At 40.4% G+C, this 71,863-nt stretch overlaps 5 protein-coding genes across 6 annotated transcripts in view; 4 read left to right on the forward strand and 1 right to left on the reverse strand.

The window, feature by feature from the left end:
• The first annotated feature begins 4,207 nt into the window (after positions 1–4,207).
• cenpn (centromere protein N) lies at positions 4,208–9,821 on the forward strand. Its single transcript, XM_059352800.1, has 10 exons — positions 4,208–4,553; positions 5,508–5,553; positions 5,660–5,719; positions 5,803–5,876; positions 5,985–6,158; positions 6,243–6,344; positions 7,999–8,053; positions 8,223–8,332; positions 8,445–8,568; positions 9,091–9,821. The coding sequence occupies exons 1-10, from the start codon at positions 4,380–4,382 to the stop codon at positions 9,210–9,212; spliced, it is 1,041 nt and encodes a 346-aa protein (XP_059208783.1). The 5' UTR covers positions 4,208–4,379; the 3' UTR covers positions 9,213–9,821.
• A 2,158-nt stretch (positions 9,822–11,979) lies between these two features.
• On the forward strand, positions 11,980–24,670 carry atmin (ATM interactor). Its single transcript, XM_059356540.1, has 4 exons — positions 11,980–12,275; positions 20,093–20,218; positions 20,415–20,614; positions 20,713–24,670. Exons 1-4 carry the CDS (start codon positions 12,045–12,047, stop codon positions 22,496–22,498), a joined length of 2,343 nt encoding a protein of 780 aa, XP_059212523.1. The 5' UTR covers positions 11,980–12,044; the 3' UTR covers positions 22,499–24,670.
• A 236-nt stretch (positions 24,671–24,906) lies between these two features.
• On the reverse strand, positions 24,907–28,518 carry LOC131991624 (uncharacterized). 2 transcript variants are annotated; one of them, XM_059357095.1, is made up of 3 exons: positions 27,975–28,518; positions 27,079–27,306; positions 24,907–26,697 (listed from the first exon to the last, which is right to left on the reverse strand). In XM_059357095.1, exons 2-3 carry the CDS (start codon positions 27,271–27,273, stop codon positions 25,840–25,842), a joined length of 1,053 nt encoding a protein of 350 aa, XP_059213078.1. In that variant the 5' UTR covers positions 27,274–27,306; positions 27,975–28,518; the 3' UTR covers positions 24,907–25,839. The 2 variants fall into 2 exon arrangements, with proteins under 2 accessions (XP_059213078.1, XP_059213085.1); XM_059357102.1 differs by having other exon boundaries at positions 27,954–28,518.
• A 54-nt stretch (positions 28,519–28,572) lies between these two features.
• LOC131991635 (protein phosphatase 1 regulatory subunit 3E) lies at positions 28,573–33,533 on the forward strand. The gene has a single exon (XM_059357118.1). It carries the CDS (start codon positions 28,939–28,941, stop codon positions 29,863–29,865), a length of 927 nt encoding a protein of 308 aa, XP_059213101.1. The 5' UTR covers positions 28,573–28,938; the 3' UTR covers positions 29,866–33,533.
• Positions 33,534–67,663: 34,130 nt separating this feature from the next.
• The window catches only part of gse1b (Gse1 coiled-coil protein b), a 179,474-nt gene continuing 175,274 nt past the window's right edge, over positions 67,664–71,863 (forward strand). The window contains exon 1 of the mRNA XM_059349192.1: positions 67,664–67,819. Within this exon, the coding sequence (XP_059205175.1) occupies positions 67,709–67,819 (111 nt within the window). The 5' untranslated portion in view covers positions 67,664–67,708. The remainder of the gene's footprint in view (positions 67,820–71,863) is intronic.

Consider the following 71,863-nt stretch of genomic DNA (forward strand, 5'->3'; position numbering starts at 1 on the left):
CCTCCATCCTCAGTTGATCAGATCATGTGATTTTACCCCTTTAAGATAATGGCCTATGTCAAGTCTGTGACTTAAGTGGATTAATTATAAGTCAAAATAAAATGTGACTTGAACATGCCTTTGTGACTTAAGCAAGATATGGTAACACTTTATTTCGAAGGTGTCTACATAAGAGTGACATGAGCGTGTCATAAACATGACATGGGATGTGTCATAAACATTAATGACACTTTGAAGTAACATTAATGCTCATGATACTTGTCATGTCATGTTTCTGACAGGCTTGTGTGACTCTTATGTAGACACCTTCAAAATAAAGTGTTACCATACCTTGCTTAAGTCACAAAGGCATGCTCAAAAATTGCCTAAGTAATTTCTTTCTTTCTTTTTTATATTCTTTTTATTGCCAAGTTCATTTCTTTCTTTCTTTTTTGTATTATTTTTATTGCCAAGTTCACATTGGATAGAATACATGTCTCTCACAAAGCAATCGTAGTTTTATATGCTTTTTTGGTATACAAGAAAGAAAAGAATAAAAGTTGAAACAACAAAAAACAACAAAAAAACAACAACAACGAACAAACCAACAAAAAACAAAACAAACAACAACACGGCAGCATCTTTAAACATAAACAGATTGGATATGACAATTACCAATATGACAATTACCACACAGCTTGGGTACAGTGGCCAAACAACAGCAACAAGACCTGGACTGGAGATTTATAGGACAACAGCAGCAACAAAATTGGAGCTTTGTGTCTGGCATCAGATGAAATTCATACATTATGGCAGAGGGAAGGATCTGCTTCCAGTCAGTATCATCACATAATAGGAATCTCATTTATTTCTCTTAAGTTACATGATTTACACACAGTGTTATAACTATGCCAATAGCCATCCTTTGTTACATCCTTTTTGAGTGAAATGATCAATAAATGTCATATGTTACACTTTTGGTGAAGTTTTTTGTGTTTCCTGCAAAACTTTTTAAAAAATGAGTTAGGTGATTATTTTAACAGGGTGACGATTTACGCTTAGTGCTGTTGTGTCAACTGTATAGAGTGTGTATCCTCTTATTTTAGTTAAAGACCATGTAATGGCTAATGTCAACATCAGTGCTTGGGTGGCATGTTTCTACTTAACAATGTTTCTTTTGTACCTCAAAAGCATTTTAGAGATGACCCTGCTGCTGCACTGATCCAGTCTAGTAGACAAAAGGTGACCTTAACTTACTTAACTAATGGGTTTCTAATGGATAAGATGTGGGCGATCTTGGCAGTTCAAGTCAAGTCAATTTTATTTAGAGCAACAGAGGAGGGATCTATCTCCCAGGACGGACAATGGACATACATGCAATAGATGTTGTTGTACAGGGCAGATCAACAGGGTAGAATAGAGTAGATAGAGGTTGAAGGGGGAGAGGGATGGAGGATAGAGAGAGACGGTTGAGAGGGAGACAGAGACAGAGAGGAGCAGGAGTTCTGGGAGGGGCACAGCAGCAGGTGATGAAGCGCCACCATTGGCCAGTAGTGATGCAGTGAGTGTAGAGTGGACCAGGAGAGGAGCATTCCCATCAGTTAGCACATTTCTTATGAGCACCTGAGAAAAAAAATAGCAGCAGCAATGTACCTAGGCGAGGGTAAGTGTACAGTATACATTTTAGGGAGAAACATTGTCTCTTTTTTACTACACTATATTAAACTGAAATCTATATTTATATTTTCATTCACATTGATGAGTGATGTCCACTCTAAAGGTCTCACATGGTTTTATTGAAGAAACTATTCATCCAATATTTCAGAAAATTAAAGGGTAAAAAAAAGCCCGCCGTTACAAAATAACACCAAATCAGAAATATTATTTATGAATGAAAATGAGAGACTCAACCCTCCAATTCATACTTCTTTTATGGTTTCATTGAAAGGCTTTGTGTATCTGGGTGTGATGATCACTCCTACCATTGGCAAAATTGTCCCAATGAACTACAGACGAGATTACCTATGTCTATGATCGGGCGCATCAATGTTTTGAAAATGTTAATTTTACCCAAGTATTTGTATCTTTTCCAATCTATTCCATTTGCTCCCCCACTTTCTTTTTTCCGGTCACTTGAAAAACTCTTCTCCTCTTTCATTTGGAACAACAGGCATCCCAGGGTTAGGCTTACATTGTTATGTCTACCATATGATAGAGTTGGATTACAGCTACCAAATCTTATGTGGTATTACTGGGCAGCTCAAATCAGAGCAGGAATATTTTATTTGTGAAGGACCATCCCCCAGCCTGGGTTTCATTAGAATCTCACTCAATTAATATTCCTTTGAATTTGTATTTATATTCAGCCAACAAATTAATCAAACAGACCAAAAACCCCTTCCTCAAAAATACATAAATGATTTGGCACAGTGCTTTGTCATATTTGGGAGAGACTTCCAAGTATCACAGTTTTCTCCTATCTTTAGTAATGATGAGTTTCTGCCTGGAAGAGCAGACAGCGAGTTTAAAATCTTGGCATCTCGAGGTGTAGCTAACATAGCTGACCTCTTTAAAGACAATCATACTTTCATGTATTTCGAAGTACTTAAGGCCACGTATTAAATACCCTCAAAAAACCTCTTTAAATATCTTCAATTGAGAAGTTTTATACTGTCCGGGCCATGTAATAGGTTGAAACTTCCCTGACTAACTACTCTTGAAGACTTTTCAATTTTCAGACTCCAAGGGGCAGGTGTCCTTTCTTTATAATTTGTTTGTAAGTAAATTGAAAGAGTCATCACAAAACATATTAAAATCATGGAGATCCGATATGCAAGAAAATCTTACAGAGGAAGAATGGGCTAGAGCTTGTTTAACAGCTCAAACTCAAATCGTGAATACAAACTCTAAATTACTGCAATACAAATGGATAAGCAGACAGTAAATAACCCCAAGTAAGCTGCACCTCTTTAACCCAAATATCCCAGATACTTGCATTAAATGAAAGCAACAAAAAGGTTATTTATTCCATTGCATGTGGGAATTCCCTCTTATACTCTCTTTTTGGGGGAAAAGTGTTGAACCTGGCCAGTCGAATCATTGAAAAAGAAATACCTCTCAAACCAGATCTGGAAGCTAAAATATGTATAGCCTGCTCATGGAAAAGGGATAAACCCTGTACTACTTCACAATGGTTGACAGGGTTTTCTTTCTACTTGGCTTTAGAAAAGATAAGCTACACCAAGCAAAAACAAGCTTGACAAGTTTTGGAAAATCTGGAAGGTTTTCTGTAATTTCCTTGAGAAAAATGATGTTGAAGTAGATGGCTGGAATGATGAGCTGAAGTGAAGATTTATTTCTCTTTTCATTTCTCTTGATATATAGATATCATTTATTTATTTATTTACTTATTTTTTATTTATTTATCTTTCTATCACCATGTTTTTTCCCAGTTTATTTATTTGTTAATTTTATTTTCATCATGATTATTGCTATCATTATTGTTGCTGTTTTCTTGTATGTGCCTTCTTCTTCTATATTGTTCACCATTTCTAAATTAACAATTTGTGCAATAAACATATGTTGTTGTGTAAAAAAAAAGAAAAAAAAGAAAGCCCCCCACAACTCCAATTAACCAATGGGAAACTATAAATTAACTAACTAAACTAACTATAAATTAATCAGATTTAGAATCAGTTTTGTTGCCAAGTAAGATTTCACATACAACAATATTTGTTGTAAGAACAAACAAAGTACTAAAAATATAAATAGAGATTAAGGCAAGTACTGCGAGTAAAAAAAACAGCAGCATAAATAGAAAATAAGAATAGAAAACAAAAATATATTTAAAAAAATGTAAACAGTAGAAACAATATGTACAGCTATGTTGTTATTCAAATGAGGGAAGGAGCTGTGCAAACTTTCCAGGAGTGTGCAAATGTAAGACAGTTTTGTGCAAGTTTACAGTATTAATATCTGCAATGTGTAAGATAAGATCAGGTGGCTGTGCATGACTTAACTTAAACTTAAATAAATAACTCTATATAAAGTATTGTTTTGTCCGTTTTCATGTTCAATCAGTCAGCACTGTGGAGCTGGCAGGTTCAAAGGTCTGTCAACAGTCTATGGTCTGGAGTCAGGCAGATACAGCAATAGTATCAACAGCGGCAGTGGCAGAAGCAGAAGCACTACCACTCCACCACAACAGAGGGCGCTAGAGAACGCGACTAAGATTTTCAGGTAATATCTGATTGGCTGATTCGTGTCTTATATTATCGGCGGTTTGTTTGTAATTGTACCACACTACTGCCACCGTGAAAGCTGGAAAAAAACCCAACAGCTTAACCTAACTGAAAAACTATCCAGCCACTCAGCTAGACTGAGCAATTACTCCCCGAGGAATGATGGATGATTCTTCGAAACGCTTACTGCAGCGGCTTATGAGACGGATACCGACTCAACTGCTAAGAACAACGCTGGAGAAGTGGGGCCGTTTGACGAGGGAACAGCTGACGTCCATGGATTTTATTCAGTCCAAATGGGCGTTAACAGAAAAACTACTCGACATATGCCAAGTAAGTGGAGCTTTTCTTCAAATATAAGTAAAGTTGTGTTAAACATATAGTGCAGAAAAAGTGGAATCATCATAATGAACCTAACTAACGGCACCGTGTTTATCGAACTTCGATTTAACGTTATTGTCACGCCACTTCAGATAGTTTTTTTTTTTACTATTTTTCAGTAGGAATCGCCTTAATTTGTATTTAGAGGGCGTGTGTGTGGGTTTCCTGCCTTTTTAACTCTATGGAGTCTGGGGCTATTTTGTCCATTTTTGAATCCTTTTCAACCTGCCTGTATTCGCCACTTAAAAATGTTTAAATGCAATGTTGTTTTTTTCTCAGCCCAACCTCACCTATATGATCGAATAATAATAATTTATTTTTATTCTGACTTACTGGATCAACATTTTGAACCAAAAAGAAACAAAGAAAAACCAACATAAATGTGATTTGTGATTGTGTGTGATCCTGTCATCCAACTCAGGTTTTTATTCTAGTGTGACTCTATTTTATTTGTGTCAATTTTGGTCATTGTGTATATATTTTTAGTAATTTTGTGTCTTTTTATAGTCATTTTGTGTCTTTTTTTAGGTGATTTTGTGTCTTTTTTTTAGTCCTTTAGTCCAACATAAAATGTGATTTTGAATCTTTTTTTTAACTTCCAAAAGACTATAATGCTCAAAGTATTTTAAATGTTGCAAATGTGAACAAAGGTTGCAAATATAACATAAGAGGGTTACATCCAGTTCTATAATTTTATACAGAATATATTTGACCTTGTCTCCAGTTTTACTTGGTATATCATCATCAAACTGAAACTGGCCTCATGGAGTTTACAGCCAGAACTTTAGAGGTAAATTTACAGTAGGAAACACACTGCTTTGTTTTTACATCTGGATGTGATGAAGAAGTCATGCTTTGGAGCTTTCGTGGACTCCAGAGGGTTAAACTCTATTTTTTTGTCTACAGGAAAATGAGTTGGCAGTTAAACACCTCACAGAACTCGAGATGATATGTAAGTCAAATAAAATTGTTTTCCCATTTAGCGTAGCCCTGCAACCAGCCATACCACGTCAATCAAATAACACCTCTTGTGTCCTTTGGGTGTCATTGTCTCTCAGATATCATTGATAATCCAAACCAGGGGATGTGGCATGCATTCCAGCTCATGGACCCTGAAGGTATGTTAAATCATTTGTACAATCGAAGGCTGAGTTTACAATTCATACCCATAATGTCTGTTACCATTTTCTATATTTCCCAGATGATGCTCACTCTGTAGAGCTGACACAGTTCAAGGACCAATTTAAATCTCACCTCAGCGAGCTCGTAAGAACTGTAAGCCAGATGCTCTTCTCCCTGCAAGCTACAAAATCTTACTAATTGTATAGTTGCAACATTGAAAAACATTGTATGGGCTTCTGTGTTTTACGTCTTATATTCTAGGTGTCTATCAAAATGAAGAAGCACACAGATGAAGCTGTGTGGATTCGGATTGCGTGGGGAGACGCCTTTTCTCGACCAAACCACCAGAAACCGACGTATGTTGTTCACTATCTTCAAACGCCTTATGTCTTTGTGACAAGCCTGCCTTCAAAGAAAAAGCCCCTGTTATCCCAGGTGAGTTTCATATTTGATCAATGACTGTGTTTGTACAGTTGCCTGTCTTTCCATCCCCCTCTGAGAGAGTGATGTATTTTGCAGGCCTTGGTTCTGTCCACCAGATATCAAGCTATCAAGGATGCTAACCTCAGTGGACCGAAACTCGGTGCCATTAGGGACCTCCTGATGAGACAATATCAACACGTGAGCCATTTCTAACTACACACACCATAAAAATCTCAGTGCGCCCTGTCTTTCCCACTTTGCTGTTAAGCATTGAGCATTTAGAATTGTCCTCTCACTGAACCCTGCCGTCATTCTAAAGACTTTCTGGTTTTGGAGTAAAATTATATTTTTTATCTTATTAACCTTGATGATGAACTGTTGAGGAAAAATATAAATTGCCATGTTCGCCCTTTATGCATATACCATTATGCACCTCAGAACTTTGATAGAAAAAGCTTGATTTTAGAGATGCAACAATAAGTTGACTAATCAGTTAGTTAATGGACCGAAAAAATAATAATCATTTTAATAATTGATTAATCGTTTTCGTGCTAAAATGGCAGAAAAAAAAATTCAGTCTCTCAAATTTGGTGGTTTCCAAATGTATTTGGGTTGACAAACAAGATGTTTTAAGATATCACCTTGGACTTTGAGAAACTTGGATGGACTTTTTTCCTATTTTCTGACATTTTAGAGACCAGAGATTAACGAGAAAATAACTTGGCAAGTAGGCCTGGGCCGATAATCAATAAATCAATTAATCGCACGATAAATTAAATGAACTCAATAATTTTGCCGGCCTCGATATATCGCCATGCGCATGCATGTTTGTTTTCCTCGTCTGTTGCCTCCAAGCAGGCTGGATGACAAGAGGGTTCACTCTGTGCTCGATCTCAGCACCTGGGCGCTTTTGTTCCATAGCAGAATGAGCGGAGTGAACCCTCCTGTCAGTCATCCAGTCTCTTTGTCTCTGTGGGGAAGGCTGGGCCGCTAGCATTGGCTACACACAGAGTGCAGCAGGTGAGCCTCGTGCGGAGCAACGCCAGGAAAAAAGATGATTGCAAAGCCAAATGCCACAGCCCCGGTGTGGGAATATGTCGGTTTCAAACCGAATGAAAAAGGTGAGCCCATCAACACACGGACGAGCCTGTATGCCGAATTTGTTCAAAAGTGGTGGCAACAAAAAAAGCCACAACAACAAACTTGCATGCCCATCTAAAGCAGAACCACCCGACCCAGTTTTCCCAGCTGGGGAAAAAAACTGCACCTGGAGATGCAGAGCCTTCGTCCCGACAGTCAACACTGGTCGACAAAGTAAATATAAACGCTGTGCGCTCACAGAAAGTGGAGTTTGCTACATCGCAAAATAAATGCTGCCCTTTAAAAAAAAAAATAAAAATAAAAAAATGTTTGTTTTATTTATTTAGGATATTTAAACGTTCTTAAAATTACAATTACAATGGTAAAAAACACTGAGAAATAAAAGTGTATTGTATTTGAAAGGGTGTGCATTATTATGATATATTATCATGTTGACAATAATATCGTTTATCGGCAATAATTTGTGGGACAATATATCGTCCAGCAAAATTTGTTATCGTCCCAGGCATATTGGCAAGTGATGGCAGTTCTTGTCAAGGGCACCACTGAACAAAATGCATCTCCAAGCTACATATTAAGTTATTATAACCATTGAATAAGCTGTGGAAGTTTACAAAAAGATTGGACTGATGTATATTAAAAGTTTTGTTTTTTCGTGTGTCCATAGTGTTGAATCAAAAAAAAAAAGAGGTAAGGGATCCAAATACATGTCAGTCCACTGACTTTGTTTTTTTTGTTTGTTTGTTTCTAGGTGTTTCCCACCAAGTATCCCAGCCCTCCTGATGAAAATAATCAAGCTCTCTCAAGTATGTTTATCAAACTGTTATCTGTCCCAAGCTACTTTAATATTCTCATCCATGTTGTACATATCTTAAAAATGATTTGTTGCTTAATGTATTTGGCCCTAAAGTGTACTGCTGGTAGACTTCTGCATTGTGATTTATTTTGATTATTTGGCTTTTTTTCAATTGACAGACCCACAAATAGAGAGAGAGCAAGCTGAGGCTGCAGCAACCAGACTTCAGATGGCCTGTGAAGCCTTCGGTGGTGGGACGTTACCTCAGATACAGTCTGCAGTTTACAAGGTATCCTGAAGCATGCCATTGTTTAAAATACTAATTTGCTGTCTAACCATATTCGTCCAAAGACAGAAACGGTCAATATTCCTCTTGTTTATGTTTCATGTTCTTTCCTCAGCTGGAGACAAAATTCAGAGACCACACCAACAAGACCATGACAGAGCGGGAGGAGCCCTTCAATTGTGTTGTCAAATTTGCAAGCAACAATCTGCTGGAGTCATTCAGACACTGTGCATCTTCAGGTACCAATAATTATTTTGCCCCAGCTACGTGTGATTTAGGCAGGAAATGATACAAATGTTGTAACTCAGTAGAACCATGAACAATTTCGACTGTTTCATAATCCTGGCAATTCCATAAATGTCCACAAGAGGGCACATACACACAGTTTGAAGGAAATCACCCACTGTAATGCTCTGGAACATTGTATATCATGAACATGTCAGTGTATTCAAAGTGTCGTTTTACTCCTCTGTCCCTGAATTATTCATGACATTTTAATCATATCATCATATTCATAAATCATCATTGTGATTATTTTTTTCACGTCTAATAGATAGATAGATAGATAGATTACTTTATTCATCCCCGAAGGGAAATTCGGTTGTCACAGCAGTCCGGTATACAATTACAATAAAAATAAATACAATAGAATAAAATAAAATACTGAGGTAGCATAAATAAAAACAACAATAGAAAAAAACACAGAATAGAACAGAACAAGGACACTTAATCAATTAACAATGTATTTTTATGTTTTACAGGAATTGCCTCTACGCCTCTCACACCTCTGCTCTCATCAATCCCCCTTAAAGGAAGGAATTATTTTGTCATCAGTGACAACGGCCCTGGTCCCTCTTCACAAACACGCCAACCACAGAACTGATTGGTGACATACCCTTAATTTAAAGGAGTCACAGTGTGGCCTGCCATATCAAGTCCACCCATAGTTTTCTTTTACCATTCTGTTTTTAACCGCCTCAGAATCAATTAGAGATAGTTTGGATTTAATGATGTGGGGCTGTATGAGGTACTTATCCAGTCAGTGTATTACCCACAGTAGATGGTGGTCGACATGGACTCAATTTGGAGAAGCAGGCTGGAGTACCAACACAAAAGCTAAAGCAATCTACTGCTATTCTAAATATAGCTGATATTTATATTTTATTTTGGGTGGCTAAAATGCTGCTGTCCCCGTCCACAGCAGTACATTACTTAGCTTCCGTGCCTGTCCTGCCTGCTTAAAACTGGGGTCATGTTGACCCCAGTCCACTGTTAGTAAAACACTGATTGTGGACCTCATAGAGCCATCTTTAAAGAATCTGAACTATCCTTTATTTTGTCTTTGTGGGCTAATAGTTGTAAATATGTCATTAGTTGGCAATTGAGTATTGTCATTTTTTTCATCTTTTGTTGGTGTTTAAGTGTCAGAATGTTACTGCCATTAAATGTATTATATGTCCATATTGAATATAAAAACAGGATTTGGAATATTGTTGTTAGCAGCTTGTGTCGTCTTTATTTTTTCCATACACCAGTCATTATTCTATTTTTAAAAAAATGCATTTTTCATCAACTATAACCTTGTGTTGGCATGTGAAATTTCTGAAAGTGAACTGTGGCAAACTAGGCCCTCATATTTTGCACTGACAGCACTTGTTCCGGGGTTCATCTAAACTCTTGTCTGTGCCCAAACCATTGTAGGATAGGTTGAATTATTTTTCAAGTTTGAGTAAAACAGTATACACAGGTCCATGAATACAGTTAAAGAGTTGTTGGTTTCTTCTGTGTATCTTCTGAGTTGCACTAAAAAGTACCTCTCTTTATTTGCCTTTGATATATTGTTTAGGTGCAGTGTCAGTTGCAGCTATATTTCTATTTCCTTTTTTTTTTTTTGTTCTTTCACATCATATAGAATATCGAAGAGTAAAAAGGTTTATGTTTAGCTTCAAAATAACAGTCCTCAATTCAAACAAACAAAAAAAATTGCTGCAGTACAAAACAGTTTTTTGGTTTATTTTTAGTAGATATTGTGGGTGCATTTCAGTATGGACTGTTTCATGCAGTTGGCAACAATGGGGCATGTAGCTTTGTCATGATATTGTGCCTTGAACCCTGACCAGCTTGCTCATATTTGCTGCATAGCGGATTGTGAGTCTTAATAGCCAGAAAAGCATGATGGCTTGCATACTGCAAAATGAGCAGATTTAAAAGGACATCCTGGTAATTTTGGCTTGCTGTATTTGACATACTATGTATATGGACATACTAAATGTTTTTTTCTGGCATACTAAGTTTTATTCTAGAATGGATATTGGAATGCACAGAATTTCTTCCTGCATATTGGCCCACATATTTAATAAAATACTTCACCCTGTTAAAATAATCGGCCAACTCATTTTTTCAAGTTTTGCAGCAAACACAAAAAACTTCACTAAAAGTGTAACATGACATTTATTGATCATTTCACTCAACAAGGATGTAACAAAGGATGGCTATTGGCATAGTAATAACACTGTGTAAATTATGCAACTTAAAAGAAATAAATTACTTAGGCAATTTTCAAATGGTGGAACTAGCTCCCTACCGACATCAGGACCTCAGACAGCCTGTACATCTTCCGCCACAGGCTGAAGACCTACCTCTTCCAACAATACCTCGGTTAAGTCATGGTCACCAAACATATATATTTAAAAAAAAACAATTCTTATTCTTTTCTCTTCTTTTCTTCTTTAACATATAGCACTTCTTTAGCGATGACAGTTAGCTCTTAAAGTTATGTACTTACTTGATTCCTGTCGTCTATGTCTAGTACCATCAGGTTGAATGCACTTATTGTAAGTCGCTTTGGCCAAAAGCGTCTGCTAAATGACATGTAATGTAATGTAAATTTTTTTAACATGCCTTTGTGACTTAAGCAAGATATGGTAACACTTTATTTTGAAGGTGTCTACATAAGAGTCACACAAGCCTGTCAGAAAAATGACATGACAAGTACCATGAGCATTAATGTTACTTCAAAGTGTCATTAATGTTCATGACACATACCATGTCATGTTTATGACACGCTCATGTCACTCTTATGTAGAGACCTTAGAGTAAAGTGTTACCAATATTAGTGTCAACAATAAAACACTGATAAACTAAACTGATAGCTAAACAGTCTTCCTCTAGCTCTTCTTTGCTGGGTTCTTATCTGATGCCTATGAATGTGGCAAACTGTCAAAGAAATGATGATCTCAAAGGGGTAAAATCACATGATCTGATCAACTGAGGATGTAGGCGATTTTACCATAGGTGGCCGGCGTCATGAGGAGATGATTTAGGCAAAAAAACAAACAATTTTGACAAAAAATTACATAGGCGATTATTTTAACAGTGTGACGATATGGACATACTAAATGTTTTTTTCTGGCATACTAAGTTTTATTCTAGTGTGGATATTGGAATGCACAGCATTTCTTCCTGCATATAGGCCCACATATTTAATATTATATCATCAACATTGGGAAAACTAAGGCCTAAAAGACTTTATTCTGTAAAACGGAAGTACGATATTATACCGGACGTGACGTGAACTCAGCTGTCCCACTCGTCCTATTAGTAAAAGGTGGCGAAACAGCCTTTCAGGCAAAGCTGAGGGACGGAATGCCACAGTTGAGTCAATGCTGCTGCTGGGGCTCTCTGCCAAACACAACTGGACTGTCAACATAGAAACATGGCTGCCTCTGCGACGAGCAAGGCGAATAATCGAGATAACGCCACCACAGACAGCCCGAAATGCCATGAAGAGTCTCTGTCGCAGTCACGGGAAATTATCAAACCCACCATCACGGAGCTGACCAAAGAAGTGAGGACGAACATCCTCTGCACCGTGGAGGGATGTGGCAAGATTCTCCCCAATACACCTGCATTGAACATGCATCTCGTTAAGTCGCACAGAATAAAGGTAAACGCTTACTAAACCTGATTAATGTCTTTACGGTTTAGGTGATCACTCAAGTGCAATGCTAACTTGGCTAACTCATTGTCGCGAAAACGCTCTTATAAATCTGGAAGTCGATTATAACTTCGTTTTAGCTTCCACACTGTGATGCTTATCAAACACGACGTTATAGTTAACATTAGGTAGTAGAAGTTCACTTAGTTTTTATGCGAGTAAAGCTCCGTAAAGTAGTTTGTATGGTAACAGTAACGTTTGCCCCTAGCGAGCTAGCTACATCTAACTAGCTAACGCGTTTTCAATTAACCCTCTGGGCCCACTTTAATTTACTACCCTTTCAGGCCGTTAGGGCTGAAAATGTCCACTTCCAAAAATAGGTGATAAAAACTTAACAGATTAATATTTCTTTCTACTTTTTTCTGCATAAACCTCTTAAACAACTTCCACCCTGCTAAAAAATACCAAAAGTTTAAATATTTTTGGCATTTTAACCCTTTAAATGCCAGTTTGATTGCACAATGTCACTGATGTTTTTTATGAAAAAAACACAAAAATTTAGTTATTTTTCATATAATAAATATTTTTTGGCTGGGGCTTTTGTTTTTATCACAGCCATGGATACGTCAAAGATTAAGAACAAAATTGATTTTGATGCATTTTTAGTTTTTGTGTAGTGTCAGATTTAAAATATTCTACCCTTTCAGGCCCTTTGGGCTGAAAATGTCCACTTCCAAAAAAACACTATAAAAACTTTACAGATTAATATTTTTTTCAACTTTTTTCTGCATAAACCTCTAAAACAACTTCCACCCTGCTCAAAACTACCAAACATTCAAATATTTTGAGGATTTTAACCCTTTAAATGCCAGTTTGATAACATGATGTCACTGTTTTTTAAAGAAAAAAAACACAAAAATGTAGTTATTTTCCATATAATAAATATTTTTTGGCTGGGGCTTTTGTTTTTATCACAGCCATGGATATGTCAAAGATTAAGAACAAAATTGATTTTGATGCATTTTTAGTTTTTGTGTAGTGTCAGATTTAAAATTTTCTACCCTTTCAAGCCATTAAGGCTGAAAATGTCCATTTCCAAAAAAAACACTATAAAAACTTTACAGATTAATATTTTTTCTACTTTTTTCTGCATAAACCTCCTTAACAACTTCCACCCTGCTGAAAAATACCAAATGTTTAAACATTTTTGGCATTTTAACCCTTTAAATGCCAGTTTGATTGCACAATGTTTGATGTTTTTTATGAAAAAAAACACAAAAATGTAGTTATTTTTCATATAATAAATAATTTTTGGCTGGGGCTTTTGTTTTTATCACAGCCTTGGATATGTCAAAGATTAAGAACAAATTTGATTTTGATGCATTTTTAGTTTTTGTGTAGTGTTGGATTTAAAATGTTCTACCCTTTCGAGCCCTTTGGGCTGAAAATGTCCACTTCCAAAAAAACACTATAAAAACTTTACAGATTAATATTTTTTCTCCTTTTTTCTACATAAACCACTTAAAACACTTCCACCCTGCTCAAAACTACCAATTATTCAAAGATTTTGAGGATTTTAACCCTTTAAATTCCAGTTTGATTACATGATGTCACTGTTTTTCAAAGAAAAAACCCCACAAAACTGTAGTTATTTTCCATATAATAAATAATTTTTGGGTGGGGCTTTTGTTTTTATCACAGCCTTGGATATGTCAAAGATTAGCAACAAAATTGATTTTGATGCAATTTTACTTTTTGTGCAGTGTCAGATTTAAATGAGTGGGGAGCTCATCTCTGAGACAGGTGCAAGTGTGTTATCGTAGCATTTTCTTTGATATTGCTCTGTCAAATAAAATTTCAACTTGACCCAGCTTGACCTTATTGTAGAACTTCAGAATACTTTGATAATGTCTCTTTAGCATACTGTCATACACAGCCAAGCATTCACTCCTTCAAGTAAATAAAAACAATGGCCCCTGGTCTTGCTGCACTTCAAAGAGGTCTGTGGAGAAAACAAAAAAAGTTGGAAAAAAAAAGAATAATAAAAAAAAGTTTCTTGATGTGCACCTGGTTGCTGTCAAAGCTATAAATGTGTGTGGCTTGACTGGCTGGTCATTATTTCTTTGACAAGCAAGAAAGTAAGATGAAGAGAAAATACTCTGTGGAAGAAGCTAGGGATATGGTGATGCAGCCCTTAACCGCCAGCGAGCTGCAGGACTCATCCTCAGAAGGTGAATCAACTTTAGAAGAGGACTCTGATGTGGAGTCATCTTCCTCTGAAGATTCCACTTTGAGCGAGGAGGACACAGAGGATCCTGCCCATCTTGTCAGTGAGTGGACATCAAAAAATGGGCAAATCTGGTTTCCCTCTAATGATGCGACACTGCGCTACGTTGCTCCTGGCAGAGGTTTGATTCCAGGGCCTACCAACTATGCCACCACCCGTATCCATGACGTGAAATCCTCCTTTGATTTATTTTTCACTGCTGAAATCATCAGCATCATTGTTCAGATGACAAACCTGCAGGGGAGACGGTCAGTAGCAAACTGGAGTGATGTTGATGCCACAGATATTCAGGCATACATCGGGCTCCTGATTTTGGCTGGAGCGTACAGATCCAAGGGCGAATCTACACGCAGCCTCTGGGATGACCACACTGGCCGTGCCATCTTCAGGGCTTCTATGAACCACACAAAATTCAGGCTGATCAACGCCAACATCCGGTTTGATGACAAGCTGACCAGACCTTCCCGCCACAGAGAGGACAAGCTTGCCCCTATCCGCTGTGTCTGGGAGATGTGGACACATCGCCTTCCAATGCTTTTCAACCCCCAAGAAGACGTCTGTGTGGATGAGCAGCTTGTCCCCTTCAGAGGCCGCTGCAAATTTCGGCAGTATATGCCAAGTAAGCCGGCAAAGTATGGCCTCAAGATCTGGGTCACCGCCGACGTTGCAACCTCCTATGCCTGGAGATGCCAGGTTTACACCGGGAAAGGTGCTGGCAGTGCTGTGGAGGTGGGCCAGGGCAAGCGTGTCATCCTCGACATGACAAAGGGGCTTGAAGGGGTCACTGTCACATGTGACAATTTTTTTACCTCCTATTCACTTGTGCAGGAGCTTTTGAAGAGGAAAGTCGCCCTGGTCGGGACAATTCGGAAGAACAAGCCCGAGCTTCCACCCAAACTCCTGCAGATGAGGGGGAGAGCTATCCTCTCCTCTCTCTTTGCCTTCACAAACAACACCACAGCAGTGAGCTACATCCCAAAACGGGGGAAGAATGTGATCCTCCTCAGTAGCAAACATAGAGAGCCAGCTGTGACAGACGATGAGAAGAGGAAACCTGTGATCATCATGGAATACAACCACTGCAAGGGAGGTGTCGACAACCTGGACAAGGTAAGAGCCTTTATTTAGCCTATTTTTTTCTGACTGAATTCAATTCATTGGTTTGTTTGATATATTTAGTGATTTTATTAGTGATTTTATTTTAGTTGATCATTCAGTAGGCCTATTTGGGAATTTACAGAATATGAAGAATGAATGATAAATTAGTTTGTAATAAGAAAGAATAATTGTATTCATTTTTTCTTTGTCTTTTGTAGGTTGTTGGCACCTACAGCTGCAGGAGGAAGACATATCGGTGGCCACAGGTCCTCTTCTGCAATATGATTGATATCTCTGCTTTCAATGCCTTCGTGATCTTCACTGCTACAGATCCCTCCTGGAAGCAAGGAAAATCATACAGGAGGAGGCTATTTTTGGAGGAATTGGGAAAATCCCTGGTGTTGGATGAAATCGCGCGGAGACGGCGCCTACCCCGTACACTGGCTGCTGCTACAGCAGTGTTGAAGGTAAAGGCACCGGCAGCCGCAAGCACCTCCACAAGCAGAAGGGGACTTTGCTGGTTGTGCACAGATAAAAAAAGGAGAGTAAGCACTGCCTGCAACAGGTGTGACAAGTTAACCTGCAGAGAGCACCAAGTCCCTTGCTGCAGGTCCTGCTGGAAGGAGTGAGCATGCGTGCACAGACAGACAGACACACACACACACACACACACAGACACACAGACACACATACACACACACACACACACACACACACACACACACACACACACACACACACACCTTTCTTCCTAGAAACAGTTCCATTCAATTTGCATGTTTTGTTGATCCTAAAAATATTATATGTTTATATGTTATTATAAACAAAATGATTTGTGTTAGTAGTGGTATGCTTCTCAGTGTTGTCCAGTGTTCCATTTAAAACTTATTTGTTATTTGTCATTGAAAAAATGTGGATTTAATGTGATTAAATGGGAATTTTTTTTACATCAAATGGCATTTGTGTGTTTTCATAAAAAACAGTGACATCATTTTATCAAACTGGCATTTAAAGGGTTAAAATCCTAAAATAGAATTGAATGTTTGGTAGTTGTGATTAGGACTGAAGTTGATTGTAAGATTCAAACCCAAAAAGTTGGAAAAAAAAATATATAAGGGATATTTTCATAGCAGTTTTTGGAAGTTTCCTCAAGAGGCCATAAAAGGGTAGTACATTTTAAATCTGACACTACACAAAAACTAAAAATGCATCAAAATCAATTTTGTTCTTAATCTTTGACATATCAAAGGCTGTGATAAAAAATAAAGCCCCAGCCAAAAATAATTTATTATATGGAAAATAACTACATCTTTGTGTGTTTTTTCTTTGAAAAATAGTGACATCATGTAATCAAACTGGCATTTAAAGGGTTAAAATCCTCAAAATCTTTGAATGTTTGGTAGTTTTGAGCAGGGCAGAAGTTGTTTTAGAGGTTTATGCAGAAAAAAGTAGAAAAAAATATTAATCTGTAACGTTTTTATAGCATTTTTTGGAGGTGGACATTTTCAGCCCGAAAGGGCTCGAAAGGGTAGTAAACTTGTACACAGTGTATTATAGAGCCATTAGAAAAAATTAAATTAGAATTTCAAAATATATCAAAAAAGAAATCCTTCTTCCAAAAATCATGTCATTTGCAGTATCACAGCCAAAATTATTGCCAAAAATAAAGTGAAAAATTTCTGAAATGGCTGAAAATGTCCTTAGTGGGCCCAGAGGGTTAATGCCTTGTATCGCACGTGATGATGGATGATATTGCTGCATTTTTCGATTCAGGTCTAGTTACACCATGGACTGTATATGGGTTACACCCTTAAATTTCGCTTAGTGGGCTTTTGGAGTTGTGCACAGGAATGTCTGCAGTATCTGAGTTGGCTATGCTCGTGTGTGGTTAGATCAGGGGTCAGCAACCTTTTTCATGAAGATACATTTTTGGCCAAAAAACAGAAAGAAAATCCCTCTGGAGCCGCATCTTTGAGCCTTATAATGAAAGTAATTTGCTAATTTCTCGCTGCAAATCACTCATCGTGAAGCACTGGCAGTACATGTAAACGAATCTGTCTTTTCTGTTGTAGCTATTTTGGGCAAAAAATTAGAGGATAGGGCAAAGGGCCAGATGGTCATTGGCTATGATGCACATTTAAGTCGACTAAAATATATCTATTTTTTTCCTGTCAATAGGGTACATATTTTTTTTTACGATTGGAGAATGTAAGAATCACTCCAACAATGTGGATTAAATTTTAGACAAATTCCATATCATTTTTTGGTCAAAGCAACAGGGAGCCACTGCAGATGGCCTGAAGAGCCACATGTGGCCGACCCCTGGGTTAGATACATCGGTACCATTTAAAATGTAATGCTAAGACTCTCTTCACCTTTTTGAAACAAGACCACGCGAGCAGTATTGATTGTCTGAGTCTAATGTACAGACTCGTACCATTACTTAAGGGTCAGCCAAATGGAGGCAGTCAAAGCATTTATACCAAAGTCTACTTTTGACCCCGGTTCCTCTCTGGACTGGGCTTTTTGTGGGAGGCAGTGATTCACTGTTTCCCCACCATGAATGAAGTTCTTTGCTGGGAAAGGCTGCCTTTTGTCCTGCAATAGACTAAACTCTTTGTTTAAAAATAGGTGAATGCTAGAATTTGAATTAGGTCTTAGAAGTAGTTTATGTGGGCCAGTTAGAAGACTCTTAAAGGCAAGGTCAGTAGTTCTACCACTTACGTTTGAGGTAAGTTTATTTAAAAGTCTGTTTGTATGCCAGTCATAAACTCTAGTGCCTAAATATTACTGGTGGGAAAAAAAGAGCTTAAAGGGCCATAGGAAACTTTGATAATCTAAATTTAGTTGCTGTTGATGCCCATTAATCACTGTTCAAATAGAGATGTTGTCTCTTTGAGAGTAGCTACAGATTCCTCTGTTTCGATTTTTCATTGCTCAGCCACACTTGCATCACAGATTGTGCCATCATTGGGTGTAAAGAGAGAAATAACAGCTATATCAAACTTCTGTCAGCAGTGGTACTGATATTCTGTTTGACATGATGACAAAGTTCTTAAACGCTGGAAAAGCTCACTCTGTATGCTACCTCTGCATTATTCATGAAGTCTGACTGCAATAACTAGGCATGTTGTTGGCACTGTATGTGTGTTTATTACATCTACCTTTACACCGCTGTAGCTCTATGGCATGATTGCACTGAAGAAATGCATTTGTTGATCACCCACTGTCTGTTTTCAACTGGTGGTCAAGACTGATTAATTTAATTTGAACTCATTCACTCAACCCAGTTCAGACCCCACTCCAAAGTTTAATGTGAGTGTGTTTGGCTCATATATTAGCAGTCCTTTTATCCATATCACTGACCTCAGCAGCAAGGAGAAGCAGAATTGGACTGTTACTCTGACCTATCACTGTATTCCACAGTCTCTCAGAAAATAGCCACTTAAAAGGCTGTGGACTGACCCTGCTGTGGCAAAGACAGTGCATCTTGACTTGCTCTGTCTTTTGGGCCACAGCAAGCTACTGACTGATGACTAATAGGGTCTTGACATGACTCAGGCTTCAGCCTACGACCAGATGATGGAAGCTGAAGCCAACTGCAAGAACATTCACTCTTAGCAAACTGTCTATTTATGCTAACTGCTTATGATAAAGCAGAGGGTGTTTGTCAGTCAGCCTTAGCTATTCTGCTCTCTCCAGTGTTATTACAGCAGATGGAGGTGACCTTGACCAGTGAAAGGCTGTAATGTGTGTGTGTGTGTGTGTGTATATATATATATATAAAAACACATTTCTGTATGTACAGTAGGCTTTGCTTTACATAACTGAAAAAGAAAATAATGAGGGTGGCAGTACATGTGATATAACTGTTTACTGTACCACCCGAGGCAGTATATAAAAAAGGAGGAGTAGTGGTACAGTAATCATTTATATCACATGTACTGCCACCCTAATTATTATTTTTTTCAGTTAGATAAAGCAGAACATACTGTACATAGAGAAAAGTGGTTTCTTAAATAAGGTCACCTTTTTAACACATTTACCTACCCTTACATAGGAAAGCAATATAGTGTACAACAATCATAAACGATGCCTTAGAAGTATGAATATATGTATATATATTTAAAAAGAGACAATGTGTAGTTTTAGGTGTATAGCATCATGGACATTAGATGCCCATTTCAGCAGCTTCTATAATAAATATTGTAGGTGAAATAAAACCTTTTCTGCCTGTAAGATTGCCAACTTTAGATTGTTCAGTCTCTTACAATGACTTGAAAGCACGACAGCCTACACCCCTCTGTTAGATGCTTTTATTTATAGATATTAAAGAATGCACATTAACACTTGCTGTAAGCCATGCTATGATATAAACTAACACTAACATTTCTTTGCTTTATTCTCTCTCTGTGTCTTTCGCTGGCATCGTCACCCTCAGGATGGTATGGTCAATCCTACAGTCAGAAAAGACATGAAGGGCTCTCAGAAGCTTTACTGCTGTCCAATTGAGGGCTGTCCCAGGGGGCCTAACAGACCCTTCTCCCAGTTCTCCCTGGTTAAACAAGTAAGCCTTTCCTCCAATGAACTGTAATCCTACCCTTGTGATCAATAGGAAAGAACAATGTAATACTGGATTTTAATTTATACTCAAATGCTTTTCTGCTGCCACATGTAAATCAATGCTCAATATGGCTTGCTTATCCCTGTTTAAAGCAGTTGTATGCAATATGTTATTTGCTATTTTATCTGTCTTATTCTAGCACTTCATGAAGATGCATGCAGAGAAGAAACACAAGTGCTTCAAGTGCAACAATGGCTACAGCACAGAGTGGGACCTAAAGAGGCACATAGAAGACTGTGGGAAGACCTACCACTGTACATGTGGCTGCCCTTATGCTAGTAGAGCTGCTCTACTTTCACATATCTACAGAACAGGCCACGAGATTCCTACTGAACACAGGCATGTACCTGCACAGCCCAGAGTGATTTATATTGAAACCTTTAGGTTTGGCTAAATAATAATTTGGCTGTTTCTCTCTCTGTTTTGTTTCTTTACAGAATTCCTCCAGTAAAAAAGCGAAAGATGGAGAAACTGTTATGTGGTTCTGAAAAGGTTAAGATCAATGAGTCAGCCTGTCAGATCATGCCCACTAGTAGAGAGCTGACCGAGACTGCCCTCCCTTCTGATACAGTTGTTCATATCCCTGATTCAGTGAATCAGAACTCAAACCAACGTAAGAGCCTCCAGAAGTTGCTCCTACCAAAGCCCAAGATGGCTTTGGTCAGTGTTCCCGTGATGCAGCTTGCCCACCTGCCTGTCCTTCTCCCATCTACCGAAAGTGGAGCTCTGAGGTCTGTAGTGCTAGCTGTAGACAGCCAAGGCTCAGTCAGCACCCTCCACCTCCTGCCACAAACCACAGGAGCTGTGGTACCCCAACTTGATGCTAAGAGTTTGTGTTTCAAGGATAGCATGCCTACTTCACGCTCTAGCCTGGGGCCTATCAGCACTGGGGTGCAGGTCAGTCTTGACACTGCAGGCACAGATGAGTCAGCCAGTCTGGCAGGACAACGGGGAAGAAGCACCTCCACCAACATTCAGACAGACAAATCATACTTGTCAAAAACACCCACAGGAGTAGGGGTTGGGGAAGGAATGGGGTTGTGCTCTGTTGGAGAGTCCTCAGTGTCATCCTGCTCCCAAACTGACATCAGCGTGAGTGCCCAAGTCCTCTTGCCAGTTAGTGTGGAAACCCAGACATTCTCGTCCCGGGCAAAAGCAACATCCTCTATCGGAGCTCAGACAGATAGCCAGTGCATGAGTCAAATCCCTTGTTCCACCTCATCATTGCCTCCGTATAAAACCAGGCAGACACAGACATATTTTGCTGTGCCACAATCAGAGGAGAAGGCTCAGGACCAGACGATCATGTGCTCTGACTTATTCGGCAGCGACTCCCTCAGTGTCTCCACTCAGACTGCTCTGGAGATAGATGACACCCTCTCCGCTGCAGGGAGCAGCATATATGAAGACTCAAAGTCAGCTGGTGGTATGTGTTTTGGGGTGCAGACAGATGAGCTCAACTCAAACAACATGGCAGATAACCAGACCCAAACAATGACCTTATTAAATCACCTAGAAAATATTCTTTCTGACAGCATGTCAGGCCACCAGGTGCTCACTGAGGCCTCTGCAGTGGGCTGTGGGTCTGGTCTGGGATCTGTGCAGGAGCAACCCAATGGCATTGACTTTGACTTTGAAGAGTTCCTTAATGCTGTGCACATCCAGACACAGACAGAGGAGAGTGAGCTGGGAGGACTCGGTGGTGACACGCCGCTGGAGTCTCTGGACATCCAGACGCAGACAGACTTCCTCCTGATGGATGAACTGGACCAAAGTGAGGGACCAAGTCGAACCCAAGCCAGCGACCTAGAGCTATTTGATACTCAAACTCAGACTGACCTCAATTTCCTGCTGAACGCTGGAAGTCACATGCCCCTGAGCAGCATCCTACGACATTCAAGCTTTTCTATGAGCACCGAGTCTTCAGATACAGAAACACAGACAGATCTCCCTTCATTTGCCACAAGTCTATCTGCTCAAACGACTGTGAGTCAGGGCGAGCACGCAAGGCTGTTAAACAGCACAGAGACACAGACTGTGACGAGCCAGGCAGAAGGCCTGGGACACCTCTTCCTAACGAGCAACGAAACACAAACTGTCATGGATGACTTCTTGTCAGCGGACCTGGCGTGGAATATGGAGTCCCATTTCAGCTCTGTGGAAACGCAGACTTGTGAGGAGCTTTGTGCTCTCTTTCAGCACCCTGAGAAACCCAACAGCTGAAGCCCTCTGAGTGAAGCTGCCTAAGCCTTTGCAGTACAGGTTTCTCATGTCTGCCTGTTCCTATAAGAGGAATCAGTCTACGCTGTCCTCCAGCAGACCACAGTCTTAGCAGTAAGAAGTCTGTGAAAATGTCTTTGAACATTCCAACAGAGACATCATGTCCAGAGTCTTTCCAGGTATATATCTCGACAGCTCTGCTGCACTTTATTAGCTCAACGGGCATGATTTATCAGCTCCTGTGACAGTTTACATATTTATTTGCACATAAAGTAACATGTTGTGTTTGTCTTGTCTGAAATGCCAGTTTACTTTGATATTTTACTGTATAACCACAGTGATTGGTTTTCACTGCTTGGTCTTACTAGCTGTTAAAAAATATTTCAACAATGTTAGATCTGCACTTAAAAGGGATGACATCTTTAGCTGTGCATTTCTGTCAAGGAAAGGCTGACACAATTGTTATCTTGTATGACAGCTTCCAGATATGCATATACTGCATGAAAAACAGTTTAATCTCAACTGTACAGCAAAAAACATTTTGCATTTAGTTTACATATGTGTTTGGAAATGTGCATGAAGCCTTCACTTGGTCGGCAGCACAGAAGCATAAAATATTTATTATCAGCTTGTGCATCTTATGGCTGTGTCGTTGCCTTGTCAGCGGCATCAAGACTATAAACTCTGAAAAACATCTGTCAAGCTTTGCAGCCAGTGGAAAATCTGACCAGTGAGAAGCTATCGACTTTATGATTTCCAAAATATAACCCCATTAAGCCTTTAAAAGTGAACAAGTCATTGCTCAAAGCCGTTAAGATGCATCTCTGAAGCATAACGTTACACATGTGGCACAAGTAGAAATGAATTGTTTATGTCCTGTCAGTTGTTACACACCTTTCATTGAAATGTGATTGTGGAGTTTGATGTTGTGAAAACACTTCTTGTGTCTGGGTCTCTATAGCGAAGCATTCAGTGCAAGTCAGTAAGCAGACTAGGCTGTCATTGTCTTTAACTTATTCATTAGCTGGGTGTAAGTGTATACAGTAGCAGGGCTCTGGACGGAAGTGATACAGTAATAATACTGTACAGAAAGACAGAGTTGATTAGAGGAACGTTTAGCACAAAACTGTTGTACGTATTCACCACCTGATTTTGACTGAAATGAGTCCTGTTGATTATCTTCTGTTAAAGTCACCAGGTTCTCTTTAAATTTTCTTCTATTTTTTTTTTTTATCTCCTCTCCAAGTGACCAACTTAATGTTTTGATTTTGTTGTACCGTTCCCTCATTGAGCACACACTACAAGCAGACTGCATTTTACCAAGAGCTATAGGCCTTGATTATTTGTTCATTTTGTTACGTTGGTGCCTTAACCCAAGTATCAGCTTCAGTTCTGTTACAACTTGCTGCTTTATAATAATTATTAGTTACCAGATTTACACTTTTATTTGTTTTGGAAAATGAACAAACACTGAAAATTTGTCAGAATTCTTTCGACCTTGCATGTTTAATCCACTCTGTATTGGTACTTTCGTCACGTTTGCATGAATTATTTGAATGTCCCTTATCGTTCTCCATAGTTTCTGTGGAAAGATTTAAGTTCTGTCTCAAGAATAATGCTATGCAGCATTTTATTGAAGGAAATTAGTTTGACGACATCTCACTATTTTTATTGGCAGGTCGTTTATGCTCTTACAAGTAAAAGATATTTGTAGAAACTGAAGAATGTACAGAACATGACACTGTGCCCAAGTATAACATGCTCTATTTTTTTGCACCATATCCAAATAGTTTAAGGATAATTTTCCTGCATTCATAAGGATTTTGACTCATGTTAAATTTTGAAATGTCTTGTATTGAGATTACTTCTAGTACTTCTAGTTTGTGGTTCTTGAATTTAAATACAGCATCACAGCTTCTCCCTGCTGGTTTAGAGGTCCAGGGAAATGCCTTGCTTTCAACAGAACTAAGTGTAGAAGCCTTGTCAGTCTCAAGTGTCAGTTACAGTGCTTTATTTTCTCTCTGTAGAGGGCGCATGCAGATATTTTCCCAGCACAACATTGTTGTTTTAGCAGAATTTGATTTTCTGTTGCCTAAATGTGTAGAGTTAATGGTTGCCTTGATTAATTGTTGAAGCTACACTACATATGTTCTTAATAAACTGCTGGAAAGTGTATATTGTTTTCCTGTGTCACTTATTATAGAGGATAAGTGGGAGAAAAAGACATTACACAAAAAAATAGAGCAGGAGTGCATGTAATCACACCAGGTGTGCAAAAAGTACAAAAAGGGTTCACACACCCAAATCGGTGAGCTTTAATTCAGCTCTTAGTTCAGCATAGTGGAATATAATTCACAGATGTTTTGGTGATATATTCACGTTTGGCAAATTGAAGGCAATGTGCAGACCCTTTTTGTACTTTCTTATATAGAACATAAAACTGTATGTGTTTCTTCTTTTCACCTTAATGCAGTTACATATTGATCTACATGCTGAATCTTTACAAATCAGTCTGAAGTAACCATTTTATTTTATATGCACATCCAGGTAAGACAAAAGGTTTGTTTGACAAGGTAAATGCTTCAACTTTTCATTGTTAAATAATCCCACTAATCAGATCACTTCTTTTTTTTTTTTACAAGGCAGCTAAAAAACAACGAGGTAGTGTAATAAAGCAGAGTAACAAGATCTCAGTTGTAAATGTTGTTGCAGTAATTGGCTGGCCTTTGGAGACCAACAAGACATACAGTTATGGATATCTGCAATGATAAACCTTGCATAACCCATCCACACTCACCAGGAATCGCTTACTGCAGGATATAAAACAAACAATCGTATACAATTAAAATTGACTGAGCAGATGCAGTAGTTTGGCAAAAGTTTAAATAATAATGCATTATCACAGGCTACAGTACAGCACTGACTGTGCTGTAGATTAGTTGCTGAGGTTTAAATAGAAGAAAGTGCGAGGCAGGCGCACTGCCATGCTTCTTATGAGGTAGTTGCTAGGTAACTAGAACAGCTGAAAAAGGACTTGTGGGAACTGGTCGGAACAAAATAAAGGCCCAAATGACACGAAGAGCTTAACATTTTAATGTTCCGTTCACTTTTTATTGTTATGACCAGTATGTTCTGAAATGTTACGCCAGACTGAACTGACTGAACACTAAACCATATGAATTTCCTCTGCTTTGAGATACTTTTATGAACATGTCTTATATTGATTAAATCTTCGACAAACTGTTTTCTTTGATGTAAGCATTGTGTGATGTGCTGAGGCTGAACAAAAGAAGATGAAACAGGATTTCACTTGGTTGAACCTGAGAGTTTTAAGTGATTACGTACTACATACACACAGTCTTGCTGGGGTGCATGTGGGCTTGTGCACCTGCTACAGTGTCAGAGTGGAGGGCCTGTGTGAGGCTCTTGCCAACTAAGTAACTAGTGCAGTGCACCGTGTCAAGTCTGGAAGACATGGGTACCTGATACCTCTTGGGGACAGAAACACTCACAGCAGAGAACACGTGGGGGTTTTGTTGACATGTCCGGTACTTGGAGGTCAGGGCTGCAGAGTAACTGTGAAGCTCAGGGTTATCAATAGGTTCCACCCGAGTTCCTCTTGTTCTTCTTGTCCCGCTTTTCTTATCAAACATGAAATCATCTTCCTCAATGGTTTCTCCTGCTGGAGCTTTAATGCCACTGCAGAACTGGCTGGTAATTGGTGGTAAAAAGGTAAAGTTTTTAATGGGAACCACTGCATTATTGGGCCTCTGTCTGTGTTTCTGATGCTTGGTGGACCTGTTCTCTGAGTATTTTGAGGGTAGCTGGTGAGGCTGCGAAGGGGTCTCTCTTAGCCCCTCTTCCTTCTTTATCTTGTCTTTTAGTACAAGATCTGACATTGTTTTCTGTATTGCATTGAGGACAGGCCATTCTGAAGCATCTTTCTGCAGAGCTCCCACTGCAGGGTTACTCCAGATTCCTGCATGCTGGTTTAATAACATGGATGTCTTCAAGCTGTTATTCAGGCCCACACGAGACTCACAGCAGTGCTCTGAAGTGCTGGCTGAGCTGTCTGCATCAGAGATTGTTGGATCAACAGACAAGGCGGTCAGGTTGTCAGTCTCCTTATGCTTCGGTTTCTTGTACCTCTTCTGAGTCAAAAGTATGCAGCTCAGTGGAGCAACTCTGGCCCAACCATGCACCTGTTTTCAAATGAAATGTAATGTAAAATACAAAAACATCTGATTTGACAAGTTTGAACTGAAAATGCATCAAAATTTATAACTAGTCAAGCTGAAAGTGAGGGAGTTGAAAGTAAGCTAATATTGGTATGTGAGACTGAGTAAATTATATACCAATCTCAGGAAAAAATACTGTGGATATGTGGAAATGTTATTATAGTTCAGAAATTGGGGCATGTGTTGTTCACATTTATTTATCATTTTGCCACTGATGCACACTATGTAGAAGACTCGAACCAAGACTAGAAACAACATGCACTGCTGGTACAACCGGTTTCACTAAATCTGATGAAGGAAGGGAATAAAACAAAGTTTGCAGAAAAAAGATATTAATTTACTCACAGCTTCTTCCCAACCAGAGTAACAATGATACTCATGTGGCTCCAGTTCTTGCATCAAGTCCTCTTCACTGATATCTAGAAGGGCATCAGCATGTCTCCTCTCTGGTGTCTGCTCACTAACTGCCTCCTCCTGTGCTGGAAGCTCCTTGTCTGATCCATTCACAGCTGTGTGATCCACTTTTTTTAAGGTTGCCATTATATAGTTAGCTCATGTGCTTCATGATATTATCTAGGGAAGCAGAATACACAGAAATAACCAGTAAGAGGCAGTGGTGAAAAAGTATTCAGATATCCTAAGTAAAAGTACTAATACAGTACTGTGAAAGTAAATGTCCTGCATTCAAAACCTTGCTTAAGTAAAAGTACAAAAGTTATCAGCAACAAAATGTACTTAAAAGTATAAAAAGTAAAGGTTGTCATCATGCAGAAAGGTCCCACTCAGATTGTTTTATATAGGCTATTATTGGATTATCCTTCTTGATGCATTTATGTAAGCAGCGTTTTAATTTCCTCAAAATAGGGCTCATTTTAACAACTTAATATACTGGTATGAGGTTAAATTAATAAAAAAAAGTCTAACCACTTTAAATTGATCATGTTTTTTTATGTTAAATCTTGACCTGAAAAGTAACTAAAGCTGTCAGCTAAATGTAGTGGAGTAAAAGTTCAATATTTACCTCAAAATGTAGTGGAGTATAAATATAAAATAACATAACATAAAATGTCAAAAAGTCTCTTAAACTTGTACTTAAGTACAATGCTACAATGTTCTCATACTAACGTTTGTTACCACAGGTAAGAGGTAACGTTACATTGCTGAATTGTCTTAGCCGACATATAGTTTTGTTTTAAACGTTAGAAACCTGAAAAACTTACCTTACACCAGACTTTACTCACCAAAAGGAAGCAATATGTGTCTCTGCAGCATTTAAGATGGGTCTCTATCACTACCCCCATATCTGAAAGCACCGTTCACAAAAAAGTAACTGCTTCCTATCGTGTCGAGTTGTCTTTCTGCTCGACAGAGTTTTCCCAAACAGAAGTGTAGGAGCGGTGAATGCCTTTAGAGACCAGCTGCAACGCCGTCGTCATAGCAACCCGTAGAGGCAGCACGGGGAAGATGTGACGTAGTGAAAGGGGGAAGAGTCCTGCTGGCTGCTACTCCAGATGAATTATTACATATCTGTTATGCAATTAATTTACACACATACTCGCAGATAATCCGGTAGTGCACGCAGAATAGGAGAACAAAACAGAATAGAATAAAGACGTATGACTGGAAACTGTTGTAATAATAAGATGAAATGTTATGTTACATCACAGAAAATGCCCCAAATCCAATCAAAATGTCTCTTTCTTTATTTTCTGTTGGTTTGTGGGGTGTTGTGATCATGTCACAGTGAAAAGGGGGAAGTTACCGGTGTATAACTTGTGAGACAGGAAACCATTTTGGTTCGTTCAGCTCGGCACGTAGAGCTACAGTAGACGTAACTCAGGGGGTCACGTCAGCTGTAAGAGGACTGCATGTTCTTCACATGACAAAGGAAGCGAGCAATACTCACTTCTGCTGCTGAGAGTAAAGTATTTTCTTTTTTATTCTTTTTGCATTGATCAGATATTGGATCATATTCTTCACACGGTAAAATCTGAAGCGACTGTTCTGCAAACGCACACGTTGCTGGCTCACATCAGAGGCTTTAGTTATTGGTCCAGAGAGGAGCGGTGTCAACCTCTGACGCAGCCGGAGCACCTATCCGAGAGAGGGGACACTACCACCTGACGGCTCCATCTCTCCACACGCCGGCCCGGTCTTTCCCATCACGACTACATTTGCTCCGCAGTGCACAAACTGCTGCGTTTTATGGAAGCGGAGCCTGTGCAACCTGTCGTGGTCATGCTGCCCCCGAAGAACTGCCTGCCGAGGAACTACAGCTGCATAGCCGGACTCTTCGGGAGCCTGGCAGCGGCAAACCCACGGCTCGAAGATGGGGAAGATTTTGACATGATAAACGGTACTACCTGTGAAACCACCGAGTGCCCCGTGGTGGAAGAGAGACCACGGGGCAGAGAGATCTTCCTAAAACCTCCACAGAGTCCGAACCTACGACGGAGATGCAAGTCTCTGCCCACACCCACAGAGAGAGCGAAGTTAGAGATCTCCAGAAGCAGAAGTCCGACCAGTCAGAAAAAGGTCCGGTTCGCTGACTCCCTGGGTCTGGAGCTCATTTCAGTGAAGCATTTCGATGACACCGATGAGCCAGAGGTGCCGGAACGCATTTTGGCCAAACTACCCAAAGGACCCCTCCACCTGAATCATTTGGACACAAAGTTCCCTCGCGCTCCTGCGCAGTCTGTGTTCATGGAGTTGCAGTTCACCAACCCAGGCACACTACCCGGCTTTGAGCAGAAAGTGAGGGAGGTAAAAGTCATGTTAGAGACCGTGCAGGTGGATGAATTCAGCCTTTCCGGCTTTGTGCGCGTCTTGAATCTGGCTTTTGAAAAGAGCGTCTCTTTGCGGTATTCTCTCAACAACTGGATAACATTTATGGACAGTCTGGCGTCCTATGTCCCTGAGTCCAGCGACGGTGTCACTGATAAGTTCTGTTTCAAGGTAGTCATGCCTACTTACCTCGACAATGGAGGCACATTTCAATTTGCAATTAAATACTGTGTGGGCGGACAGGAGTTCTGGGACAACAATAATGGGAACAACTACAAAGTGCGGCGTCACCGGTTCAAGATGTCCCCACCTCGAGAATGGGAGAACGGATGGATTCACTTTATCTGAGCTTTATTGTCTGCAGTGGCACACTGCGTGCGTAATTTGCGCATAACTGATCTGATCCCCGAGTACCTTTAGTATGACTGTAGCTTGTTAAAGATGATGTTTTCTTTATTGCCTTTGCCAGCTACACACATGCTGTGAACCTGAAAGCAATTCCCCAGAATAATTCGAATATTTGTAACAGATTGAGCCGTGAAGACGTGAGCCTTTGATAGGTGCCGGGTGAGTGATGCTGTTAGATAATTTGCCTTGATGTCAGGGCTCTCTGTGCAGCTTGGTGCCCTTTGAGAGGGCATGTTCACGTTATGTAATGTTAGAGACACGTGCCACGGAAAACGTGCCGGGCATGCCTACTTCAGGCATCACAGTTCCTTCAGGGGATGCTGTAAAAATGATTTGGTGCCGGGGAGATGTTCATATTATCGGTTTGTTTTGCATGCGTGCAAAAAATATCAGCTTAATGGGAAGCAGAAAGCATCACATCTTGGCTGATCTGGATGAATCTATAACATAGTCCTCTTGTAATCTCCTGCAGGCTGGGAGAACCACACACATACACAATGTCTTACTAGGTTGACATCTGTGCAGGTTATTTTGTAAAAAAAAAAAAAAAAGAAAGAAAGAAAAATTAAAAAGAAATATCAATGTATAATTTCCCACTGTCATGCCATGGAGAATGCCTTATTTTAAGCCTTGATATGGGAAGTTGTGCATTGAATGATGTACAGTATTTACTTCATTAGGCTTAAATATACAAAATCATTAGATGATCATCACCCTTAAATTTACATTTTAAAATAAGGCCCCTTGGACATGGAAATTAATTAGTGTTCATTCTTAAAAGCCTGCAACCCAGGGACACCATATTCTGTCATAAACCAGAACTTAATGATTCAACACCAATGGTATGTTTTATTGCTGAATTAATGCAAAACAATTTAGTTTAGACAAATTAAACATATCAAGGAGGCCTAACCAAAATAAAAAGAAACTGGAAAAAGTTTAATTTAAAAAAAAGAAAATCCTCAAATTATATCTGCGTCATGTGTATTCCATAAAATCATTAAGGCTATGTTTATAAAGAATGCGCTTCAACGTTCTCATACTTTATTGTGATAGGAATGAAGCCCTTGAGCGAGGTTGTTGTCAAGGAAAATAAATCAAGTAGCAATGTTTGCAAGGTTACATTTACCTCAGATTACTTCCGGACCTTCTCTCTTCTTCTTCAGGTTTATACAACAGATGTTATTTTCATGGTACTTTTTTTCTAATGGATGCATTCAAGCAGAATAGTAGTATTGTACATTTGCAGACTCAAAACACCATGCATATTCATTTTTAATGTTCTTGATTGCACTGTGGAACTTTTCAGCAATGCTTTCTACAGACAAAGTAGCTATTACACGGACGACTGTGTTTAACCGGCTGTAAATGTACACCCTCAGTCACCACTGTGCAAGAATAGTGCTGCTCCTCACACCCCACACGACCTTAAGTGTGGAACCACAAGACTTTTCTGATATTCTCGTCCTGTGACTCATTACTTTCTGTACCATACGCACTTGTTGATGTTATTCAGGTAGTCTGTTCTCTCCAGAAATCGGCTCATTTGTATGTTAAATTAATGCAGTGGCAGGTAATTTGTGATCATGTACTTTGCTGCAAACAGGCTTGCATGTTGTAGGTACATTATTTTACCTAAAAGGCAAATATTCATCATGTTTTTAATGTATGATATTTTCAATGTTTTTGAACATGTAGAAAGTTGAGACTCCTGTTCAGCAAGTAGAGAAACAACAGGCGGGATGCTTTTAATTCCAGTGCTCTGACTGTAATCTGAACATCACTTTATCCTTTGTTTACATCATCATGGCATCAAAGGGAGGCTCTCCATTTAATGAGGCCATCAGGTTGGGATGTGGATAAAGACTATTCCTGTAACCACTTAGATTTTGGAGCAGTTCCACTGTGAATCCATCACTAATGTTTGTCATAAAATCTGACATGGCTTTAAATGCTAAAAGTTGTTGGATGGCCAGCACTGAGCTGATAGTTGCTCTTTCACATACAGAGTTGCATTTTCTATGTTTATTTAAATACAACCCTGATTCCAAAATAGCTGTGATACTGTGGAAAAACTGGGAACTTTTTTTTCTGAATTTGATGCACTTTGATTTTATTACATAGCATCCCAACTTTTTGTGAATCAGGGCTTTTCACTGTGGATATAAAAAGTCTGGCCCTAGCAGAGCTTACTGTGTGTTATGTTATTAAATTAGTGGGTATTTGCATATTGTCTGCTTTGTTCTGTGCGGACTTTGTTGAAGCATTCATGCTGTGCAATATCAGAAAGCATTAATTACCCGGTCTCAGGCTTCTGATGCGGGTACTGAGAGATGCATCAATACCAATTAATCACTGCCAACACATTGTTTCTCAATTTTAACCTTTTGGTTTCAACAAGTCCTGACAAGATTTTCTCTGTTTAGATGATACTGTGCAGTTTGAGATTGCTTGACATAAATGACTGTCTGAAGATAGCGCTTACTTCATTTTCCATCACATATAACTCTTTGGTTTGAGTTGTAGCCTTGTACCTCTCACACTGCTGTTGTTATTGGTGCATCCCTACTTTCAAGAAAATGAAGGGCTTCCAGTCTGATTAGGTTTTTGCCTCAATGTAAACATAATATTTTGCATCAGAACTCACTGATATATAAATATGTATGTAAATGTGTTAATGTTTATATTGAATGTCTTCCTGTTATTGTTCTATGTTGTGTGTATTTTGAAGCATTTCAAGAGCAGAATTGAGGGATGTGGATGGTAAAAGTTTGTAATCTGATGATCCTGTGAAGTTGGAAAACGACATATGAGCCCGAACTTGATGAATTTCTAAAGCACAGTTACAGTTAGATTTTCTCTAAATGATGTTTTACATATCAGTATGATACTGCAGAGTATCCTCTGAAATATGTACCGAAATGTGAGCAGTGTATCTGAATGAAATGAATACATTGGAAACCCTGTATGCACTATAGGTCTACATTGCCTTACTAAATATGAGTTTATTTAGAGACACAAAGCAAAGATGGAAGAATGCAAGTGCTTGTTTGTTATGAAATAATGTAATTGGGCTCTGGACATTGACAAGGGGACAAGGGAAAGAAAGGTAATGCTAGACGGACTTTGGAGTTTGATAATTTTGGCATGAGCGACTTATGATTGTAGCTGATACTGAGCAGACTCAGTCAAAGCAGGTTTAATGCACTTTGATTGAGAACAGGGAAAAAAGGCAAGGTTGCAAGTAATTATATAAATGAAAGCTTATCGTGTGAATAGCTACTAACCAAGACATTTTCCATTCTTCGTCCTCTTTTATTGCTCTCACTGTGGAAAGCCTAAATCACCTCTGTCTTATTTATAACCACTGTACTGCACTGGATTTATTTTAGTGAGTTTTTGGGTTTTGTAAATCCTATGCAACCCCTTCTGTGTTGTTACATCTGCAGTCACCCGACTGTGGTAATCTATATTGTGTGCTGTCTTTTATTTTGCAGTGAACATTAACCATGGTTGCATGTACAGCTGTAACATACCTTTATTTTCAGTTATTAATGTAACCCATATTTTGTTAAAACAATGGTTAATAAAGGCATTTGTGAAGGAAACTATGTACTCTGCCAGTACTTTAAACTATCAATCTCTATATCATATCAATATTACTTATTTCATTTAATTTCTATATACTTATTACATTACATCACATCTCTTAGAATCTAGAAAAACTCCACACTTTCTGTTATTACTGTAAAAAATAGGATATCAATGTGATATATGTGCAGCGTGTGCAGTGTTATGTGTGTTCCCAAGGTACCTGACTGTAAGATCAGCTGAGCATCTCATTCGCAAAAGGCTGCTGCTGGTCCCCATTCATAAAGCAGCACACTGCAGTGGGCTACAGCCATCGCCATTGTAGACACGGCTGCGGACATGTCCTTGAATTGATTGCAGTCTGACACCACGCCCCCATCTGTTCATGAGAGGGAGGGGTTGGAGCTTAAAGCAGGAAGAAGAGCAGAGGAGAGCTGACAAAAAGGTGCAACACACAACATGTAAAATCTCACATAAAAAGCTAATGATAGCATAGTATGTTATGACCTTTGCCACTTTTGGTTACATCCCTTGAGAGACATAAGGGTTTCCTTAAGGTCTAAAGAGTTAATGAAGTTAATAAAGCTTGCCTCTCATCAGCTGTCCAAGGCCTTGTGAAGAATTAAAGTGAAGATGAAGTTTTTTCTTTAACCATATATGTGATCTCAACATTATAAAACATCCCCATCCCTCAACATCTCATGTGGTCATGCAAAATCATGCATACAGTATATCACCCTAACCAAGCTTTTTTGCAGTACTGGTCTATTTCAATCAGTTTCCCTGCTGCTTCCATTGTAAAGTATGTTGGTTAAAGATATACTATGCAGGATTTTCCTAAAAAAACAAAAGTCATACAAAAGTAACCCCTCTCAATCTGTTTTTGTTTCTGCCTGTTTTTCTCTCTTCTCTTTTCATTTCACTGTGTTTGAGGATGTTTCTGTGCACTCCTCTTTGGGCATGAAGCTACAAAAATAGTGGACAAAGTGCAAATTTAGCAAGGCGAAACGCCAAGCAGACAAAGTTTGTTCCAAGGGGCCAAGTTTACATGTTGTGTTTACAAACATTAAGCAACATTCCTGCATAGCATGTCTTTAACTAATATAAAAAAGCAATCAATCTATAATCCCACAATCCCACAAGAATACCAACTTCCTCTCTAAATAGCACAAGCCTCTCATATCAGAAATAATAAGCCAACCAGCATGCAGTTAAATAAAGCCACAGTCTCTAGAGTCTATTGACAAAGCCTCCAACTCTTTCATTGAAGGAATTAAATGGCTGATAATGGCACTGTAATACAATGCAGTCTGGACTGATGAAAAGAAAATCCTAACTAACTAACACAATGAACAAATGCTGTATTTAAAGCTGTGTCTTTTCATGTGAAGCAGGTGCATGTTGTGTATGTTGTGGAGCCTCTGTGTCAGATTAGGAACACGATCCTACTTAATCTTCATGTCATCCTAAAGCAGTGATGACTGAGCTGTGTTGACCCATGGTCAGAGGAAGTTTGCTTACTTATGCTTGTGTTGAAGGCATCCTGACTCTGCATGTCAGCTTAATGCTTTTAGCAAGCAGTCAGTGTGACTGCATATGGCCATCAATAAAAACCTGCTGTGAGATTCCAATTTAATTCTATGATTAGACCTACTCAGCAGCTTGCTTGGAGTGGAAAATCACATGATTTCCTGAAAAACAGAGAGAAACACTCAGTGAGTGGTGGAGCAGGAAATTAAGACACGCACAGTTTGATTTGACTGCAGCATGGCACATCTGTATGTCTGGATTATACTTGTAAGATACATATACATTTAGAGTGAATTCAACTTTTGGCATGTGTATATCCTATCACTCCATATACATCAGCAAAGTGCACATGTATGTGTGTCTGTGTAATCATCTAGCTGTGGTAATCAGTAGACATTGTCATGCTGTGTAACAACAGCTGCTTATATAACTGCTGTGTTTATGTGATGATGACGCTGTGATTGTGCTCTCCCTCAGGCCTCTGGCTTTATTAGACTGCAACCACAGAGACATTTTCATCTCACCTGCGTAGCTTCTCCTCAACTCATCCAAAGCGTGTCCTACGGCTCCAATAATGTGGTCAAGTCGATACACACACAAATAGGTTTAATGATTTCTAGTTTGAAAAATTCATGTGAGGCATTCACAGAAGCTGTGGCACAAGATTAATCCTGACTCAGCAGCAGCCCGGGCTGCAGCTCAGAGTACAGCCATACCCTCTTCTCACTGAGCACTGGACCTGAATAATTAATTGGCCAAATGTTTTGTTGTTTTTACGACTTTGGAAAATTAATCCTGTTGTTGTGAAGTGTCTACTCACACTGCTAACCAAGATGGCTTCCTTTTTCTATTTTGCATTCTTTCTCTTTATTCGTTTTTGTGTTATACACAAATCGACCATGTTTCCCAAAACCTCTTGTTAAAGCTGAACTTTCTCCCATGTCTCAAAACACATTCTTTCTAACAAACACGTACGTTCACTCACTCACAAAGAAGTGAAAATCAGACGTGGCAGGAGTCAGACTGAATTTTTGTCAACTTGCCTTCCTTCCCTCTGTCTCTCATCTCTTTCTCCCACTGTTCCTCGCTTACTCATAAGGTTCTTGTTTTATGGTTTTAGTATACAATTTCTTAATATTCCTAATTAATTTTATCCTCTGAGTGTGTAATGCCTTATTCAGGTTTTAAGGTTTTTATGTACTCTAATCCAATATATAATCTTGCAACCTCACAGTGATGCATTTTCTTTTGTCTTTTGCTGGAATTGTGTGAATTTTTTATGAAAGCACATGTGAGCCCAGACATTTCACACGTGAAAAGTCCAAAAATCGTGTCTATCATGTCACATGAAGAAACACACGTGCATGTTGTGATCACCTGCTATTTTAGAGTTTTAACAGTTTACAGTATACATTGTGAAATATTGATGGAGGTGGATGCAGCAGGAAGAGCAGCAGACTGAAGAAGATGCAGGTTTAGCTTTTGTCCCATTCATAGGAACTGCAGCTCCACTACAACACTGCTTTGGTACATAAAGGTGGACCAACAAAGTAAAATACGCACACATGCAAATAATATAGTAAAATCATACCGCATGGTTTCATATGTATCTGTGGGAAGTTTCCAGACTTAGAGCTCTCAGTGGAAATTTCCACTATCTCGATGAAGGCTTGTTTATGAGATGGAAGGTTGACTTGTTTCCCCACACACCATATTTAGACATGGTAAAGGAACTAGGTTAAAGAGGCTTCATAGGAAATGCTTTCTCAACAAAACAATGGCCATGTGCCAAAGTTGCATACCACACTGAAGTTTGATTGGTCTATATGCAATTTATAATGCAACTGCCTCCAGAGAAACAAAGAGTTGACCCATACTACTGCTGAACTTTGCTAATGATGTGGACATTTTCCACACAGAATACTGTAATGCCACTACTTCTGCTTAAAGTGGCTTCAATTGCTATTAGTACAGTAACAACCAAATCAAATGGGGGACTAGCTGGTGAACACTGTGGAGCATTTATGGAGAACAAAAATGAAGCTAAATGAGAGTATTGGACTTAAATCCATCAGGTTGCAGGAAACACAACTCACAATTAATGATTATGTTGTTGCTGAATGGTCAAATAAGAAAGATTTCTAACAAGTTAACAACTCAAATGTATTGCTTTTAAAAAATATATTTCACAAAATGCTTTGACGTGTTTAAACTGCAAGAGCAGTCATGGCATGCTATTCTTCAATTTTGTATGCAGCACATGGAGTATTGCTGACATTGAAAAACGGAAAATAATTTTAAAGTGTCCTGAAAAGTAGTAGTTGTGTGTATAATGTGAATCCAAAGAGCTCTCACCATTCATGACTGTTTAGTATGCTGCTGATCTCTTTCTAGACCTCCAAGGTCTACCAAGCCTCATGTAATAAAACCAAAGTTTTGTTTCATATGAGCACAGTATGACTTATTGCACCAGGGATATTACTCTGAATAGCATTACATTTCCTTCCTCATTTCAAAAATGTCATCCCTTTCTTCTTCTTCAATCCTCCGCTGTTGTCACTTTCCATTATTGCTATGCTCAAGTGATTTTTCACTTTAATTCAGTCTCTTATCCACTTCTCATCCTATGCATTTGCTGCTTTTCAATAAATTAAATATTGTTTTGTCCATTCTGTTTATTGCTCTCTTCTCCTCCATCTCTCCATCAATTTTTTCACTGTCCTTCCTGTTGCTATGCCCTCATTGTCCTTCTGCACTTAACGCATTGAGCATTCAGACCACTGCAGACACAGTAAATTTCTTGCTCTGGCACCAAGGAAAAGCTCTGGGCCACATGCACCCTCATAAATAATCTCCTGATCCAGACTGTTTTCCACACTCTCATCAGCTCTTCATCATGTCAGTCTGACCTAAGATAAACAAACATCACAATGGCCAACTTGGTAGGCACTTAAATAAAAGCACACATACTGGAGGCCCATGTGGTGAGTGGAGATAATCAGCGGAACATTTAGCATCATCAGTTCCCAGCTGACAGGTCTGCTTTTGCCACTCTAAAAATGGCCTGTCTGTCACGCCAAGATGGGTTGGTTATTGAGGACGTTGGAAGGATTTTTGCTTTAGCCAATGGTGACAAATGTTGGTGACAAATGCAGGTTTGACACAGTGCCCATAAGAGGCGCCATGGTGGTTGAAGTGTAAAATGCCAATAAGTACTCTCAGTGGAACAGAAAATTGAGTCAGTGTCTACCGATCCATTTACGGATATAAACACTGAAGTATATACTGCATGCCCAGAAGTGTGCCGACATTGAAATGAAGTAGATGAACACAGAAATATTGCTTATATGCGATAATTGAACATATTTTTTTCCAAAACCAATTAATATGATGTCATAGCTACATCCTGGAATGGCCTTTCACAAGAATCTGGCTGCAGGAATTCATTTCCATGCAGGCACAAGAGCATTAGTTATGCGATAAGGCCTGGCTCCCATCCAGTGTTCCTGTTCACTCCAGAAGTGTTGGGTGGGGTTGAGGTCAGGGCTCAGTGAAGGGCAATCAAGGTCTTTTAAAGCAGAAAAATATCGGAACCGCTTGTCCTATTGTTACTTAAATTTCACATTGCTTTACAGAAGCAATTCCTAAATTCACGGCTGTGTCCTAGTTGTGTTATGATTCTCCAAATCCCTCATTTGATTTGACTTTAGATTTAAACCTCCCAAACACTGTGGCAGTGGGGAAGGTGGGTCTGGACAGATGAAACATTAATCTCGCCCTCTTGAGAGGGAATAATAGTGGATGAAAACCAAAGAGAGACTTCAAAATGGGACATACATGAGGCCACACGGGGTATTATGGGTGTATTCAGTCGATGCCAGATTGGCTCTTTCAGCGTGCCTGTTAGTCTTGGGGGTGGAATCCTGATGAGTGGTTGACTGTTGCCCCCAGTGCCTGACAAAACTCCTGCCACACCTGAAGTGTAAATGAGGAACCTCAGTCAGAGACTACTTCCAATAGGAATGCCATGTAGAGATGAACAAGTAGAACAGCAGTTTCATTGGCTGAGGGTTTTTTGGGCAGGGCTATGAAACATGCTACTTTAGAGAACCAGTCAATCATAGTGAGACAAAATCAACAGCAACACTAGACCAGGCCAGTAGGCACTAGGTGCGGGTGGAGCTGACCAGTAGGCGGTTGATGGGAAGCCTTGTTTTGAGACACAGACCACACAGGCTGCCATGAAGTCTCTGTAGTCTGCTTCCACGGTGGACCACCAGACTTTTCTTTAGAGAAAAAACATAACAGCTGATTTGATAATGTGAACCAGATAGGAGATGCTTCTTAGATTTCAAAATCCACAAAAATATATGAATGGACAGGAGCCAAGACGTGTGGCCGAGACATGAATGAAGAAATAGTGGAGAGTGAATGAAAGCTTTCTAGCATATTACATTGTCAGAGTGGATTAGTAATAGTTTGTTGGACATGGCATTTTTTTTTTAGGAAATGATAGTTGCACACAATGCATGCTGGGGCATACTTCATACTTCAGAACGATTTAATTGCATTGTTGTTTCTTGTTAGTGAATAGGGATCCACCATAGAGAGAGAAAGAGAGAATACACTCATGGAGAAGGTCACCCCTCAACAGTGCAAAGAGAGGATGTATCAGCCCAATGTGTCTCTCCAGTGCATCTGTAACAGGAGCCAAAGATGCCTTCTAGTCTGCTCAATGGGGGGACTTCAACACCCAAAATCTTCCCTCCTCACCACTGTCTCCCCTGCAGGGGTGCCATGAACACTCTGTCACCAGGAATGACGTCAATGACTTTCACCCGCACCATCATTTCCAAATAAAAACCCTGTCTGCTGTTTAGGAGCAGGACCGGGCACGTGAGTGATTCAGCAAAACGTGACTGCTGTCAGGACAAATATTTGTTAGCTTGTTAGGGGGCATCTCTCCCTGCAGATGGGTGCTGGAGATATATCAGGCACGAAGAAGCGGCCATGCATGAATGTAAAAATACTGCAAGTTTAGTTATGCATGCACATCTGTGTGTGGGGGATGCTGTATGTGGCCTATATTTAGGTTGTCCTCTCCCTGTGTGTCTGCTGTATGGTAACCTGAATCGTATCATTTTCACCCTGGTGGCTATACCTCTGTAAGCCCTGTTGCCTTTGGGTGCAGAGCACACACAACAGGTCTCATGAAATAATTATGTTGCTGCACTCTCACACACCTCTCTGTGTGTCTGGCTTCCATCCCAAAGCACTCTCTTATGTCTCTGAGTCTCCTGCAGACAGCGGCAGGTCACATGGAGTGAATGTGTGACTGGACATGCTGTCGTCTTCCTTTGCCAATGACCCTTAGGTGAGCCGCTGGTACACACTCCATCACCCACCCATCCACCCATGTACGTGCAGCAATGTGTCTGGGTGTAGGTGTATGTGTCTAGGATCAGTGTAGTTCTATTTGGTCCATTAGCGTAGACTAAGTTAATTACATCCAATGAAATCACTTCTCAAGACCCATTTCTATATAAAAAGCTTTGTAATTACTTTACAAGTAAATGCAGCCATTTCAATGCATTAAGAATGAACCATCAAGCTAAATATTTTAACATTTTAGATATTTTATCATATTCAAAACTTTTTGCAATGTGTCCTGATACAGCCTCTTGAACACATGATGCTGTACTTTTGCAGATGCTCCAGTTAGGACATGTGCTAAAGATAGGGATACATGCACACGTGTAGGAGAAAGTGTTTCTGTGTGATGAACCAAACTGGCGCGCTTCATGCATGTGTGCACTGCATATGGTGACTCTTCCTCCTGAGGTTTGAAGTGCACTCTCTGCTGCCCTCTTTTGTGCAAAGTGTTAAAACAATATTGTCTGTAACCTGTGTAACTTCCAAGAGCTGCAGAATTCATCAGTAAGACTGTCATTGGGGAGAAAAATCATAATCTACTTGTGTAAATCCTTAAATATTGACAACTGACATCCTTATCAACAATAACTCTCTTTAATCCTACATTGTTGTTGATGTCGTGAAAAGCCACATTTGCACAACACAACATTCCCTGTTACACACACACACACACACACACACACACACACTGAGCCAAATCCATTTAAAATGGTGTAAATCCTCAGCCAAGTCAGGTTAATGAAAGAGGCTTTGTTGGTGCTCCATCTGAAGGCTTGTGTTCTTGCTCACAACCCTCTAAATGTGTTTCATCTGTCCGGATGCTCCACAGGTTAGCCGATTACAGAGAACAAAGCCCAGAATATGAGCCTGCTGGCAGCAGAGAGGCACAGGCGATTGCCCCCGTCTCTGGGGCCTAGTCATCAGAACCAGCATCACTGCCTCCATCTGTCTGAAGGACAGCACTATCTCGCCCCTCTCACCCTCTCGTCCTCTCACACTCCATCTGGTCTCTACTGTTTGTGTGTGTATGTGTGTGTGTGTGTGTGTGTGTGTGTGCCAACATTATCACCATCAAGTGTAGGCCAATCATAATCATATAATGCCATAACATTGCTCTTGTGTATGATCTTGAATTATGACACATCTTCAAGAAATTATCTCTCACACAGTGATTTACAGGCAACGTGGACATGTTTATGTGATCAGCAACACCAAGTTCACGGCTTTTTCTTCCACTAGATGTGCTAATTTCTCTCCCTCTCTCCCTCTCCCTCGATTGCTTTCATCACTCCAAAGACTCAACTGTTGCCATGGTGACCTACAATTCCCTCCTAGGCAAGACCTGAATCTTCTCAATCATGTGTTAGGTGACTACATGTGGTCATACCTGCAAATTGACCAAACCTGCGGACCTCTTATGTTCACTTTCAAAAGCAGTAGAGAGGCTAATACAAACAATATAGTCAAACAATCTGTTAATTCATCACAGCAGCTGTCAAACCTTGCTGACACTTCCGTGCCACAAGGAAGAGGTTTTGGCAGGAGATGAGTGGAGGGCTTATGATTTTGGCTCCACTGTGTGAGTGAGTGAGAGGGGCTAGATCAGGGCTCTTAAGTGTCCTCCAATGTGTGTTGTTTCAGCTGGGCAGCCTCGGGGACAGCAGGGAGACATCCAGAGGGATTTCAACAACAGACATGGCAGACAGCCCGACAGACAGACGAAAAAAACTCCATCCCTACTGACACAGACACTTAGCAAGAAAATCCAAATATGTTGTCGTTAAACCATTAATTAATGTAGGTTTTATATATATATATTTTAATTTTAAAATATATCGCTCATTCATCACAATCACCATTAGACACTTATAACAATATATAGAAGCCATAATGAGCAATTCAAACTTGACAGACTGAAAAGGGGCTTAAAAAAGCCAAGTTGAAAAGCACTGCCACACTGATGTTAGTGTGCTTTTTCTCTGTATTGATGTCCTCCAAACATAGCTCAACGCATATGTGCGTGTGTGTGTGTGTGTGTGTGTGTGTGCTTGTGTGGATAGCAATCCCCAAAGGGCTGCATGTGAGCTATATTGTTTTTGGAGCTGACATGTGATATTAGGTGCATTTTCATTTGTTTTATCGTAACACATACAGATGAGAATGAAACATTGGTTGTGATTTGGTATGTGTGCAGTCTCAGGTCACACAGTAGCAGCCTGCCAATAACAGCAGTTATTGTTCATATTCAATGGCCATGACTAGGCTGCTTATTATTGATGTATTCATTCAATGAAAGCAACATGATGATGAGAGTTTTTAGCATCCATTTCATGTAATTTTACATTTGTAGGCTGTCTAGCTGAAATTATAGGTTTCCAGTTTCCATTGCACTGGAGCTTATTTAGTCAATTGAACAAAACAAAATATTGCCATTGTTTCATCGTGCCATATATAACAGCTTTTTATGCTCACACTTTCTTGTTGTTGTGACACATCAATTGAGTAAACTGATGTTGTGCTATTTGTGTTCGCTGAGGGCTAAAGAGCTCCATAGTCATGAAAGACTGATTACAACACAGTGGAAACTATGTAATACATATTTATCTACTGTGGGTGACTGCCTATCATTACCCTTTAGATTAGAACAGCTGTGGTGTGTGTGTGTGTGTGTGTGTGTGTGTGTGCGTGCGTGCGTACATGCGTGTGTGTGTGTGTAGTATTACTCTCAGGTAAAATGTTGGACATCCTGATTCCTCTCATGAACCTTTGTATACAACCACATTGGTCGGCTGCTCCTTTCCTTTATTACCACAAGTGTTTCCTAAATTAGTCCCTACTGGTAGCAGGAGAACTATTCATTCTTATTAAAAAATATGAATAGGCCTATACACAACATTGACATCAGATTTTTTAAATTGCTTTTCTTGGTTCAATGAAAGATTTGCAAATGTAAAATCTTAATGGACCTAAAGAAAAAAATCTGAATAGAAAGAGTCATAAATTGCCATATTTGCAGTATGATTTTTCCTGTCAACAGTTTTACAGACATCTCTAATACAATGGTGGTCTATGCTTTTTAAACCGTAAGGGGATTTTTCGCTGCAATACTACGAGTGGCCACTTGAGAATAGGCTGCAAGGCTGAGTGGCAGCATCCTATCCAGTTCTATAATACATCTATGGTGGGGACACGAACACACACATCCTGTGTGGTATTTGTTTGACCCACTCACCATGTCTCCCACCGACTCTAAAAGGACGTAACCTCACCATTTTGGCAGGAGAAGTGTAAGCAAAATGAACGGTGCTAGCACTGATTTCAACCTGGAGTTCACTGCACATCTTAAATCAAAGGACATTTCAAAACGTGTTGGATTAAACATTACAGAAACATATAATGCTTGAATGTTTGAAGACCCGTGATTTTCACGAGTCTTCAAACAGCCGGAACTGACAACTCTGCAGACCTGCAGCATTCAGACATCAACTTCACCTGGTCTACTTTCCTTCATCCTACTCTGGAGAATCCCTGAACACCTACAAAAGCCTGGAGGGGTTTAAAATGGGCGAAATCTGTTTTTGTAATTAATATTCGGCTATGGAGTCTACCGGCTTTTACCATCTACCGGCTCTTTGCCGTCACTAGAAAGGTAATGTGGCTTCAGTGAACATTAACATAGCAACAAGCAGTGTAACTTTAATGTTCTATAACCAGTGTGCTAACTTGTATGTAGCATTAGCTTACAATAAGATAGTCTGTATCTTCAACAAGGCAAGGCAATTTGTATAACACAATTCAACACAAGGTGATTCAAAGTGCTTTACATACAACATCCTGTTACTCTTTACCTGAAACACATAACACAGTCCAAATCCGTTGTTGGGTACCGTTACTCTTTTTGTTTGTTTACAGTTTGTTCTGCTGTCGAAAGTTGGTCCATGTTTGGTGCTTCTCAGGATGTTTAGGAATTTGATAAAATCCTTTCCTCTTCACTTGTCCCTGATTGCCATGTCAATCCAACAGATATCTACCACGCTCACTTTGTACTGTGTAAATAACAGGCGAAGAAACTAGCTGCCTGCGGTCATATGCACCGCAATAATCGCTATTCTTTATGTATAACGATTGATTCAACTCCCATAGTAGCAGCCCTGACATCCGCTATAATTACTACGACCACTAGATGGCGCCACTTTAAAATAAATGTCAGCACAAGTCTAAAAAGTTACAAGTCGTCACCCTGTTAAAATAATCGCCTAACTCATTTTTTTTTCAAGTTTTATAGGAAACTTCACCAAAAGTGTAACATATGACATTTATTCATCATTTCACTCAAAAAGGATGTAACAAAGGATGGCTATTGGCATAGTAATAACACTGTGTGTAAATTATGTAACTTAAGAGAAATAAATGACTTAGGCAATTTTTTGAACATGCCTCTGTGACTAAAGCAAGATATGGTAACACTTTATTTTGAAGGTGTCTACATAAGAGTCACACAAGCCTGTCAGAAACATGACATGACAAGTATCATGAGCATTAATGTTACTTCAAAATGTCATTAATGTTCATGACACATCTCATGTCATGTTTATGACATGCTCATGTCACTCTTATGTAGACACCTTAGAGTAAAGTGTTACCAATATTAAGTCAACAATAAAACACTGATAAACTAAACTGATAACTAAACAATCTCCCTCTAGCTCTTCTTTGCTGGGTTCCTATTTGATGCCTTTGAATGTGGTAAATTGTCAAAGAAGTGATGATAATCACATGATCTGATCAACTGAGGATGTAGGCGATTTTACCATGGGTGGCCGGCGTCATGAGGAGATGATTTAGTCAAAAAAACAAAACTATTTTGACAAAAAATGACAAAAAATAGGTGATTATTTTAACAGTGTGACGAATTCTAAAACCAATTTGTGAAATGTTGTGAATGTTTGTAACTGAGTTGAAGCAGGTTAATATTGCAAACAAACTCAACAAAATGCACCTGGGTAAACAGAGCATTCAAACAACAAACACACAACACAACCTTGCTCATAAGCCTTTTTGACAGAAAACATGATACAGCAGGAAAAGCACAGGTCTAAATGGTAAAATGAATGGTGGCTGAATTGAAAATGAAAATTTAGCTTAAGCTTCAGACTCCTTAAATAGTGCATGCTGTCTCACTGTCACACTGTCATGACCGTATCCTCAATAGAGATGAGTCATCTTTAATGTTATAAGCAACACCTGCGATTTTTCTACAATAACAAGTCAAGATGTCTGCCCTCTGACCACAGTCTGCACCATAGACAGCATGGTCTCTGACTGACTGACTGACTGATGTAGAATTTTGTTTTATTGTTTTATTTATTTGTCTGTGGCCTTGTACAAAAAACATTTATCTCAAGCAACAAGACTGTCTGCAGTCTGTCTCTGCAGTCTCTCTGGGCTCCTGATTTTGGAAGCCAAATGAGACACAGTTCTTGTCAGCCTTATTGACCGTCTGCTTTGTGCTTGTCACATGAACAGTCCTGATTATACACATGAAGAGAAAGAATAACAACAACAAAAATAATATAATCCTTTTTGGCATGATTGTGACTTTTTGGCAGTATTGTTTCATCACAGCTGTGGCAATGTTTGTCTCATTTCTTGCAAATGTTTATAATGTGCTGTTAAATATTTATGTCAGAGATGCCTACCTTAAAACAGGCTGTAAAAGAGCTTGATTAATAACAGTTGTATTTTTCTCTTTTCATGAGACATTTCTGAATGGCAGTGAGGATTATATGGGGAAGACACAGTTACCTGCATCATGCAGAAATATAGCTTAGTTTCGAAAATATTACCTTTTATACAGAGCAAACTGATGCTTTTGGAATTACCTACATTTCTGCACAATTTACACATAACTTGTGATCTGAGTTTCATCCAAGTCACTTCAACAGACAAATACATGAATAATAAATAAATAAACTAATGAAACTCAAATTATTTATTTCTTAATTGGCATATTTGTTCAATAATTTCAATGTTAAAAACACACCAATTACCTCAAAAATGTGTTGACATTGCAGTTAGTGCTAACCTCTGCTCTGTTCTGTACAAAACACCATGAAACATATTAATTACTGACTCATTTCTTCACAAGCTTACTTGAACCATCCATCATTTTTATGTGCTTTCAGAGGACTTCAGGTGAAGCAAGGTGGCAAAGAAAGGTTTTAAATAGGTGGAAGAAAACGTTTTTGTTACAGTTAAGGACCTGTCAGTCAGTTAGGTCGTGATTTATGTCTTAGCAATAAGAAAATTGCAGGCTGATAATGGTGCTCATAGAGAGATACCATGGAGGAAAGCAACTGATGACATTGAACATGTCAATTTGGGAACTTGAATGTTCTGTTTAGTTACTGGAAGTGTTCTGTTAAACCTTAAATCAAAGAAGTTTATTTTGTTACACTTTGGTCTGAGTAATAAAGCAAATCAGTAGTTTACCATAATATCATCTTAAAAGTGAAACATGAAGTTAGGATCACCATGATGCCTCTGTTCCCAAACAATCATTACTCATTGAGAAAATAATGCACTCAAATGTATGTTAATCATTTTTACAAGTTTAAGTCTTAGGGTAGCTGTCAGTTATGTGATGCTTAGTGAAAGTTTGGAGATGTTACACAAAAATGTCCCTGAACACCGTGAAAACAAACAACAAAATATCTTAGACATCAGAAAAGCAATGTAGAATTCTTAGGTCAAGATCATGATCAAGACATTTCTGAAATATCAACATAATTCATTGTTTTGTACAGGGAAATGATCAAAAATCCTCCTGGCCAATGTGGAGATGTAATCAACACACGCAGGTGTATTTAGTTGAGGTCACTGCTGTAAAAAAAGGCTTACCTAATTACTAAAAATAACTATTAACTTTCTTTTTCAAACCTGACTTTGACTTGTTTGAGCAAATAATTAAGTAAATTCACAACAACATGTTTTTTTTAATATTACAATTCCAGGCAGATGTAGCTTGTCCATTATCATGAATTTAAGGACTTTTTCTGACTAAATCGTGCTAAAATGCTGAGAAAGTTGTTCACTTACTTAATTACCATGCAACGCATGAACAAAATTGTAACTGTTGCATAACTGATAATACAATTTATTTTAAAATCTGTATATTCAGAAGCAGGATATGTGCACCGTGGCCAAAATCAAATGATATGTATCGTTGAGTTAGACCAGTTTTCCTCCTCTTGATATTGGAGTGTAATAATAATATTATATAATCAAAATTCCCCCAAATCGAAACCTTCCTCCAAGACATGGCATGTAAATGTGATCTGTATGGAAGAATAGCTGGCAGTTGATATTTTCTGCCTCATGATGGCAGCAGAGTAACACGATTGGGTTCTCCTCACAGAGCAGGGGGAGACTTAACAAGGAAATAAATTGTAACCTCATCCTCTGAGCCTTTGAGGAGTCTGGTAAAACTGCTGTATAAAAACGCTCTCATTGGCTTCCCTTCTCTCTCTCTCTCTCTCTCTCTCTCTCTCTCTCTCTCTCTCTCTCTGTCTTGAGGGGAGGGATTGTAAGGACTGCTGCCTATTAACAAGAGTCTGTGAGAGAGATGTGTTGAAGCCAGGCCAGCTCAGCTCTCAATCTGAAGAATGTGTTGGCATATACAAGGGGCGCCACTCAAATGGAACTTTAATTCATTTACACAAAAACCAGAACAATCGTAAAAACAGACCTCACTGCCGAGAGCTAACAGCTTAGGTAATAAAGGCTGGAACACAACTTCCTTTAACCTGAGAATGAGCCTTCTTTAGCGTTTGTCTTTCAGTACATTTTGCACACTGAATGGGAAGATCGCACGTCCTTCAGCGAGTGTGTGTATGCCTGTATGCACGCTTGTGTATGTGTGTCAGATGGTAGAGGTGGGCTGTGAATGAGCCTTTGATGTAGCCTGCCAAGTTTCCCCTGTGGACAGCAGCTGTTATGATAAACACGCTGTCTAGTAGCAACAGATCCTCCCAAGATGGTTCCCCACCCCTCCTCTCCACTCTCCTCTCCTACTTTCCCTCTCTTTTCTCCCAAGGCTGTGTTTAATGGAAGGGAAATGAAAACAATAGCCCTGCCAGTCTGCAGGCCAGCAACAGCTCTGCCAACCTGACAGTAAGTCAGAGAGACAGAGACTGTGAGACTAAGACCACAATGTACCAAACAGAGTCCAAACAGTCGTTTTTTATTTTTGTATATAAAAGGTGTTTCACACAGGGGGTGAATTTAGGAGATTGATTGTGCATGACCATCTATATTATCTATCCAGCCAAAGCCAGAGAGCAGAGAAGTGAGGCCTTATGGGTGTCTAACATGCTGGATGTGCTGCTGATGGAAACCCACTTTCAAAATTTACGTGAGCCGCTTTTTATATGAGCCCACTTTTCACCCACAATGCGAACAGAGGTCATCATACTTACTGGGAATTATTAAATTTCCATTAGCTGTTCTATTTTTGTGCAGTTTCCTGGTCTAAAATAGATATTTTTCTCTGGGCTCTAACTGACCTCTGACCACTCTGACAAAGAGAAAGAAATACTAAACTGATCTCCAAAAAAGATTTTAAAACTAGAGCTGTTTCACTTTCACTTACACTAAATACAGAGAGGGGTTTTCCCCCAAAAATGCTTGGATCCAGATATTTAGTTTATAAATGATAAATGTATCAGTAACATGATAATCATACTCAATGTTTACTTAATTTAAGATAAGATAAGATAAGATAAGATACTCCTTTACTGATCCCTCATGGGGGAAATTCAGTGTTGGAGCAGCACAAGTAGAGTAAAACGATTAAGATAATAAAATAAATATAATAATAAAATAAAAGATAATAAAAATTAAAAAGGAATAAATAGTATAAAATAAAAATACAAACAAACGACCAAGACCCTACATCCACTATCTGTTTACAAGTTAACTGTCCAAAGTCTGTTAAAGGTTTTGGGATAGGTTATAAATTAAGTCCAGACAAATATACTGAAATCTACAATGAAAACAATTAAAGTTGATTTCAGTTGTTAGTCAGTAACCTGATGGGCACAACTTTTGTGAAACAAAAAATCTACTGATCTAAATTCAGGTTTAAGTGCTTAAAAAACATTAACTTTCCTGATCATATAATTATTTTTCACTATGTTTTCAGAGTAAGAAATTCTGTCATCCAGAAGCAGACTGATTAGAAATGTAACTGCTCCCCTGAGAGTTTTTTTGTGTAAAAGTATTATTAACTTTCCAACTCCTTAACTCTCCTGCAAAACCCAACTATATAAATTGAAAAATAAACATACTTAAAAAGTATTTATTATTTTTATTACTATTACTCAAATATTTCAACATGTTATTCAAGAAAGCACGAATAATGTGGCGGCAGCAGATTTTTTTCTGTCAGAAGTTTCTCATTCTTATTGGGGAACGTGTGTGTGTCAGACATTGTGTTTCTTCAAATTATGAAAAGTACAGGGTAAGGATATGAAAATATAATTTAACTTATTTGCAAATATCAACTGGACTGAACTGATGCTTTGAAGGCACAACATTTTAAAAATTCTTCTGTATCTATCCCTAGACAAACATGAAATAAAATGATATGAAATATTTGCCAGTTTTAATGTGACCTCCAGTATAAACCACACCCACTTCCAGTCTTGTATCCAAATACAGAGACAGATAATTTTGTTGGTAGACTGAATACAGTTTACACAAATACCAAAGTTTATGTCTGATGACACGTCCAGGTTGGTCACAGTACACCCACACGAGGAATGAAAGGAAATTAGTCAATGCTGTCTTCAACTAATTCTCAGCCGGCCAGGTTTACTCATCAAAGTGCTGTCAGGACTTGTAAAATGATGTTGGTTTCCATGATCTTTGGCTTTCCACAGTATTACCCACTTTGTTGAGTGATGGTGGAGGAAGGGTGAGAGGACACACACACACACACACACATACACGTACATACACACACGCACTGTGGTCGTGACAGGCCCAAACCACAGGCACCCATTTGGAACGAGTCAGTGAACAGACCTTTATTCGTGCACTGAGCTGCTCTATGAGTAAACTAACTCACTCAGACTCTCAAACTGTGTGTGTGAGCTCTCTTTACTTACTAGTGTAGTTACATAAGCATTGCCTTCAACACACTGAAGTGTGTTACTAAGTTGCTTTTGTCTGGTTTGCATGCTGACCCTCTTACCTGGAGTGCTTTGTTTGTTTGCTCTGTGACCTCGGAGTGAACCCTCTCATGCTGGCTTGTTGCCCAGTAAGGGACTTGCAGCCCATTTGGCCCCTCAGTACCTGTCCGACACACTGATTGGGTTACAGAGTGTGTGCCGGAGTAAACAGGTACTTCCCCACCTATCCAGGAGCCCTGGCATAGCATGCATGTGCAGAGGTACACAAAGATCCTTTTACATTTTCCACTCTCCTTGAAGCACAAGCCCCAGGCAGCCTGTGTGTGCATGCATACATGTGTGTGTTACTCTGTGCATGTACAAAAACACTTGGAAACCTCTTGGGTGTTTTCAGTTTGGATGGAGTCAAAGAGGACTCCACTCAGAGCAACCAGATGATTTTTTCCAGAACACACACCTCAAAACCAATCACTCTATTTGTGCATATGTGTGTTTAAGAATGTATGAGGTGAGATTAGAATGGTTAATTTAATAAAGACTTATCATCCCCCTGTGAAGGCATGCTAAATGTATCTTAGTGGGGTATCATGTTGCCTGCTCACCTCGCCTCTTTCCTGTGCATATTGCCTCTCTCCATTACCCCCGAACGCACACCCCAATGCACACACAACACTAAAACCCCCCTTAGGCATCAGTCAGTGAGCCAATCCATCATTGGAAGTTTGCGCTGATGAGAAGAAAAGGGAAAAAAAGAGCAGAAAGTGGAGAAAGAGAGGAACAGACGCAGGGTTCGAGAAGGAGAAGAGGGGAAGGGGAGAAGATGTAGAGTCCTGATTATGGTGTTGGATGAAGGAGAGGATGCTGGTTGATGGCTAGTGTGAAGGGACATAGGAAACCTGGAGGGGAAGGTAGAGGGGGAGGTTGGGATAAGTGTGCAGCTAGTGATGCTGTTTCAAACAAGCCGCTGAAAGGAAAAGACAAAGCACACAGGATGTCAGACAAAAGAGGTACATCGCTTGGCACTTGACAAAATTATAGCTCTGTGAGTTGTAGCTTGAGGGCATTGTTTTGTTGCGAAGTGGGTCCCCCTTCTCTTTTTTGTGTGCATGTATCTTCTCCCTTTGCATAATCTAATCTCAAAAGTGATGTGTGAGAGAACACAAGATATGTGTGGTATCTGTTGCAAGTTTGATTCTTTGTTTTTCCCCTATAAATAACTCCTGCCTTGGTTAGTGCCAATATGCGTGAGAACCCTTGTACGACGATAATTCAGTTTTCTGAAGTGAAAACATCAGACTAAAGGCCGGGGGATTATATTGGTCAGAAATCAGTAAAACTCAGACAGGGAGAAACCACAGTACTGTCATGATCTGAGTCCAACAATGGAAGATTGGATAAATGCAGACGCTGGACTGCTTGGAAATGCAACAATGTATGACAGGCCTGACCACAACTACACTATTATATTACCAGAGGATGAATATCAGAGAGCTGGAGAGAGAAAATTACTGATCATCCAGTGTATTGTGCATGAGTGCTTTAGGTATTGTGTGAGGGATTTGATTATAGGCGCTAATGCTAGTAGCAACAATTGCACCCCTAAACAAATAAAGAAACCTCTGAGTAAACAAACAAAACCATCTCAGACACATTGATGACTGTTATCAGCTTTGGATTTTTGTAACATCCTGGAAAGGTTTCATCTGACTGGAGGGTAGTAAAAGTTGGAGAGAAAGGGCAAAGGGTGGAGAGAAGCAAGAGAGGAGATTGAGCCAAAGGAGTTTAAAGGAGTGGAAAAAGAGGAAGAGAGAGAGAGTGAGCAGGGCTGTGTGGCTGGCTGTGTGCTCCTGTTCTGCTAGGCGGCCGTGGCTGGCTAAATAAACAATCCTAATTGGCTGTGGAGCCCCACTAGTCTGGGGTTTCACTCGCTTTCATCCTCGGGAAACTGCCGGGAAGCTGTGGGAGAGCTGAGGTGAGGCATCATGATAAACACACATGTGCTCAATCACGCACACACATGAGAACCCTCAGACATGCATGCACAAATAGGGTGAAAGTTGATTAAATGCACAGAGGGCAGCTTTCTGATTCTGTGCTCTTTCTGTCGTCAGGTAAATGGTGATACATGAGAATTAGTATATGAGCTGTGGTGAGTGGCCTCCCCTGCCTGCAGTTTAGCTCAGAGGAGAGTAATGTGGCCACCTGCTCGGCACATCTGGGGATGAGCGATGCACCACACACACATGCATGCAGACACACACAATTCCTTGTGCATACAGAAATAGAAGCAGACACATACACAATCACATATGATTCATACCACATAAATACACACTGACAGAGACAAACACAACAGCACATTCCTGGATGTGGCGGACACAGCTAGAGCCCCTGTGACTAAGTTACACTAACAACATTACAACATTGACTCTGGAACAGAGACAACACAGCACACTTCATCCATCATGGACCATTTATCTGCTGAGGTTAAATGAAGAAATGAAAGATTTCTCCTTTAAACAACACAAACACAGTCCAGCACACAATACAGTGAATTTAAGAGACTTTTAGTGGTGTAAACGAGTCGTGTCCAAATCTTTCAACCTGTGTTATTATCCAAACTAAACATTTATTTCTATTTCTATTTACCAGAGAGGAGTGCATTGTTGTATGAAGAAGTGGATATGATGACGGCAGAAAAATTAGTTGAGTGTATGTATATATGGATTTCATAGAGTTGTCTTATTGAAATTTGACATCAAAGCCAGAATGATGCTCTGATTGTCTCTTGTCTTTCTAAAAAATGGTAACAATAAGCTTTAATTCTTTTAGTCACTCTACTGCCATAAATCACCTTTGATACACTGTTTAATGCATATTGTATGATCTTGCCTGCAAAGAACGCCTTAAGGAAAAAGAGGACCGAATGTACAAGTACGGAAGATTGTGGTTTCTGTGTTGTGGAATTGTGTTGTCTGAGAGAAAGAAAGAAGAAAGACAGGCTCTTTTGCTCTCAAGCATGACTCTGGCCTTTCGCCCAGCATGGCTTGGGAAGGGGGATTGTGAAAGCAGTTGTCATGGAGGAGAGCTGGAGAATAGAGAGAGAATGATAGAAGAGGAAAAGACTTGCTCTCTGGAGATGCATAGTCCTGGTCACTTGATGTCTCCACTTTGGATGTTCTGTTTTATAGGCTTGGCAACATCAAAAAACCTTCAGGCAATGGGGAAGAGTAACTCTTTTGAAATTTGAATGCAGTAACACATAATTCTCAATCAAGTAAATGTCTTGATTTGCATCACGTATTTAGGTGATGCACTTTGCAACAGCAGAAACAAAGCACTGTGTGGCATTCTCAGATAAAGATACTTCAGATGAGCAACAGATGCACCATGATGACTTGAAAAAACAAAACATTTTTGTGCCCTAGTTGGGATATTTCCATTCGTACACTTCCATGTAGTGTGCTCTGTACACTGTGTACTTGTGTGGTGCATGAGGTTTGACAGGGTAGTGTTGTCTCCAATCACACATGGCCGTTATGCATGAGCCAGAAGATCGGTAGACCAGCTGTGAGGGTCAACCACAGGTCCCGCCCCTGCTGCTACATAGCAAAGATGGTCAACGTTGAGGGTGAGAAGCATCACATGCAATTTGAATGTTATGAGGGTATCCTTTGGGTACCCATAGTGCACTGAATTTTGACACACTTGTCATGCTTTGTCATACCTAGTGTCTGTGTGAATGTATTTATGCACTTCAAATAGCAAGTGTAAGTACACAAATTCTGCAGCCGAGCTAGTGGCTCTATGAAGCTGTAGGCAGTGTAGCTCTTTGAGCTAAATGCTAACATCAGGAAGGTAATACACTCACAATCACAATATAGACATGCAGATGTTTTGCATGTGATATATTTATCATGTTAGCCCTCAATTTTGAGTTTTAATATGCTAACATTTGCTAATTAGCACTAAACATATGGTACAGCTGAGGTTGCATACTTGAATGTATTGTAATGTACCCAATATTGCCAATGGATCCAGTAGCTGTTGGGGTATTTCAGTGGAGGAAAAGTGAGTGGATCACTAAAGTAATTAGAATTCATTATCTGTGAACCATGAGTATCTGGCCTGGAATTTTGTGCCAACCCATCCAGTATATGTTGATATATTTCACTGAATAAGTGAAAAATTTGTGCTAGATAGAAAGTCAGGCCATCACCAGAGTGATTACAATTTGTTGTCAGGACACAATGAATGTCTGTGCAAAATGTCACTGCAATTCATTCAGTAGTTGTTGAGATATTTCAGTGTGTGGAATGGTCAGCTGACATTCCTAGAGCCATGCTTCTAGAAATACAAAGTAAAACACAAGAGCTATGAAGTATTTTCAGGGAGCTGCACATTGAAAAATTGAAAGGAGTATTGCTACATTTAAAGAGAAACACTGTTATATATATGGCACACCATTCATCACATGTATACTCAAAAACTAAATGTCTTTTATCATGATTATAACATAACAGTTTCACAACAAAGATCTACTTAAATATCCAGGGAATAGGGCATCCAATTGTTTCCTCGTTCTCATCCAAGATTCTCTCTGGAAATTTAGAGTTCATCATGGTTTAATGGCTCTGGCAACAGGGACTAAGCTGTGAGTCAAAGTACTGAATGTAAAGATGGCTTCAACCCAAACGCAGCGGCCCAGCCTGCCTCCATCCTTCCTCCCTTCTGAACTTTTTCTCCTCATCTGACTACTGGCTCACACTCAGCACTCACACTGCTCCTCGCGTGACCAACACACCCCAGGAATCCAGACAAGCCGTGAGAGGAGAATCTGTGTGTGTGTGTGTGTGTGTGTTTGTGCCCTTGCGCATGTGTGTATGTGCAGGGAATTAAAGACTCCTTATGCCAGTTGTGTGTATGTCAGGCACCTCATGTATCAGACAGCACCTCTGTTCACTGGAGCAAAATGAACAGGAGACAAGGGGCTTTCCTACCTGGCTTGAATGCTCCGCTCACAGTCACACAGAAACACACACACACATGTGATTACACGGGTTAAAGGGCAGAACCTGAGAAGAAAATGCTGCCTCTTGACAGCTGCAACTGCATGTGCGTAAATGTGTTTGCCAGGGGTTGAAAATAAATGCATTTGCTCCTCTCTGGGGCAAAGGACAAGTGATCTAGCTGCTAATACCGAGAGAAACACTCGACCACACACCCACGCATGCACAGCCACACACACACTTACAAAGACAGAAAGGTGATTGAGGGAGATAGAGAGACAGCAAGAGAGAGATGGGGTGCATATTGAGTGCTGAATAGACTGGAAGGCGGAGTGGTGGACAAGGAATAGGATTATTTGATAGGGACGAGGGTGGGCGGTAATCACTTTTTCCAGGGACCTCTCCGAAGATGTCATGTCATCAGCATTTCCCTGGCAGCTCGCTCGCAGTGAGAGAGGGAGGGAAGGAGGGAGTGAAGAGAGGGGAAGGAGGGAGAGGCTGAGGGCGAGCTTCTTCCGAAGGTGGCAGGCAGCCAACAACAACAGCCGACTCCAGTAGGTCGGCACAGGAAGGGGGGGTGGGGGTGAGTGTGTGTTTGTGTGGATCTATGTGTGTAGGTGTGTGTGTGTGTGTGTGTGTGTGGTGGGGGGGAAGGTGGGGGTGCTGTTAAAGCCCTTATGTGTGCACCCTGCGCTCCTCAAGCGTTCTCGTTTGTTGTTCCCGAGCCAGAGGGCCTTCGGCTAGGCCAGTCCCAGGGGAGTCGTTACACCACATTCCTTTCCCATTATTCCAGGCGTCTCTTTACGAGCAGCACCATCCCCGGATTCGGCTGGCCTTTCCTCTCGCCCCTGATGTCCTGTGTTTTCATCCTCGTCATTATTTTTTGGTTATTAGCTGCTGCTGCTGCTGCTGCTGCTGCTGCTGAGGCAAGAGATGGTGATGTGTCAGCGAGCTGGGGGAGCGAGGGGGCAGGAGATTGAAGGGCTTCTGTAACTACAAAGCCTGTGCGTTTGTGTGTGCGTGTACGTGTATGTGTGTGAATGTGCTTTTGTGTGTGTGTGTAATTTTGAATGTTTGCCATCTCATCCTAAAACGACATCTTGACAAAATTCAAACCAATCTGGGTTATACAAGGTCAAGAAAAACACATCTCTGAAGTTACTACATGCAGGACATCATACTGTAACCTAGAGGAAGGCGACAGCGTGAGAGATAGTTTTGCTAACATCTGCTACAGCGAACAGGTGTCCCAGGATCTCCAGTTCCATGTGGATCACTGATGACTCAGCAGGGAAATACACCATCAGGGCCTCTTATCGCTCGCTCTCCTTCTCCACACATTCACTCTTTCTGTCTCTCTCATGTGGCCTCTTGTTCTCTCCTCATCGCTTCCTCTCCCCTCCTATACGCTGTCCTCTTCTTCCCACCGGTGGAGCTTTCTTCCGCTGGGTCTCCGTGACCTGAGCAGGGAGGAATGTTCATAAGAAGTATGCCGAGACTTTTCAAGGTCTCCGATGGGAGGGGTCTGGAGCCTCAGGCCTGGGAAGGGCTTCGTGATTGACTGACAAGTACAGGTGAAAGCAGATTGGGTCAACCTTGTGTCAGTGAGGACACACACACTCACACAGGCTCCAGCCAGGCTATGCTTCTCTGGGAAAGAGTTTAGAGGTCAAATACAGGGGTTAGCTACGAGGGAAAGTACAAGATCCCTGACCCACAGATGTCACATGACTATATTTAATATGCATCAAGGCCTACAGACATCCCGTTCACTGAGACACTAGAAACACAGATTGATTTTTACTGAAGCTAGTGTCAAATAAGTAGCATGGATGCATAAATGAATGCTTTTCTGAAAGCATTTATGTTTATGCCTTGAAATTGACCCAACTGACGTCACAGTTTTACCACCTTGTAGAATAACTGTATCTATTTTTGCTTAATGTCTATTTAAGCAGGGGTGTACGTTCCGAAAACCAAGTGAACTGTGGCCCAGTCTACACAGTGAGCTGGACGTGTTAGTTTTTCCTTGTTCAGAGGAAACGCATTCCATGGTTGCACCTCTGACCTTGGAGAGAGGGAAGAGATCCTGCAGAAATAAATGAATAAATAAACAACAAGGAGAAAGTCCAGGCTTCTCTCCAGAGGTTACATTTTCTCTCTCTCTCCCTCTCTCTCACTTACACTTTTGTATGTATGTGAGTGCTTGTGTGTGTCGTGTCACTGCTATTGATAATAGCAATTATTAATATTACTCTTTTTCCAACAAAGATTTTGAGATACATCATGTTACAGTTCAGTGTTAAGTCTCAAGTCAATTACAAGGACTCATTCATGATCTACCTGACAACCTTGAAAAGCTATGCTATCTTATGTTTCTTTAGACAACAGCGTGTACAATTGGTAACCTGTTTCTCTGCCACTGTGATGGCTCTCCGTCAAGGAACTGAACTGCTGACACTTGGCTTGTTTTTACTTCCTATGTCACCTTCCTGAAATGGCCATGCACACCCTCACTTCCTGCCTGGCAGGATGCAGAGCTGAGGTTGGCAGCTGAGCAGGGCTGTTATTTCTGGCATCAAAAGGTATCAGCCGCTTTAAACACTAATAAACACAATAGACGTTAAAAAGTTAGCAGGCACCTTTCATGCCCTGCCTGTCAGAGGGTCTTATGTTTCTATTTCAACATTGATTCAGTAATTAAATTTATGCCTTAAGTTTGTTTGACATATGCTTGCTTGACCATATCTACTGTAGCACCAAATAATGTAATAATTTCCTGAAAATGTAATAAAATTTGACCAAAAATGTTATACATTTGCAGCGACTGCAACTGAGACCACCTGTTTAAGTATAGACTATATATTAGTCTTTTTTAAATCCTTATTGCCGTCAATAATAATTTCCAAAACATTATGTCCTCCTTTTCCCAATCCACATCCATCAAGTGAGCACAAAAACTAAACAACATATATATAAAGTTGTTAAAATATTGGTCATTGCCGGTTGAGATGTGAGGAATATAATACTTCCCTGTGTGTCTACAAATACAGGACACATAACCTACCTAATCAACAGCTTTATTGAAAAATATTTAAAGTAAGGTCATGTTCTCTGGAGAAGCCAACTAATCATGACTCTTACTGTACCCACACACAATTACTACAGCTCTGTCTACATCACATTTATAATAATGTAGACATTTTTTTATTGAAATGTTCTACATTATCGAAGAGAGGAGAGGAGCAGAGGCACAGAAAGTGAGGAAGAAAGGAATAGCGGTAAAAAGATGACAGAAAAGGGGGAAAAGGCAGTGACTAAAGAGTCAACAGAGCCATCAATCAAGTAACAGTTGTACTGAGTGCTGGGGGAGAGGGCTAATCAGCCAAAATGAGGGAAAACATCTGTTAGGTGTACTTGAAGGGTTTTTTTTAACATAAGAAGCTGTGACAGAAACGACAGATCAGGCAGTATTAACAGTATGAAGACTGTTAAGCTCTTAATAAAGCAGATGCCGTGTACCTGTGACTGGCTCTGTGAAAACATCGGAGTCATCAGTTTGATCCGAGAGGACAGTAGAACTTATAAAACATGAGATATTGGCCTTGGAATGTCTGCTTTCGGATACGTTGCTCTGTCTTTCATTGAGTCATTTACAACATCTTACATCTTTATCTGTGGGTTTCTCTGTGTAGTATCAAACAACACATTAAGAGCCTGATTAATCTAAGTTAGTTAGTGCAGGTTTAAGCATTGATGCTCTTGATTAATGCACTGTGACACTTTAAACCAAACCATCATGATTGTTGGACAACAAGCAGGTTGTTATATTAATAATAATGTTAATAATAATAATAATGTTAATAATAATAATAATAATAATAATAATACATTTTATTTATGGGCGCCTTTCACGTCACACAAGGTCACCTACAAACAGAGCAAAAAACACTAGATAAAAACAAAACACAATCAGCTACATAAAAACAAACAACTACATAAAAACAACAAACAGGGCAGAAATTAGGATGGCAAGGTCAAACAGAAAAGGCTAATCTAAACAAGTGAGTCTTGAGCTGTGATTTGAAGGTGGAGAGAGAGGTAATGTCACGGATGGTTTGTGGGAGAGAGTTTTAGAGACAGGGGGCTGCACGGCCAAAAGCTCTGGACCCCATTGAAGAGAGGCGGGCAGGAGGAGTAGTGAGGAGCATGGAGGAGGAGGATCGGAGGGTCCTGGAGGGTGTGTAGGCATGAAGGAGATCAGAAAGGTACGGAGGTGCGAGGTGATGAAGAGCTTTGAAAGTAAGAAGCAGTATCTTGAAATCAATGCAGTACTTAACAGGGAGCCAGTGCAGTTGTTGAAGGACAGGGGTGATGAGATTTATGGAGGGGGTTCTGGTGATGATCCGGGCAGCTGAATTCTGGACTAGTTGGAGTTTATGAAGAAGCTTGAGAGGTAGACCAGAAAGGAGGGAATTGCAGAAATCTAAACGGGAGGTAACTAGTGCATTGACAAGGATGGCGGTATTGTGAGGTGAAAGAGACGGACGGAGACAGTTGATATTACGTAGGTGGAAATAGGCTATAGGTTATATCGGAGCTTTGTCCTGATTATTAAATTATTTTCCAGTTTGAGCATTATTTTTTCTGTATTATGCTATGCTATGCTATGCATCAAACACTAAAACTTTGGATTTATACTGTCCCACTACCTGTAAAAAAAAAAAAAAAAAAAGGAGTCTCTCCGGTGAAGTTTGGAGTCGTGTGGTGTAGTTTATGCATGCACACACAGTGCTTTTGGACTACAGAGAGTCCAGTGGTTGCACATTACCTGAGGAGGAATCAGGTGTATTTATGATCTGCAAGTTTTACACAGTTCAATAGGTGCTAAGTTATTAGAGTTAAAAGGTGAACAATGGGGGTGGAGAAATCAGCAGCATCAGCCATACATGGATGTTTGGACGCAAGCTGTAGGAAAGGAGAGGCATGAGGAAGCATGCTGGCCAGCTTGTATCGCCCAGGTGAAGGTTTATCAGCTGAAGACCCTCAACTGATAACCAATTGGATATTGAGGCTGTCCAGGACATCCGCCAAGACAGAAGGAATGGCATCACACTCTTAAACACCCACTCCCCAGACTCCCACACACACAGACACATAGCACAGTGTTGTGTCTTTGCCCTCCTCCTGCCCTTGTCATCACCTCCTTCTTACAGAACTCCTGGAGGCCCTACACTACTCAACAAGAGGATTTTATTCAGATCACTCTCCCGCTGTATTCCCTTTCTCCCCTTGCTAACCCCGCCTCAACACACACATCCCTCCCTGTCCCCCCTCATCTCGTCTCCCTTTCCACTCTCCTCAGAACCCGGAGGGTCTGTCAGAGCAGAGCAATTTCCATACAGAGCGTGAAGACCAATACGGCTGATATCTCAACTCACATGAGAACTACATGCAGCGCCATTTCAGCCACTGAGAATCTGGACCCAGAGATCAATATTACACACACAGGCACTTTAAGCAATGTTTGAACACAGTTACAGGGATGGCATCAACATTTCTCACATTCACATCAGTAGCTACAGTCTTTGATATGTAGCACATGAATGTGTTTGTGCAGCATTGTGAGTCTTGAACATGTGTATGGAAGCGTGTACATTTTATGTTTCATCAACCTGGAAAAAAAAGGACATCATATGACCTCCCGTTATAGGTAGGCTTCTATTGGCAGGGACTCTAGTGATACTGATACTGAATGATAAGCTCATGCAATGACCCAAATTATTTGCCCTTTGGTGTTTTTATTTGCATCATGCTTCTCCTATGGAAATTGATGCATTGTAGCATGTTTGCCCCATGATTTGCCACAGTAGTAATGTACACTATATGGCAAGGCACAGTGGTTTTGACGTGTGACCCATTAGTCTTGTCTTAACTTGTGACCCTTCATCACAACTTTTGACTGTAGTATGGAATATATCTGAAGAAATAATGCATTATGTGTTTTTTATGCACTATCTTGCACTTATGTCTTTCCTTCTCATACTTGTTCTCTTTTAGCCCTTCTGCTCTACTGTGATTTGCCCGCATGAGCCTCAGTCTGACTGGCTGCACAGGGGGATTTCCCAGATGATGCAGTACCACAATTTGACACTGCAAGGCAGTGTTGTAAATCTGTGCTGACAACACATCATTAGTGTTTCACTTTGTGTTAGGAATAACTGTTGGTGAGGACACAGTAATTAGGGCATGCACTGAAAATACATTAATTTGTCAATTCTTTAATAAATTAACATTAATAATATGATTTAAAATGCCCCCACTAACACTTTTATGCAAGGTAATATATGTGTGTGTATGTGTCTTCACTCCGTGCTTGTGTTCTCTCCCACACCCTCCCACTTTCTCCTTCTTTCTCCTTCTTTCTGTGGGAATTGTCAGTAGAAACAAGTCAGCATAGCTCAGGAATGCATTTTTTGTTATCTTTCTTGGTTGCCATGCTAAAAAGAAAAAAAACAGATCATGGGTGGGCAAGGAGTTACAGTGATGCTCGACAGTATCATTACGAGCCTCCCTGAGCTTCCAGGTTTGAATGTCCAAGAGAAAGTTTAATTTGTCTTCAGGGGACACATTGGTGATGAAGAGGGTCATGGGGTAAGGGGAGGAGAAATGTGGAAGTGCAGGTAGTAAGGTAGAAGGTAGCCCCTGACTCTTTGACATCAGTGAGTCAGCAGACAGTGGACGAGGCCAGGGACAGCACACAGTGGAACGGACAGACATAACTGTTTATGTGTGTTATTGTTAGATGACGTGACTGTTTGAGGGTTGATTACTCCACTTGCTGTCTCGTCTTTGTCTAAGATACTGGAGTTCAGCCATGGGAAGTGGGCGGTGGAAGAGGTTGTAAATATTGTATATGTGTGTACATGTGTGCACATGTGCATGGAGTGAGGAAGATATTGAGTGCGTTGTCAGGCCTTGAGCATCACTTTGTTTTCCTGTACAGTCCTCACTTCACCTTCCTTGAGGACCTGTTGCTGCACACATTGACATTTAATAACAGACAGAATGAGAGGCAGCCAGTTAGAGATGCATGCATGTATGGGAAGCAGTTCTGAAGTCATGCCAGAAATTCTCAATTAGACTGGGGTCTGGACTCTTTATTGCTGTTTTGAAGCTATTCATAGCTATGGCCTTATGTTCAGGGTCATTGTCTTGCTGAAAAATAAATCTCCTAAGTTATAGCTGTCATGCAAACTAAAGAGGGATTTGTGACAATTTATCTCTGAGTCTGCTGCATTTATTGTTTCTACTGATGTGCAGCATCACTTTTTACAATATGAGACCCTTTAACGGTCCCATATAGTAAAAAAGTGAATTTTCATGCATTTATTTATTCATTTGATAGTGGCTGAGTGAAAGGGGAGACATGTAGGAGAGGACTCCGAGCTGGAGTCTTAATTGTATGCGCTCTACCACTGGGACACCCAGAGTGAATTTCCATGCATTTTTTGTTTTGAAAGTCAGTGTGAGTGCTTTATACAGTATATACTGTACACTAATGTGTACAGTATACAGGACTGCTTTAACTATAATATATATTGATAGACAGTGCAGCTTCATTGCTGTTAGAGTGACTCTCCAGCTGCAATGATGGTGCATAGATGCTGTGAGCGCAAATGCAGAAGACCTGGACACACTGACCAATCAGAGCAGACTGGAGGGGGGCTAAAATGGAGCATTTCAGACAGAGGGTGAATACAGGTATATTCAGACAGAGAGCAAGAGAAAAATAGTGTTTTTTGAAAATACAAAAATACAAGTATAAACTAGAAAATTGCCATGATATGTCCCCTTTAAACATGTAACACTTTGTAAGATGGTAAAAAGGCCAGTTTTGGTTTTATAAGACCAGAGAACCTGATTGTCAGGTTGAGGTTGTTTCATACTCTCCCACATGCCTTCTGGCAAACACTAGACCAGATGGCTCACTTCAAAGGAGACTTTGTCTCTTTTTTGGCTGCAATTTGTGAAGCACCTGAAGAACTGTTGTCACACTGCACACTTTCTCCCATCTCAACCATGAAGTTTCTGCGTCAGCTTCTTGGTGGATTCTTCCATTTGTGCCCTTTTCACTCAGACACTCAGAAGCATATCTGTGCCATATTCTTAAACCATTTTTAGTGGATATTCAGTGCAGGTGTCAGAATTCTGCAAGTCCACTATCTGATTAGACTTTTGATTTTAAGGTCACAATTACGTTGATTTAAACTTATTTTTCTTTCCAGATATGAAGGCTATGACATTGTTAGATTATCGAGTCTTGCCTACTAAAGCATCATTGGTTTTATTCCTGGATGACTGACGTTCACATTTTCTAATTATTATTTTAAAGAAGACTGTGTGATATAAAAATCATATTTTTGTACAACATTCAGACCATATGGGTCATGAAACTTCACCTGTCATTAATTACACAAAATGCATATAGGCTGCACAAGTTAGAAGTTTTCAGTGAGGGTGGTTGCTTATTCAGTGGATTATTTTGTGTTTTATATATCATTTTATATATATATATATTTGTTGACATTGATTAACTGTACATTCGTAATGAAGCTATATACTCCATGCATATGAATTGTCTGATGTATGAATATGAGGACATATTATTAATATCATCTCATGTTGCTCAGATACATCTGCAGTATTGCACTCACTGATGATTATCTTAGTTGTCCAAACAAACAATCTTTCCAAATTGCTTCAGCCTACATAAAATGAAAAAAAAAAAACAACAACAAAAAACAACAAACCAGCACTTAATTCTCTCCGTTTGTAAGTTTGAAAATGAGCGTAATTCATATGTTATAGTGAGAACAGATGAAACAAAAATGGCTAGACATCTACTGGAAACTTTCTTTTAATATAAAAATCACACAATGTATTAAATGAAAACTGATAATAAAGTCAATTTACATGCAATCGCCCTTAAAGGGTCTAAGATTAATGAATATAGAGCAGTTTCGAAGTTTTGCTTGCAGATGATTACCTACATGCTGCATGAGAGTCTGTTTATTAAATGCACGCCCCCGTGCATGGATATCCTGTGCATAGTTAGTGGGCTACTTTGACGCATGGGCAGCTTCTGCAGGAGTGTGTGCTCATAATCGTTGTAAAATTATTACTGGGGGCTGGCAGGGGGTGGAGGTTGTCTTCTGGGGTGTCGGAGCGGGTCCCATGAATCGGGGATGGCGCTGTGTACAGTGGAAGCGAGTTAGCAGCCAAAGTTTGCAGAGCGCAGGCAGGAAAGTTCGCTGGAGAGGCGACCCAAGTTCTTCTGTCATATTACCTACGGATTTCCAGTGCAAACATGCGGACTACAGACTTCACTTAGCAAGGACTTCTGTGCTGTTCAGTGGATGCTTTTTGTGAATTTCTTCCTGTGCTTCAGAAATAACAGTTAACGGTTTGCCGCACGCTGTCGTTTCAATGGACTATCGTGTGTCTTATCATCAAGTGAGTAACTTGGACTAACATTGATTGTATTCCTGACCTGCAGATAAGTGTGGACAATGAGCATAACTTAAGAGTTGACGTTATGCCATGTAGCCGAGTCTGGGGTGTTTAAAAACAATGAACTCCCCCAGTGACAAGGAACTGGCACACTTATCTCGGAAACACCGACTCATGGCTGCAGCTATCCCCGGTGAGGACAGCCCATTGCCCGGCAACACTTCCAGGACCGATCGCAATGGATTAGGGGGTCTGGTTCACTGTTTCATATGTGGAAGCGGAGTTACACCGGGGAAGGAGTTGAGATTACAAGTGACATACCAAAAAGAGAGGCTTCCGTTTTTCCCGTTTTTACAAAACCAGGAGCCAGCCCCGGGTGCGTGTGAAGTGAGCCCGGATGGACATACGCTGGTGTGCGCGGTGTGCCACTGCTTTCTGACGGAGCAGTGGAACTCCTTCGAGCGGAGCAGGACGCCCATTGAGAAGCGCATGTACTGGCTGAAACGACCCTATCAGTGCGACTCTCGGCGTGTCCCCCAGGAGTGGAACATCTCTTACGATCTGGAGAGGAGAATCAGTGTCAGCAGCCAGAACTACGACGGAGGCGCAGACTCTGATTTCTCTTCTTTTTCTGAAAACGAGAACATATCAGACCAGGAGATGGATTTAGTCGACAGAGCCAGTATGAGCAAAGACAAGTGCCTCAGAGCATCTGGCAAATCGCCAAGAGACAGTAGCAGGAAGAACAATGTCATCAGTGTTAAAAACAGCCCGGATTCACAGCGGGCAGTGCGCTACCCGGTGGGTGTTTATGGGGCGCAGGGATCGCCAAAAGCGGAGGGTGTTCTGCCGGCGCGGCGCGGTGCTAAAATTATGAATAATGTCTGTCAGTCATCAGAAGCCATGGCAAAGTCCCAGGAGAGATTCCCTCAGCGATGCCATGATAGTCCTTTCGCTGACACACCTGTGCAAGACAACGGGGTCATTATGCGCAACAGGCGGTGGCTGGATGAGGGGAATGTCAGACATGTGGAGCCGCGTCACATTCAGCGTGTTGCCGACAGCAGCTGTGCTTCGTCCAGACATCCATCGCTGCTGTACAGAGGAAGGGGTGAGGGTCACCCCAACACTGCTCTCTCATCTGTTGGCACTGCTGCTGTCACCACTAAATGTAACATGGCTGTTTCTAGGGAGAACAACTCTGACAGCTCTGATGAAGATGAGATTAACATTACGAGTGATAGTGACATGTATGAGAGCAAAACAGGCCCAACAACTCAGTTTAGATCTGTCAGAGACCTTTCAGCAAGAAAGTCGCACCCCACTGTGGACACCTGTTCAGAGGAGTGTGTTTGCTATATCTGTGGCGCTGGGCTCAGTTATGATGGCCGCTTTAAAGTAAGTGTTCAGAAACAGGAGAAGGCACAAGGCGAGCCCTTCTTTCCCTTCCTGTGGCTTCACTCCCCTCCCCGGGGTGCAGTACCTATCAGTCCAGCAGGTACAACCCTGGTGTGTGGCAGCTGCCACACCTCCCTCATGCAGCAGTGGAAGAGCTTTCAGCTGGCGGACGTGCCTGTCCTCCAGCGCCTGTATGTAGTCCCCCTTAACCAGGCCACCAGTTCTCACCATCCTTCCCAGCTATCTCCCCCAGAGTCCATGGAGTGCATTACTGAATCCAAGGCTTCCCATGAGGCCTGTTTCCTCTGTGGTCAGGAGTGTGAAGGAGATATGAGAGTGGCATATGCACAGGCTGGTGTTGGCAAATCCCGAGGTGCGATGTATTTCCCTTTCATCAACATGCTGCCTTGCCCGCCGAATGCCCAAGGGGTGAGGAATGGCCGTATACACTGCTGCCCACAGTGCCACTTTATCCTGGAGGAGATCTGGGGTGCATATCGACTCAGCCTTAGTGAAGACCTCATCACCTCTGTCAGCTCCTTCCTGGTCAGGTACCACGCTGCCATGGCCATTGAGGGGTCTAGGCCAGCCCATTCTCAGACTGGTGTGGCCTCTCGTTCCAGCAGCTCCATGGCGGTGTGTTACCTGTGTGGAGCTGAGCTGTGTGCAGGTGGAGAGTACCAGCTGCATGTCAACCCGCCTGGGCGATGTGGGGAAAGGGAGCCTTTTTTCCCCTTTCTCACCGTCCACCCTCCTGCTCCCCGTGCCAAGCCAGTGGACGCCACAGGCCTGGTGTCAGCTTGTAATCTCTGCTTCCACGACCTCCACACCCAGTGGGCCCAGCATGAGAGCAAGGGCCTGTGTCCCTCCACTCCTTCTACCTCTGGGTTATCCAGTACCAACCCCCAGCCACCCAGCTCCCCCTGGGCCCGCCAGTACAGCTGTGAGGGTTTTGTGTGTTTCTTCTGCAGGAAGGAGCAGTGCAGGCAAGGCAGGCTGTGCGCTGTTACCGTGGCGAGATTACCTGTCTTCCTGTATGCACCTCGCAGCACACGCACGCTCCTGGTGGATGATGGGAGGAGGTTGGTGATTGGCTCATGTGTGGAATGTAAGGCCATGGTGCAGGTGGGACAGAGTATGCAGCAGGACAGGGAGAGGCTTGGACATGGAGCCTTAGACGGGGAGAGGAAAGAACCAGAAACATCCTCGCCACAGTCTAGACATAAGGTAAGCTGCTTGATAAGACACACAGCCAAAGGTCTTATTTTTCCCCAGTGTCTTCACATTTTTCTAGATGCATTCACAAGCGTGGTTGAGATGACAGTCTTTTAATCCCCCCTACATTCCCACAGTGTAGCACAGACTCTCTGCCCTCATATGACCTCTGAGTCTAATGGCAAGGGGTGATTTAGACATTTTCCATGCTGAACTTACTATGATGAAGAAAGGGTTATCGTTGTGATGCAGATGGTACTTTTTGTGCTTTTGACAATTTCACTGCGTTTCGGTTTAAAGCATTAATATGCTTGAAACTGCATACAATGTGTACAGTTTTCGCTCCTACTTTTTGCAGAAGAGTACTTTCTGTGTTTATGTGTACATGGGGTTGGAGATTGGAAAGCTTTCTTATGGCAGCCGACCAGCTTGGATGAACAATGATGAGACAAACATTTTCATCAAAACTTACTTCTATAAACACCAGGGAAAAACTATGGGGATCTGACGGCCAAGGCCAATCTTGTGTTTGCCGTGTCCATGTGTGTGTGAGTGTGTTTATTTGAGCGAGCATGACTAAGTATGTCTCACCCGGTGCTGAACAGTTTGTTTTGGTTTGAAGGATTTCGAGGATCTTAAAGAGCATTTTCAAGGGAGTTCATTTAAAGCAAGTCTAAAGTTACTATATTTCTTTTAATAGTGAACATAATGATAACACAAAATGCAAAAAAATGCCTACTCTGCTAATTAGACCTCTTTTACTTGATGTATTGACCTCATTTATTCATCAAAACATCAGCTTTATCATTCCGTTACTAGTCCCTCTAAAAACCTATGCCATGGGAATTTTAACTGATTATTTAAAGTGCTCCTTTAATATAGTCTCAATATTATATAATTTAACACAATGGAAATAGAAAAATCTGACCAACAGGGAGTAATATGGACCTATAAGTCATTTATTATATTTTTGACAACTTTTGTTCCCAGGCAAGATATGACCAAGGGAACAAAGATAGAGGCTGTGTTTAGAATCCCATACTAACATACTACTTAATGTACTTCATACTTAGTCTGTATGGTCTACATACTGCCTAATAAATCAACAATTAACTATGCCATTACCAGCAGACTGTTAAACTGAAGTAAACTCAAACAATAAATCTTCTCTGCATCACATGACTGTATTGATCATGGCGGTACCACTCTGAGCTACTGTTAAATAAAAAAATGCATTATTTAAATTATAAAATACATTTTCCACAATAAATTAGGTGAGCTCCTGTGCCTTTTCTCTTAAAGGGATGGTTCACATCCAAATCAAAAATACATATTTTGTCTCTTACCTGTACTGCTATTTATCAGTTTAGATTGTTTTAGTGTGAATTCCTCAGTGTTGGAGATACCAACCACAGAGATGACAGCCTTCTCTCAAAGTATGAGACTATATGAAACTCAGCTTGTGGTTTCAAATACATTTAAAAAAACTCAACAGCAATGTCTCTTTCCAGAAATCATGACTTGGTTACTCCAGATGATCTCCAGACTACAATTAATGTAGGAATTGTACTAAAAAGAAAATCTTGCCATATTTGGCTAATTAGGCAGTGATGTGACTTTATTCATTACAACAACTGCATGGCATGTTTTATTATTCTAATGGTTTCCATTCATATTCAGGACAAAGAACAGCATGTTAACATTGTAATAAGTGATTCTGATGAGTGAATATGCTTGCATAGGTGGTCCAGATGGGCCAGCTCAGGGAACACTACATCTACACACTTCCTCTGAAGACAGATCATTCTGTCATCGTTAGCTTTCTTGCCTTTTTCTGTCTCCAAAGTTTGGTTTCTTTCCACTCCTCTCTCAACAACACACATAGAACTCCTGTCCTGCTGTTAGGAAGTGGATTGCAGAACCCTGCTTTTCCATTAGCAGGGAATAGATACTAGTTGGAGGCTTTGGGGTTATATTGGGGACCAGTGCATTGCAATTGAAGATGGTGATGTGTTGATGAAGAGCTGAGGAGCATTTTCACAGCCAGTTAGATCTGTGAACAGCTATCTCATGCAAACAGACACTGACTGTCCAGATATGCAGGACACGTGAAGAACATCTGTGGATGCCATTCACACTCTTAGAATGTTGCACACTCACACCAGCTGTCTGAAGCTGTCCACCTAATTCTCTCTCTGTCATTTAAATAAGTGTTTGACTGGTTACTCTCAAACTGATGTCTTTATTATTTCTCTGAGCACCCGCACGTGAGCTCAGATAAGCTCATAGCAATTGTATATGAGGGGATACTCGTGATATAGAGTGTTATTATGGGACCAGCTTCTCTGCTGCCCGCCAAGGTGGGGACATTGAGTAGGGTGGGTGGAATGAGAGGGGAGTCCGGTCAGGTTGGGTTTCGGGTGATCATTTTGGACTGAGAGGGTCTGCAGGTGGCACAGCCAGTTTTGGCCTGAGGGAGCCAGTGACCTCATGGCTGAGAAAATGCCAGCGTGTGTTTCTGTGGGGACGGGGAGGTGCAAAAGAGCTGCGGGGGAACAGGTGCTTTGTCCTCTAGTGTCATGCTATATGCTTGAGAGGGTCTGTCATCGCTGGGGTTTGAGCTGTCAGGAGCGAGTGCCCATCTGGTTCCTCTTAGCACAGTGTGTGCCTGGTGGAGGTGGAAGATAAGCACACATGCATACAGTATTTTGTTATATTTGATCCCATTCAGTGCAATTTGGTTCAATTCCATTCTCATTTTTCATGTTAAACAGCAGTTTAGCCTTAAAATGTGCAAAATCCAGTGACATAACCAAGAAGAAAGAGAGAAATGTAATATTTGATGACAGCCAGAATAAGTGCAACCCACTTTTTAATCATTGTGCTGTTTGCTATGGTGTAAACATTGATGTGCACGTATGAATGCTTTTCCTCTGAAGTGTGAAAGAGTGGAGATGCTGTGCTGTCTGTTTTCCCCGCTTGGTAAGATATGAATTAGCGCATGAAATGAGATCTGCCACAGGACACTCTAGTAGCTGTTAACTCTAACACACACACACATGCACACAAACAAAAGTGATGGCTGGTTATCATGTTCTCTGTTCTGCTGCTGTGTGTTTAATTAGTATGTTGGACATGACCTTTGACAGGTGTGTAAGTATAGAGCCCCCAGCCGGCGTCTGGGAAGGGGCGGCTGGTCAGCGGGTCTTTCACTTGCACTCTCGGTAAAACAGATGGCCGCCGGTTTGTGGTCGTTAAAATCATTGTTTTCTTGAAAGGTTGTTTTAATTGTATTTATGTTTAATAAGATTGTAACAGGATGGCATATGTAGAATGACTGCCTTAAATGCATTTGACCTTCTGAAGTGCTTCTGAGCAACATAATGAAGGCCATAAGTCCTTTGTGCCTAATTTCTGACAAATTCTGCACATAAAGATCAAACAGAGGCAAAGATGTCAAAGTGCTCAGTGTCTAAATAGTGATGTGTGCTTCCAATTTTTCTCTTTGCTGTGGATGGAAATGAGAACTGGTTCCAGGTGTGGAAAATTGTCAGAGCTTTTATAATTTCCTTTTTATCAGCGCTGACATGTTTTTTTGACAGTTGTACATCGCAAAACAATGACGTCAAACTCACATCTCTAGAGAAGAAGGTGTCAGGGCAGATGTAGAATATGTAAAACTTGAGTGGAAACACTGCAAATAAGCTGAAATATCTTTCTAGATAATATGGGCATAATTTCTAGGAATGCCATGTTTATGACACTATACACACAAGAGCCTCTGCTTTACAACCGAAACAGCATGTCCATTACAGAGGGTAAACATCCTGCTGTAATAACATTAGCACCCTGCAGATAAGCTTAGCAGATTTCTTTGTCAATGAAAGCTGCTCCAATATCCTCTTGTTTCAGGAATGATCAGGAATCAATAAGAGAAGTGATAAAGAATTAGACCGATAAGCAGAAACAACACTGGCATTGGTATCACATCAACAGTGTGCGGAAAAAGAGGGAATTTTATAATCAAAACACAGCGACTTTGAAAAATACCTTTTT

Source organism: Centropristis striata, chromosome 2 (genome assembly GCF_030273125.1).
Source record: "Centropristis striata isolate RG_2023a ecotype Rhode Island chromosome 2, C.striata_1.0, whole genome shotgun sequence".
In the NCBI taxonomy this organism is placed as follows: domain Eukaryota; kingdom Metazoa; phylum Chordata; class Actinopteri; order Perciformes; family Serranidae; genus Centropristis; species Centropristis striata.

What these genes read in the sequence shown, in the direction of transcription:
- cenpn (XM_059352800.1), top strand. Translation starts at nt 4,380, where the DNA reads ATGATGGATGATTCTTCGAAACGCTTACTGCAGCGGCTTATGAGACGG. An exon ending in AAATAATCAAGCTCTCTCAA is followed by an intron (nt 8,054 to 8,222) that starts GTATGTTTATCA and finishes TTCAATTGACAG; the next exon opens with ACCCACAAATAGAGAGAGAG. An exon ending in TACAGTCTGCAGTTTACAAG is followed by an intron (nt 8,333 to 8,444) that starts GTATCCTGAAGC and finishes TTCTTTCCTCAG; the next exon opens with CTGGAGACAAAATTCAGAGA.
- atmin (XM_059356540.1), top strand. Translation starts at nt 12,045, where the DNA reads ATGGCTGCCTCTGCGACGAGCAAGGCGAATAATCGAGATAACGCCACC. An exon ending in AGTTCTCCCTGGTTAAACAA is followed by an intron (nt 20,219 to 20,414) that starts GTAAGCCTTTCC and finishes GTCTTATTCTAG; the next exon opens with CACTTCATGAAGATGCATGC. An exon ending in GAGATTCCTACTGAACACAG is followed by an intron (nt 20,615 to 20,712) that starts GCATGTACCTGC and finishes GTTTCTTTACAG; the next exon opens with AATTCCTCCAGTAAAAAAGC.
- LOC131991624 (XM_059357095.1), bottom strand. Translation starts at nt 27,273, where the DNA reads ATGGCAACCTTAAAAAAAGTGGATCACACAGCTGTGAATGGATCAGAC. An exon ending in ACTCTGGTTGGGAAGAAGCT is followed by an intron (nt 26,698 to 27,078) that starts GTGAGTAAATTA and finishes ATTTGAAAACAG; the next exon opens with GTGCATGGTTGGGCCAGAGT.
- LOC131991635 (XM_059357118.1), top strand. Translation starts at nt 28,939, where the DNA reads ATGGAAGCGGAGCCTGTGCAACCTGTCGTGGTCATGCTGCCCCCGAAG.